This window comes from Capra hircus, chromosome 3, assembly GCF_001704415.2.
Source record: "Capra hircus breed San Clemente chromosome 3, ASM170441v1, whole genome shotgun sequence".
In the NCBI taxonomy this organism is placed as follows: Eukaryota; Metazoa; Chordata; class Mammalia; order Artiodactyla; family Bovidae; genus Capra; species Capra hircus.
In genome coordinates, this window is record NC_030810.1 from 110,799,633 (window position 1) to 110,871,721 (window position 72,089).

The 72,089-nt window shown below is 40.6% G+C and overlaps 1 protein-coding gene across 3 annotated transcripts; it reads right to left on the reverse strand.

Annotated features, from left to right (window-relative positions):
• On the reverse strand, nucleotides 6,045-47,525 carry CD84 (CD84 molecule). Of its 3 annotated transcripts, XM_005677212.3 has the most exons (8): nucleotides 47,442-47,525; nucleotides 30,547-30,888; nucleotides 13,401-13,652; nucleotides 12,893-13,006; nucleotides 12,023-12,055; nucleotides 10,050-10,147; nucleotides 9,083-9,145; nucleotides 6,045-7,426 (listed from the first exon to the last, which is right to left on the reverse strand). In XM_005677212.3, exons 1-8 carry the CDS (start codon nucleotides 47,521-47,523, stop codon nucleotides 7,361-7,363), a joined length of 1,050 nt encoding a protein of 349 aa, XP_005677269.2. In that variant the 5' UTR covers nucleotides 47,524-47,525; the 3' UTR covers nucleotides 6,045-7,360. The 3 variants fall into 3 exon arrangements, with proteins under 3 accessions (XP_005677269.2, XP_017901870.1, XP_017901869.1); XM_018046381.1 differs by lacking the exon at nucleotides 30,547-30,888; XM_018046380.1 differs by lacking the exons at nucleotides 9,083-9,145; nucleotides 10,050-10,147.

The window sequence follows — 72,089 nt, forward strand, 5'->3', positions numbered from 1 at the left end:
CTGACCTCGTTTGTTTCTGTTTTTCTTGTGGCATAAATAGTGCAAATTTACACTGTATCTCTCTCATTTTGTAACAACTCATCAGAAATGCTTAACACCTGAATTCCTTGTTTTCTAGGAAACCAGTTCTGCCCACTATGCAGGCATGGTTTTTATCCAAGCTTCTTTAGTGGGTGTTTTCCAAATGAAATTGAGTGGTTATCCAGAGAACAACAGAATTAATATGTGAACACATTTACATGGAGCTGCAGTTTTAGTATCTCTAAAATAGCATTATATGTTATATAAAATATCATTATATGAATATTATATATTCATTCAACAAATATTTGTGGACCACCTATTATGTGTCAAACAAAGTACCAGGTGTGGGCTATTCCTGAGGCAAATTGTCAGGTGTTGGGAATCCAGAGCAGGCAGCATGGTAGCGTCCAAGTATGGACTCTACTCATTCTCATGGTAGAGTCCAGTATGGCTATTGGTGACAAGAAGTCCTAAGTTCAAATCCTTGCTAAGATTTTTATTCCCTTAGCTTTAATGTAAACTAGAAGAATTAATTTCTACTTTACAGCATCCAGTGTAGCAGTTGATATACAAAATAAGCTATCAGCTATATATTATAGGCTCCCTGCACTAAGTAGCTCTTTATTTCCTTCACTATTATTCAGACATAGCCCCTGTTCTCTCACTAGTTGAGACAGATAAGCTATCAGGTAATTAGGATGTGGTGTGGTAAATGAAACAATAGAAGCAGATCTTTATCTAGGAGGATTAAGAGTTAAAAGTTTGATATACAAAGTTAATTTAGCACAATATCAGATATATTTCTGTTGCATGGACCTTTCTAACTTTGGTTTTAGCATCTTGTAATGGTTTCAGGCCTATAATAACAGAGAATATAATGATCCAGGGCTTTACTGTGTGCGGGCATGGAATACTTCATTTAATCTTCACATCAATCCTACACAGTAAGAGCCAGTATTATCCCAATTTTACAGATGGGCAAATTGACGCACAGAGAGGTTAAAACAAGAAACCAGGATTCAAACCCAGGTACTCTAGCATCAGAGCCCACATTTGTGACCATTCATTATACCTCTTCCTATTATGTCCTTAAGCTTCATTTTACAGTCAGAAGTTACATGAGAGAAAATGTTTACAAATCAAGAGAAATTCAGGGAAAAGCCTAATAGAAGGAAAGAAATGTATCTTGAAGAAAATATAGTCCAGTCACTTCTATTTTCCAGGAGGAACATGAGAAGTGCTCTCTGTTGATGTAGCCTGGACCAGCCAGGCTTCTTCCTATGCCCACTTTCCAGAAGTCGCCCAGTAAAACTCTTCTCTTGTAGGCTGTGCAGTTAATAATGTTCTCTAGCTTTAAATTTTTTTTCATTTAAAATCAGCTTCACTCTCTTTTTCTGAGAGGCATGCAGAAAAATCTGCAGCATTTTTCACTTTCTCTCCCTGGTAAAAAGCCCATGGTGACTTGAGAGGAAATGTATTGCCTTACTACTGCTTTCGCTAGAGGCCTCTGCCCCTGAGATTTCAATTTCAAAGTACTCTAAAAAAAACCAAAACCAAACAAACAAAAAAACTGGCACATCTTGGTCTGATACAAGTATCTGATACAGATACCTTACATAAACACATATATATGGAATCTAGAAAAGTGGTACTGATGAACCTAGCAGAGAACGGACTTGTGGGCATAGTGGGGGAAGGTAAGGGTGGGATGGATTGAGAAAGTAGCATTGACATATATACACTATCATATGTAAAAGAGGTAATTGGTGGGAAGTTGCTGTATAACACAGGGATCCCAGTTGGAGCTCTATGATGACATGGAGGAGTGTGATAGGTAAAGGGGAGGGTGGCTTAAAAGGGAAAGGATGTATATAATTATGACTGACTCACGTTGCTGCATGGGAGAAACCAAAACAACATTGTAAAGCAATTTTCTACTAGTTAAAAAGTAAAGATTCTGTTCCACTGAAAGAATACTTTGATTTTATAGACCTGTTGGTCATAATATAGCTTATGTGGAAAGATGTGAAGGGGAAAATAAGATCACATTCATATTACAGAAGGATAATCTGAGAACTGATTGGGAATGGGGTGAGTAGCCTATGCCTTCATAAATCAGAAGATTCATAGGAAAGAATCAAACATGGTGTTCATGAGTCCCAAAAGTCACTTGAATAATTTCTGTGCACTGGCTGCACCCTAGGTTTGTTCTCCTGGGAAGACCTAAGTGCTGGGGTCCAGCCCTGGTGGATCCAGGGAATTCGAAGTGGGGACGGTGTCAGCGAGGAGAGATTAATTAGAAATTTAAAGAGAGATTAGAAGAGAATAATGTAGTGAAAAAATAGAGGAGAAAAGAGACTGATATTCCTTGGTTTACACGGAAAGCTAATAAAATCTCAAGACAAGAAACTTGCACCATCTATGTTAGGCCACAGGCACCCACTTGAATAGCGGAGGGTGCCCCGCCTTGGGCTCCCTCTCGAGTGGGTCTTAGAAGCCTGGGCAAATAAGTAGATATGGAGAGCCTCTGTGTTCCAAGGGATCAGCCTGAAAAAGAGAGGGAGGGAGAGGGAAGAAGGAGGGAGTCGACACGGGGGAGGCCAAGCTTGTGCAGAAATCCCATAACTTTATTTTCAAAAGGTACTTATATAGCCTGAGTTTTACATAATGGAAGATACAGAGTCATGCAGGGGCAGCAGTCCTGACACTTATCGATACCAGGCTTTCTTTCTGCATATCTTTCCATATACAAAAGGTCTCAGGTGATTTACATTATCTTCTGGCCAAGAAGCCTATTAACACTTTATGGCTCTCTTCCTTAATGAATGTTAGTCTCATTTTCCCTGAAGTGTTTTTCTTTAATCTGCATCACCATCAAAGCACTAAATAAAGTTACATTCCTGTAGAACAAGGGTGCAGTGGGTTATAACAAAGAAGGTACTTAACTCAAAGATCTACATTGCTACTTGTTTTTTCTATATACTAACTATATCAACAAATAAAAGATATGCAAACATGGCAGCAAGTACTGGCTCAACAATGAAACCCTTAATCAGTCCTATTCTAATGATTTTGACTCCTCAGAAGCCCCTACATTCCTAGGATGTTTTAAGCTTCCTGTGCCTCTCACACTGGGGAGGCTGTGAGCAATCACATGCGCAGTTGTAAAAGGTCCGGCCAGACCTGTCAGGCAAGTTAGAAAGCTACCAGAGGGGTTTGAGCTGAGACACTCCTTTTATATGCAGGAGAGTGTTAGCTGGAGCTCTAAGTTAACTTTTTCCAGAAAAAGGTGGTGGGGAATAGCCCCCTGTTAATGTCAGAGGAATTGGTGAAAGGCATAATATAGTAAAGCAGACATATTTTGGTTCTGGGGGTAGATGCTTGAGAAAATCCGGGGCAGGGAGGCGGGCTGAGGCCTGATCCTACCTTTGCATTTTGTCAGGCCCCCTTCCTCATGACCTTTGCCATGGGCGGGATTCCCCATGCTGGCTCCTGGCACCTAAGGAACTCTTATTTCTAGTTCTTTCATTTCTTCCTTCCTCCCTTCATCTTTCTGTCTTCCTTTCTTTCCCCTTCATTCCTTCTTTCCTTTCTCCCCCAACCCCTACTTTCTACTGGGGAATTAGAATACTAAGAACGTGGCTGAGTAAGCACACCAGGGAGAGGCAGGGGCAGCAGTAACAGAATGAATATGTTCATGAGTGATCTCTCAACTCACATGAAGAAGTACTTTTATTTTAGGAAAAATATCTTATTCAGTGTGACTTTGGAACTTCTCCATCCTTTAGGACTATGTCTCATTTCTTCTTCCATACCCTTCCCTAGGGTGACTGCCTTACACCTGGTTCATTGCTTTACTTGATGTCTTAGAAGATCTGTCTAACTCTGAAAATCTTTTCCCTCCAAATGCCCCTGTACTGGGAATAGCCTCTGATGTTTTCATGCTGATATTTAGTGCTTGCTGTGATTTGATTTCACTATGCTTACTGGCTTCTATCCATCAGTACTTCCAATATATACACTTTTTTCAAGCTAGCTGATCACTTTAAATTCTATTCAACAGCATTTATAGCTCATAAAGTAAGGTACAAGGCACCATGTTGGCAGATGATAGATGCAGAGATGAATAAAGCTAATACGTCTCAGATCACCTCTTCATCATCATGAAGTTGTGGGCCTTGCCTTTAAGTAATGAACAATACATAAAAAAAACAAATAATTATCTATACTGTAAGGTAGAATGAAATGAAATGAGTTTTAGTGACAGAAAGACCATAGGGGTGGGGAAAGGAGTGCAAAAAGAACCATAGTTAATTTGACTAGGGAAAGCTTCATAGATAAGGTGATATTTGAGCTGGGTATTGAAGGATGTATACATGAATAAGGGATGGGGCCATACATTCCAGCTGAGCACTATGCCACACATAGGCAAGGGACTGCAATCATACATGGTGTATCTGGGGAGGTACCCAAAATACATGACACAGATCCTGTTGTTTTCTTTCTCTATGCTTTCCTCACTTGGATGCCTTCTGCCTTCTTCATTCTCTGCCAAATCCCATCCATACCTTGAGGTCCAACTTCAGCTTCATTTCCTCTATGAGGTCTCTTCTGACTGTGTTAGGTCACGCCACCCCCTGTAGCATGTAGTTCAGGATTTAACTGTAGTGTTTCTGCTGTAGTTAGACCAAGTCAGACATCATGTTCATCTTACACTTTGGAGATCTTGAAGCCCCCAACACAGTGATGATGACAGTCAGGGCTAGATGATTCTATGGGCCCATTAGTGGGGACTAACACCTTCATTCTGCCTAAAAGCAGTTCCTTTCTGCTATTGAGACTGGGATTGTTCATGGTGGTTTAGGATTTAGCTGGTTATTCTTGTTAATACATGAGAGAAACAATTTTTCAAATGCTTACCTGAAAGTTCCACTTAGGGGAAGAGGGAGGGTCACTAACCATAGCTTGAACTCCACCACTCTCTGGGCTAAGCCTTAGTAACTGGAGTGGACACAGTTTCATAATGTATATCATCATCTCCCAAGTTCCCTCTGGAGAATGACTGCTTCCTTCAATGTTTTTTGTTTTGATGTCTGGGTTTCCCTAAAATGCCAGAAATAGAGCTGAGTAGTTAGAAGAAGAACTGAAGAACCTCTTGATGAAAGTGAAAGAGAAGAGTGAAAAAGTTGACTTAAAGCTCAACATTCAGAAAACTAAGATCATGGCATCTGGTCCCATTGCTGCTGCTGCTGCTGCTAAGTCGCTTCAGTCGTGTCCAACTCTGTGCGACCCCATAGACGGCAGCCCACCAGGCTCCCCTGTCCCTGGGATTCTCCAGGCAAGAATACTGGAGTGGGTTGCCATTGCCTTCTCCCATTACTTCATGGCAAATAGATGGGGAAACAGTGAGAACAGTGGCTGACTATTTTTCTAGGCTCCAAAATCACTGCAGATGGTGATTGCAGCCATGAAATTAAAAGATACTTACTCCTTGGAAGGAAAGTTATGACCAACCTAGACAGCATATTAAAAAGCAGAGACATTACTTTACCAACAAAGGTCCGTCTAGTCAAGGCTATGGTTTTTTCAGTAGTTACGTATGGATGTGAGAGTTGGACTGTGAAGAAGGCTGAGTGCCAAAGACTTGATGCTTTTGAACTGTGGTGTTGGAGAAGACTCTTGAGAGTCCCTTGGACTGCAAGGAGATCCAACCAGTCCATTCTAAAAGAGATTAGCCCTGGGTGTTCTTTGGAAAGAATGACGCTAAAGCTGAAACTCCAGTACTTTGGCCACCTTATGCGAAGAGTTGACTCATTGGAAAAGACTCTGATGCTGGGAGGAATTGGGGGCAGGAGAAGAAGGGGATGACAGAGGATGAGATAGTTGGATGGCATCACCGACTCAGTGGAGATGCGTTTGAGTAAACTCTGGAAGTTAGTGATGGACAGGGAGGCCTGGCGCATTGTGGTCCATGGGATTGCGAAGAGTTGGACACTACTGAGCGACTGAACTGAACTGAATTCCTTTTGGAGAATGGCTTTATTGGAGATGCCTTCTTTTTCATGATGAGGCAGTTTGGAGTGTATCTTAGTTTGGTTTTGTAGAGAAACAGAACTATAGGAAATAGCTATAAAGGAATTGACTCATGTGGTTACAGAGATTGAGAAATTCTAAGATCTGTAAGCAAGCTGAAGAGGTCTGAGTTGAAAGGCCTGAGAACCAGGAAAGCTGATGGTGGAAGTTCCAGTCCAAATGCAAGGCAGAAGGCTAATGTCTCAGATCAAAGACAGTCAGGCAGTGAGAGAGAATAGATTCTCCCTTACTCTGCCTTTTTTAATATTCAGATTTTCAATTGATTTGATGATGCCACCCACGTGGAGAGGAGGATTAATCTGCTTTACAAGGTGTATCAATTCAAATGCTTATCTCATCCTTCACACTCACATCCTGAATAATGCTTAACCAAATATCTGGGCAACCCATGTCCCAGTTAAGTTGACACACAAAATGAACCATTGCAGAGGGATACAGAAGGAAAACTTAGCCATAAAAAAAATATTATGTGGTTCCTGAAGTGAAGTCTAAAGAAAAATGCCCCAGAAGTCTAGTCCTTACAGAAAGAACATGTTCCAACACTCCACTGGAAGAGTGTGTCTGCACAGCTGAGACCCACGGCTCTGACATCTTTCCATGCCACACAGTGATATAGGGTTGGGCTGGTCCAGCCAGGTATACCCTGAACAAATGTTTCCAGGCAAAGGGACAAACAGAGCCTGAAATGCAGTCCACACTCCATATATCAAGTCATGCACTTGAATGAGAGGCTTATCTGCCCAAGGTGTAGGGGTCTGGGTGAGGCCATGCACCAGGGCTTCTCCCATATATTGAGTGTGAACAGAGGCTCTTAAGTGGTGTGTCATGGCAGGTTACAGGTGTGTAAATATTGATCCTCCACATATGAGGTTGCTGGGAAGAGTCATCTCCTCCAGTCATATACAGCCTCCAGCCATGAGCAATCTTGATTGTTTATTCTATTTTATCATAAAAATTATTTTCTCCATGTGTTGCAGTGTGAAGAAGGATGAGAAGCACTGTGCCAAGGGATCTGCCTTGCTATTTGTTAGGAAGTGAGCCATCTTAGAAAGGGCATGATGCATTTGTCTATTTCAGTACAAGTTATGCCCAGCAACAGAGTGTCTCCTTCTTTGCTTACATTTGGAATCTGGTGATCTGTAATCTCTGGGTAAGATCCGGGCAGAACAACTCTAGGTCTGGATCATCTGCCAGTATGTGTGGTTGCAGCTCAGTTTCTGTGGGGAGAATTCCATCTGGAAGCCTAGATCACAATTTCATAGCATGAAGTCCCAAGCGGTTTGCTGTTCTGAGTGCTGGTTTTCTCCATCTGTACAAAAGGAAGAAGAGGGAAACGCTGACTTAAAGCACTGCTTGGGAATTCCAGTCCCACAGGGAGCCTTTAGAAAGACATCTTAGATTTCCCTGGTTCTGGGGTACTCTGTGGGTAGCAGGATCTTGCCCTTTGCTGAGTCCCTCACCTCTGTTCCAGTCACTCCATTTGGAAGCGCTCTTAACTCAGAAAAAAAAGCAGGTGGGAATGTGGGTATCTCCATTGATTTTGATTATAAGCTTGAAGTGACATTCAGGCTCATGTGACCTGCCTTCCTTGTTCCTAGTTAAGTCTTCATTTCTCCTTTACCCCAATAACTTCACCTTGGCTTATATGTAGTGGTGAGTCACTTTCACTAATTCTAAGTATTTACTTAGAATACTGCAGACAACTCTTCAACTGGCTCAGGGAGTCCTAAGTTTTAAATTACGTACTAACCAAACTAGTAATTGCCAACCAACTTGGGTAGAGAGTTTACTATGAGATGTCTCAATCCAGGAGTCCCTGATTAATCCCTCAAATCTACTACTTTCCAGTGTATTTTCTTCTGTTTCCTCCTACTCTCCTTCTAATCCTGGTGCAGACATGCTGGCGCCCTGCTTTTCACTTGCTTCTCTTTCCCCTCCAGCCCCACCCCCCTCTCCCTGCCCTTTCCTCACTCATTTTCTTCCTTTTCTTCTTTCTCCTTCCATCTTTGGTCTTTGAGGAAGTCAAAGTCCTTCTATCTTATTCTCCAGGGCACTTGGTTTATCTTGACGTTCAAACTGACCTGTACATTGAGTTCCCTTATGACCTTCCGACTTGTCTAGCTTACAGATGACTCATAGAATCAACTTTTAATTCTTATTCATGAATTCATTTGCATTCCATTTTGACATCCCAATATTTCCTCCCACTCATCGCTTGTTACCATTATCATCCCTTTCTCCCCAGACATCTGGGTTCAAATTTATCTTTCATGGTTAGCTTCCTGCCTATTAGTTCAGCTATTAGACAGAAACACTTCCAAAATGTTTGATTCACCCAGAGACCCCAAAGCTGTCCTAATTGTGGTGGAAACAAAGACTTTCAGATAATAACAACACCGAAGCAGGTTCCCCAAGCTGAAAGTCCTGTCAAAGGCCAGGACCTGCCTTCCCTCTTTGCATATTTGAGAGAAGGATGCTGGGGCACAGGGAACATGAGTATCCCTAGAGCACTACAAATGCTTGCACAGGTGGCGCAGTGTGAAGGTCTGCTGAGGGAACCAGTGGGAACTGGGATCCACCCTGTGTTCTACCTGCCTATCTGTGCATCTGGTGTGGCCCTGTGTCTGCCTGGGGCATGGCAGACCTGCCTTCTGATTTATACACTGTGAGCTAGCAATGGTCCTGGATGTTATTAGAGGCTGAAGTTTCCACACTGCAGTTCAGAGACCTAGGTGCTCCTTCATAGAAAAGCTGGGAACAGCAATCAAGGAAGCCAGCTTGTAAATGGCCTTGGACCTGGGAAGCAGAGCTGTGTGCATGTGTGGAAGGAGATCAAGGCTCAGCAATTAATCTTGAGAAGCACAGGGTCCCAAGGGAACCAGTTTACTCCTGTTTGGTTAGATAAGATGCCAAAGAAAAGTTGGAACAGACAGGACAACAGTGATAAAAATCAGAAAGACTTTACCTTATCAGAGTACTGCATCATGGAGTAAATTGTGTTCACTGGCTCCTCCTTGGTGGGGAGCACCTGTAAAACACCCATCTTGCCCTCAGTGAGGGAGCTCAGGCAAATCTCTTACTTCTGCCTCTGTCCATCAGCCCTCCCTGCTCTCACTTTCACTAAGTGGTTTCCTCTCCCAGCTTCACCTTTGGTTCCATCCAGGTGGAGAGGATCCAGGTCAAGTTGGGGTGGGTATAGGTAGCAATTGGACAAGAACCTCAGAAGCCAAGAAGAACAGTCTGGTGGTTCAGACTGAGTCTTGCTTAATCAGAATCTTAGCTTTTCATAGGCTCTATGAACCCAGCTGAACTATTGGTCCAAGTACAGGGCTGGATTGACCAGGCAGACCTCAATTTCCCTTTTTCTCCTTGGAGACTTCAGAAGAGCAGGCTGGTAGAAGCACAGAGGAAGGTGATGCCATGAGGAAGCCTGGTTCTGGGTGGAGGTGAGGGAGGGGCAGGCAGGTAAAAGGAAGGTGGGAGGGCAGGCTGTGGGCCAGAGTGAATCAGCCTGTGGAAAATAAGCTGCTGCTGCAGCCAGACCAAGAAGTCAAGTTCAAGTGGACCTCTCTCAGTTTTGTGTCCTTGAAACTCCCTTAGCAACTTGTTTACCAGTCAGTGGCCACATAAAAGCTCTCACCTCATATCAGAGGCTCCCCTGGTATGGGTCCCCTGTGGAATGTGCTTTACTCTTAGTCATGACATCTAACCTGGAATCAGGCCCAATTAGAAGCATGAGGTCTCAAGTCTGGGAGGCTACCAGGGGGTGACACGTGGCCACTTTCTTGTCCTCATAGAGAGACTCAAAGGATCATTTCCCTGACATGGTATTTCTTGGTTGGATCCCGCACCCCCAGCCCCTGGCCTGTGGCTGCTACCCATGACCCCCTGTCTGGGGTGGTGGTGGAGACCAGTGAGTAGCACCACCTTACCTTGGACTGGGGGATCTCATCATAGATCCTGGACTCTGCTGCCTGGGCTTTTCTTGAAACTGTGATGTATGTGTAAATTGTTTTCTTTGAGGAAGCATCTGAGTCATAAACAAGCATAGAACCACAGTACATGAAAACGTGGATGAATTTTTAGAGATGAGTTACTCTAATGTTCTCTTTTTTTCAAATGAAGAAATGAAACCCCAAGAGGTTAAATGACTCCTGTCCTCTTGAGATGGATGTTTGAATCCTTGCTTGTCTCTTTCTTAGGGATGCCATGTGGTACAGGAGACACCTGGGTCAGGTCTCACCCGGAGCACAGTGGGAATTCTTTTCAGTCCACATTAGGATAAAGAGATTCTCCCCAATCTCTGTGTGGGCACTGAAGGTAGCTTTTCCACCCAGGGTCTTCCTTAGTGTCTCCAGCATTTAGCACTGGCTGCCTTATATGGCTAGTCTTTTCACGTGACAGTCTTAGTTTTTCAATTAGATTGATTCTCTCTAGTTACACACTGTTGGTTTCTTCTGGTACATATCTTTCTTTTACCACCTCAGTGTTAGACATGTAAGAGGTACCCCACACACATTTGTTACTTGACTGATCGATTCAGAGTCAAACATTTGTTAAACTCTCTACCTGCCAAGCTCTGTGTGAGGAATTTAAGAATTCCTACTTTTAAGAATTCAAGGTTCACCTAGTGACTCAGATAATAAAGAATCTGCCTGCAGTGTGGGAACTGTGCTGGGCTTAGTCATGTCTGACTCTTTGTGACCCCATGAACTGTAGCCTGCCAGGCTCCTGTGTCCTCGGAATTCTCCAGGCAAAAATACTGGAGTGGGTTGCCATGCCCTTGTCCAAAGGATCTTCCAAACCCAGGAATCAAACCCAAGTCTACCACATTGCAAGCAGATTCTTTACCATCTGAGCCACCAGGGAAGCCCAAGAATACTGGAGTGGGTAGCTTATCCCTTCTCCAGGGGATTTTCCCAATCCAGGAATACAACCGGAATCTCCTGCATTTCAGGCGGATTCTTGCGGATTCTTTACCAGCTGAGCTACAAGGGGAGACCAGGGTTCAGTTTCTGGTTTGGGAAGATCCCCTGGAGAAGGGAATGGCTATCCATTCCAGTATTCTAGCCTGAAGAATTCCATGGACAGAAGAATCTGGTGGCTGCAGGCCACAGGATCGAAAAACGTCAGACACAACTGAATGTTTTAAGATAATAGATGCATTTCTCCCACTGTACTGCTTTTCTTTGCTCCTAATGCAGAATATTTCAGGGTCAAGTTGAAAACAGATAGCCAGAATTCGGGGCCTTCATATCCCAAAGCACCAATGTATCTGCAGACAACAGGTCTGGGCTGAGTGCTATTATTACAGGGATCCAGTGTTTCAGAGTTTAGTCCTGTCCCAGTCCCTGCCTCAGACTTGGTGAGTGAACCAGATTCAGTGCTCTCCCTTATTTCATTTGCAGATGAAAACTTAGGGCTTCTTCCCTCCAAAAACGCTGTGAGGGATTGAGGACAAATACCTCTTTGAGGAGCCTTGAAGATCACCTATGGCCTGAGGAGGTGATGTGACTTCTCCCCATCAAGAGACTATTTGAGCTACAGATCATGTTACAGACTCTCTTCCCCCAGGATGCCTCCTTCTGTGCCAAGCCCAGGTGTGTCAATTGTAAAGATAGTGTCTAACACTAAGTACTCACAATGTACCAGACACTGGGCCAAGTACTTTATATGTGTAATTCATTAAATCTGTTTCATAAGAATATGCTGCACATCCTGGCTTTATGTGTATTTTACAATGGAGAAAACCAAGACAGTGATAAAGTAATTGGTAGCAGATAAATGGTCAAGCTGGGACCTTCACCCCAGATTGTCTGCAAAGTACAAGCTTAGGCTTCACCACTCTGCTGTGAACTCATCTCTTCCAATTATCATCCAGGGAAACTAGTGGTTGAAAACTTACCAGGGTTCTTACTGAAGTTGTTCAAGAAGGAACCTGAGGAATCAGACCCAAAAGAGAGTCAGGAACATGGAATCAGAGGTAGAGCCTCTCTACATCCAGGGTTGCTATTATGATGGGTGGGTAAAGAAGATTTTGAGTGGACACAGAGTTAAGAGGAATAGGAGGGTGGACTCCCCTAGGGCCCAAGATCAGGTTTTCTGAGTTTAGAATGGTTACAATTACAGAATGATCCAGAGGGACCCAAAGGGATCTAGTGACAACTAATACTTGTCCCTCAATGATAAGTTTCAAAAGTCACAGTTTTGGTGGAATTGGAAGTGACCTTGGAAGTGACCTTGGAGACTTAGTCCAAATCTCATTTCATGTGTGAGAACACTGAGTCAAAGAGGTAAATACATGTGCCCCATGGAGCACAGTTGTTAATGGCAGTGCTAAACTTGAACCCAGGGGCTCTCTTTGACTTGAGGTGTCCAATTCTAGTTTCCCCTACAGGAGACCTGGAGAAGGAAATGGCAACTCACTCCGGTATTCTTGCCTGGAGAACTTCATGGACAGAGGAGCCTGGCAGGCTTCATGGGATTGCAAAGAGTCAAACATGACTAAGCAACTAACAGTTACTTACTCACGTAAACTTGGACCCAAGTTCTGGACCCATGGCATCCTGCTGATCTCAGAAACATGTTTGGAAGACCATTCAGAATATAGTAATCGGGGCCGTCTTTCTGGGAGATGGTAAGATGGAGCACTGAGGAGTATAGAAAGACTAATTCCCTGGAACAAAGGACATTTCCACCCCACCTTGGATAACTGACTTCAATCCCAGGAAAAACGAAGGTACATTTCTACATTTACCTCGTGAGAATATCCTACCTTCTTTCTTGCACAAAAGGAACAAAACCACTGAAAGAATGATTATAAGCAGAGAAAGCACAGCCAGCCCACTCATCAGTCCAGTGCGGTGAATATGGGGGCTCATTGTGATGTCTGAAAACAGAAGATGCAATGAGACTTGACTCTCAGGAAATGGGCCAGAGAAGTTAGGCAAGCTTGTCCACATTCAAGAGCACTATCCATACTAGGTGCCCTCCAGGGGAGTGCCAAAGCTACAAGGAAAATTGTACTGGCCGCTATTAAAGGTCAAGATCAGAAACTGAATCAGACAGCTGAGTGGGGACTGCCTCAGAATACCCTGAAATGCCTGGCATCTCCCAGAAGGCCTTGGACTCTTCTGGGGCTTACTGGGAGGAGAAGGACCTTGGGTCCAGCCATGGCATAAAGAAAGCACCTCCTCTGGAGAACTTGGACCAGATTCAGGCCTTGCAGCAGGTCAGAGTGAATTTTGAGACTTCAGGAGAGATGGGCAGAGATGCTTGGTTACCTGTACAGAGCTGCTGGGCAGAGATGGAGTCAGAATTGTTGCTGACAGGATTCCATGCTGTACACGTGTAAGTCTCCTCTTGGTTGTCAGGGGTCTGGAAGATTTGAAGGACATTGCCCTCTTCCCCTCGTGGACTCCAACTGTATGTCACATTCTTTTCTTCTTTATCCACAGAGCACATCAGTGTGGCATTACAGGTGCTGTTCACAGATGTCACGAAACTCTGAGTAATTTTTGGCTTCCCAAGACGACCTGTGAGGAGAAAACACATGAGCCACTGGTAAGCTGGAGATGACCTATATCAGCCTGAGGGAGTCAACTATTAAATTTTCTGACATTTTCATGAGGGTTGTTAAAAACTCACAGTGAAGTACATTATATTAATAACAAAGCTAATCAATCCTCAAAACTCATCACTTTCTAATGTTTTTGGACAATTTACTTTTTTATTTGTTTGTTTGTTTTTTTTTTTTGGCAGTGCCATGAGGGATCTTAGTGTCCCAGCCAGGGATCAAACCCATGCCCCCTGCGGTAAAAGTGTGGAGTCTTAACTGTTAGACCAATAGGGAAGTCCCAATTTACTCTTATCTATGCTCTAGGAGTTGTTTATACCTATCATATTTATCCCTTGTAATGATGTAAAACGTCTTCCCAACTCTGCATGACTTAAAATCAGCCATAGATGGAGTATTTACATCAAAGGAACTGGCAAATGCTACAAACTAAGGCTTGATTTATTGCTTTCCTGATTGTCACTCCAGACTTAAAGCAACGGAGGAGAAGGTTCTAAAGCAGATTAAACAAACAAAATTGAAGACTTTACATTGTGAATAGCACAGAAAAAGTCAGAAATATTCTTCCAGAATTTGAGAACCATTATCCAGTTCAGCAAAGAAGTTGCTCACATCATTGATGAACAAATGAAGTTCCAATACATGTGTCTTTGCTGAATCACTTTTTTCTTATTAGTAAGCTTAAATTAAAATATCAACCAATATTTATGTTGATTGTGTTCATCCATTTTCATGTTGGTTCATTCATCAGTTGCAACCACATGTTGGCTAGGGATATAAATGCTCAGCGAAAACCAGTGAAAGCATATTCTGTGAGAACAACTGGCTATATGGAATTTACAATAAAGACTATTGTATATTATCACTTATACAGTTGTGTGCCACATCTCCTGTATGTCAATACAGTTTATAGTGTGTGTATACAGACACACACATCATTAACAACTAGTTGAAAATTTATCAGCACGCTACTGTATGAAACAATCTTTAAACATTTTTGTTTGGCTCTGTTTTCTGGTGAATGTGTATTTTCTTTTTTTTCATTTATTTGTTTTAAAGTGCTTATGATGAAAAAGTTCAAACCTCTTTAAAAGTTCATTTCAAAAATGTTTTTACTAAAGCAATCAAAAGGTAAATGATAAAAGTTTTAGGTGTAAAGGATTATGAAAAAACCAATTATATGTAAGTTGATGCAATAACTAGATCTGGAGCTGGAAGAAGTACAGGAAAGATTCTTTGCCAGGAGATAAGAAAAGGACCATATTCAGAGTTTATAAGTTTAGTTCATTCTTGGCAAATCTGCTGTGATGTGGTTTGTCCCTGCCCTATTGCCATGTGAGGGAGGGAATAGAGGAAGGAACTGGCACATAACTTTCTAATTAACGTAGAGTCTGTAAAAGCAATAAATTTGGCAGTGTAGAGACAGAAACCATTTGTTTGTACCTGTGAGGATGTACAAAATGGGAAGTAAGAGCTGTAAAGTCTTTGATTCCAACCTAATCAGAAATTCTGGTTCTAAGAGTCTCTTGTGCATGCTTGCACTCTTTGTGACTCTGTGGACTGTAGCCCAGCAGGTTTCTCTGTCCATGGGACTCTCCAGGCAAGAATACTGGAGTACGTTGCCATGCCTTCTTCCAGGAAGAGTCTCTTAGAGGGGAACATTCCAGATCAGAATTAGTGACGAGGCAAAAAAGCTTCTAAATATGTTTGGAGTAAAAACCTTGATTAGCTGTAACAGTGATAGATACAGATATGCATAGAGAAAAAGGAACCAAATTGTGTGTTTCCTTAGAAACTTGATTAACAACAGTGTTTCAAGTCTCTGCTTGTTGTTCACTTGTTTTCAGAAAGACTTTTTTTTTTTTTTAGTGAATGTTAAGGTGGTGGATAGTGGTGAAAATAAGATTCCATCTCATTTTTCTCAGCAGGCAAAGAGATGTTACTGTTAGGTAGTTAGAATAGGAAAAAGAAGTCCAAAATGGCGGTGGCTAAAAGACAAAGAAAGGAAAAAGCCCACAGAAATGGAATAAAAGAAAATCTGAGGACCAGACTGAGAACCTCAGGTGAAACAAACAGCCTTCTGGGCTAGCCCAATTTTCATATGGCAGGCTCAGGGGGAGGAGACAAAACATATAAAAAGAGGAGCCAAGATTGAGACTCTCTCCTTTTGGGTCAGCCTGCCCTCACGCCTTGAGGGTGTACTATCTTTTGTTTGCCAAATAAAACTGAGCTGTAACCAAGCTATAACACTGGTCCACCATTTCAAATCTTTGCTGCAGTAAGAGAATCTAGGAAATTACACACTCCCCTGATGACATATCTGGTGCCATAACTCGGATGTAACCTGGCTGAAACAACCTCAGCTCAGCCCCATGAGGCAGAGACCAAGCACAGAAGAAGCCCAACTTGGCAGAAGCTCATGTGGTGGAAGCTGAATGCCAAGGAAACCCAGCTCAGTGGAAGCGACAAGAAGCCTAGCATGCTGAAAACATGGACAGCAAAAACAAACTCAGCAGAAAGTTCACACGGCTCAGTCTCAGATTCCAGAAGACCTCCAGTTAAGGTAAGAGGTCCTTGCCCCAGTGGCTGGAAGGACATATGGCTAACAAATCTTAATTCCTTTACAATCTCTAGTTTCTTGTTTCCTTGAACACCCTGTGAACAGGTGAGCAGCAGTGGGTGCAGTTGAGGGTCTCTGGCGTGGGCTACTTCCCAGCGTGTCCTGAAGGCTCCACTATCTGCTATGCCTTAGTAGCTGTTGCCCAAGTGGGTAAGGGTTATTCTGTCCTTAATCTTCTTTGTGCCAAGGATCAGGCCAATGAAAACTATGGGTACAGGTCAGGCATTTAGCAGTTTTTCTGACAGGCTATGAAGGCGGTTCCTCGGCATGTGTTTCCCACTGCTTTTTCTCCCATTCTTCAGCTCCTCTCTCCATCTGTGCCACTGTTTACAAAATATTGGGCAGGTCATCATCTTCCCATCTCCAAAAGTTGTGCTTGAAACTGTTTACCTAAGATTGGGACTCAAACCCACATGGCAGGACCTAATGAAGCTCAGGTTCTTGATGTCTCATTGCAAAAAAATTCAGTGAGAGACACAGCAATAGGTAAGAGGTAGATTTGTTTGGATTCAGAGAGAAGCACAGGCCTCAGAGTGTGTGCCATCACAGAGGGTAAATGTGTTGGCCATGAACTGTGTGGTTAGTTTTTGTGAGCTGGGTGATGTCATATGCTAATGGGTGGGAGGGTTATTCCAACAATTGGGGGAACAATCCATTCCTTGGTCTTTTGATAGTGTTTTGGAACTGTCATGGAGCCTCACAGTGTGTCATTTAGCTTGCAGATTGAGGATCAAGGTCTAGTTGAATTTGACTTGTCTGCCATCTTGGACCCATTTGATTTTAATCAGTTTATGTTAGGCCTATGCCCTTGGGCTGTGTCATTCTTTCAAAAGTTGTGCCTTGGACCCTTCCCTCCTGTTTCATGCTCTTTTCCTGAGCCCCTTACAGGCCTACAGTGTTGCCTCTACAATCTTCTGGAGGGACAACCAGAAAATAGCTGGCCCTTTGGAGGAAGTTCTATATAATATCCAATCCCTCTAGAGATTCAGACCTTCATCTTCCATGTTTCCTACAACATGTGTATCAACAGCACCTCTCAGTGAACCTGCTAGGGTGGGTGACAGGCCCACAGTGCCTGCTAGAGGTCCATCATGTTGGTGGCATCCCTTCAAGAGCAATTGGGCTTCCAGGGACAATGTTTTCCACTTTGGGAGTGAACCCTGCAGCCTGTTTGGGCCCAAACCCTTACCACCCTTCTCCTAAAGTTACAAACATAACCCCGGATCAAATCTCCACTCCACTTTTATGGAACATCTGGTCTGTTGCCTCTTATCAATTTGTTCTTAAGTCATTTACTAACTCCTGCAACCAGGACCCTGCCCCCTTGTAGGCAACATCACTCCACCCAGCTTATTATTAAATACTCTTAATGCTCCTAACAGGACCAGATAACCCTCTCCTTTGCCATTACTTCTGTTGTTACCTAAAGTGGGTCTATGACAATGAAATGTTGATCTCTAGGAGACTGTCAAGCCTCAAACTCCCTGGGGATCTGCACCTTGACCCTTGGCTCTCAGGTTGCAACAGTACTGGGTAGGATAATCTTCAGAAAGACTCACCCCTAAGGAAGTCCACCCATAAAAATAGAAGAAGGTCTATTAGTTTTTTCTCCTTTTTTCTTTTCCTCCTTGTCATCACTGTCTTTTAGATGGGAAATAACCAATCAACTTCCTGACAGGTGCCCTTCAGATGCATCCTTGATAACTGAAAGTTGTTTGATCCTCTAAGGAAAAGTTGCTTAAAATTCTTTTGTGCCACTGCGTGGCCACAGTGTCCTCTGGGGGATAAGGAACACTGGCCTGAGGATGGAAGTTTAAATTACAATACCATCCTGCAGTTAGACATATTCTGCAAAAGATAAGGGAAATGGACAGAGATCCCCTATGTCCAAATTTTCTTCCACCTAAGAGATATGAAGGAGCTCTGTCTTAAATATGGGATTGTCGTACGCCCTAAAGGTGAGCCTGCTAGGCAAATGGTGTGAGGCACAGACAACCAAGAGAAGGAAGCCTCCCATAAGGCTCCCATGAAGGCTCACCTTCCATGGCTCCCGAGGTGCCTGGTGCTCTCTCCTTGTATCCAAATGTGCCCCTGGGAGCACCCCATCCACAAAAACCAACACAAGTATGTCCCTTAGTTGAAACTGGAGGAGAATTTGGACCAACCTGGGTCCGTAAGTTCTTCTCCCACTTAGAACTAAGACAGATAAAACAAGACCTGAAAAGCTATACAGATGACCCAGGCAAATATATAGATACATTCCAACACACTACCTTGGCCTTTGACTTGACATGGAAGGACATAATGGTCATACTGAGTCAAACTTTATCTGACCTTGAGTATGCTAGGGTCATAAAGGAAGCCTGAGGGTATACTACAGGGTTCAACAGTCAAGCAATAAATATCCAGTGGGGGAAACTGCAGTCCCCTCCTCAGATCCTAACTGAAATTATAATGACCCTGAGCACATCTGGGAAAGGGATCATTTTCTGATCTGTGTAAAGGTAGGACTAAAAGCAGCCCAGCAAAAAATAATCAACTATGCCTGGGTTTTAGCAATAACTCAGCAGTCCAGCAAGACCCTCATTGCCTTTCTGGAAAGACTAAAAGAGGCCCTCCAAAAGTTTACCAATCTGGATTTAGACTCTTACAAGGAACAGGTGATTTTAAAGGAAAAATTCCTGTCCCAGTGTGCATCAGATATTAGGATAAAGTTACAACAGCTATAGCAGCAGGACCCTTCTGCTTCCTTAGATGGGATGGTCCAGACAGCCACCAGTACCTTTTATAACAGAGAACAGGAGAGGAATGCCAAGACTGAGGAAAGGAAGAAAAGGAAAGAGACAAGGCATACCCAGATGCTGGTCGTCCTCCAGGGAAGCACTATGGCAAACCCTGAGTCCTTGAAGGATAAGGCACAAGGCAAATGCCTAATCTGTAGACAGGTGGGACATTGGGCCAAAGAGGGTCCAAACCATGACAAGTCTCCTAAATGGCTTGCTACAAATGCCATCTATTGGGACACTGGGTGGCTCTCTGCCCTTGGGACCCAAGAGCCTCAAGGTCAAGTGCCAAGCCTTCCCTCACGATGGTTCAACAGGACTGAAGAGGCCAGCTCCAGCCAGCCTGCCTGTCACAGATAATCATCACATGGCTGGAGTCAAGGGTGCAACTGGATGTGGCAGGCAGGTCTGAGAATTTCTTGGTTGACACAGGGGCTAACTACTCTGTCCTGTCCTATTCTGGAGGCTTCTCCTCCCAAACCTGTACTAGAAAATCCCATGGACAGAGAAGCCTGGTAGGCTACAGTCTGTGGGGTCGCAAAGAGTTGGACATGACTGAGCGACTTTCAGCAGTGGCCACAGGACTGGAAAAGGTCAGTTTTCATTCCAGTTCTAAAGAAAGGCAATGCAAAAGAATGCTCAAACTATTGCATAATTGCACTCATCTCACATGCTAGTAAAGTAATGCTCAAAATTCTCCAAGCCAGGCTTCAGCAATACGTGAACTGTGAACTCCCTGATGTTCAAGCTGGTTTTAGGAAAGGGAGAGGAACCAGAGATCAAATTGCCAACATCTGCTGGATCGTGGAAAAAGCAAGAGAGTTCCAGAAAAACATCTATTTCTTCTTTATTGACTATGCCAAAGCCTTTGACAGTGTGGATCACAATAAACTGTGGAAAATTCTGAAAGAGATGGGAATACCAGACCACCTGACCTGCCTCTTGAGAAATCTGTATGCAGGTTAGGAAGCAACAGTTAGAACTGGACATGGAACAACAGACTGGTTTGAAATAGGAAAAGGAGTACGTCAAGGCTGTATATTGTCACCCTGCTTATTTAACTTCTATGCAGAGTACATCATGAGAAACGCTGGGCTGGAAGAAGCACAAGCTGGAATCAAGATTGCCGGGAGAAATATCAATAACCTCAGATATGCAGATGACACCACCCTTATGGCAGAAAGTGAAGAGGAGCTAAAAAGCCTCTTGATGAGAGTGAAAGAGGAGAGCGAAAAAGTTGGCTTAAAGCTCAACATTCAGAAAACGAAGATCATGGCATCTGGTCCCATCACTTCATGGCAAATAGATGGAGAAACAGTAGAAACAGTGTCAGACTTCATTTTTTTTTGGCTCCAAAATCACTGCAGATGGTGACTGCAGCCATGAAAAGACGCTTACTCCTTGGAAGAAAAGTTGTGACCAACCTAGATAGTATATTCAAAAGCAGAGACATTATTTTGCTGACTAAGGTCCATCTAGTCAAGGCTATGGTTTTTCCTATGGTCATGTATGGTTGTGAGTTGGACTGTGAAGAAGGCTGAGCACCGAAGAATTGATGCTTTTGAACTGTGGTGTTGGAGAAGACTCTTGAGAGTCCCTTGGACTGCAAGGAGATCCAACCAGTCCATTCTGAAGGAGATCAGCCCTGGGATTTCTTTGGAAGGAATGATGCTAAAGCTGAAGCTCCAGTACTTTGGCCACCTCATGAGAAGAGTTGACTCATTGGAAAAGACTCTGATGCTGGGAGGGATTGGGGGCAGGAGGAGAAGGGGGCGACCGAGGATGAGATGGCTGGATGGCATCACGGACTCGATGGACGTGAGTCTGAGTGAACTCTGGGAGATGGTGATGGACAGGGAGACCTGGCACGCTGTGATTTATGGGGTCGCAAAGAGTCAGACACGACTGAGTGAATGAACTGAACTGAACTGAACTGAACTGAGTGACTTTACTTACTTTACTTAAACTCACTAAACTGGGGACCACCCTTGTGATGGGAAGAAGTAGAAAAACAACTTCTGGTTACTGCTGAGGAACCCAGTATACCCTCTCCAATAGGGAGGGGCAAAAAAGTATGGGAGGACAAAATTAACCCCCAGGTTTGGGACCAGGGGACTCTTGTACAAGCCCACCAAGTTGAACTGGTCGTCATTGTCCTCTGAGATCCCACTTGGCTTCCAAACTGGAAACAATACCCCTTAGAAGAGAAGCTTGGGAAGGACTATAGTCTCTAATAAAATTCCTTGCCAGTGGGCTATTGGTCCTCACCAATTCACCATGTAACACTCCAATCCTCTCTGTAAAGAAAAAGGATGGGACCTGGTAAATGGTTCAAGATCTCTGGATTATAAATGAAGCTGTAGTCCCCCTCCATCCCACAGTACCCAATCCCTATGCACTCTTGGGAGAAATCCCGCCCAGTGCCAAGTGATTTACAGTCTTGGAGCTCAAAGATGCATTCTTTTGCATACCACTGGCTAAACAATACCTTTTGCCTTCGAATGGGAGGCTCCAGGAGAAAAACACCAACAGATGACTTGGACAGTATTACCTCAGGGGTTCAGAGATAGCCCCCACCTGTTTGAGCAGGCTGTTAGCTGGGATCTCCTAGATCTGATTCTGGGACCTTTGGGAAAATATTACAATATGTAGATGACCTACTATCTGCTCTCCAGATGAGAAAAGTGCCCAACAACATGCAATTCAGATTCTTAACTTTTGGTAGAGAGGGGATATAAAGTCTCCTGTGCTAAGGCACAGATAGTCAAGAGAAAGGTCACTATCTGGGAGTTCAGATTACACATGGGTCTAGGAGGCTGTCCTCTGATCAAGTACAAGGAATCCTCCAGTTGCCCTCCCCCACAACTCGAAAACAACCGTGAGCTTTCCTGGGGCTAACCGGGTATTGTAGAATCTGGATACCCAGTTATGGTCTAATTGCCCAGGCCTTATATGAAAGCTTGAAGGGAGGGGGTGATTTAATCCCATTAATGTGGGGAAGTCCTCAAAAGAAGGCAGAGGATACACTAAAATAAGACTTAACTCAAGGACAGCCTTGAGATTGCCAGACCCAGAAAAAGCATTCCACCTATACGTGCATGAAAATGAAGGAATAGCTTTGGGAGTGTTAACTCAAAGGTTGGGACCTGAGCTCCAGCCTGTAGCTTACTTATCCAAGAGGCTCAACCCAATTTCCCAAGGCTGGCCTCCCTGCGTTCAAAATCTTGCTGCTGTTGCAGTCCTGATAGAAGATTATTTAAAACTCTCTTTTGGGGGCAAACTACTTTTACCAGCCACCTAGTGAAACAACTCCTGAATGGGAGAGGCCATTTATGGATGTCTGATCAAAGGATCCTCAGATATTAAGTAGTGCTGATGGAAAATCCAGGCCTGACTATATCCCCTTATGAGGTTCTTAATCGAACTACCCTCCTGCCTACCCCCAAGGGCTCTCTCCTGTTTCACTCTTGCCTAGAAACTTTGGATTACTGGACAAAACCCTGAGAGGGCTTGTCAGATGATCTTCTAACCAATCCTGAGGAAATCTGGTACACTGATGGAAACAGCTTTGTCTTGGATGAAAAAAGAAGATCCAGATATGCAGTAGTTTCCAATTTTGAAACCATAGAGGCTAAACCTTTTCCAACAGGTACTTCAGCCCAATTGGCTAAGCCTATAGCCCTGACTCGAGCTTTAGAGATTGGAAAAGGAAAAAGAGTAGCCGTTTACACTGACTCCAAGTATGCCTTTCTGGTGCTATATGCACATGCTGCTATTTGAAAAGAAAGAGGCCATTTGACCACCTGAGGGTCCCCAATCAAATATGGTGATCAAATCCTTAGGCTGTTGGAGGCAGTCCATCGGCCAGAGGAGGTTTCAGTCTCCCATTTAAAGGACACCAAAAAGGGAGCACAGAAGTGGCATGAGGGAACCAAGCAGATGATCAGGCAGCTAAGAGAGCAGCATTAAAAAACAGTGATGTAATAGTGGTTGCCACCTTAGTTTCACAGGCTAATTTGCCAGAAATTCCTTCATATACTGAAGGTGAGACTCTTAAGGCTAAGATTGAGAGCTTTCAGAAGATCATATGGGTTAGTTCCAAAAGGAGGGACTCCTTTTTCTGCCTGGGAACCTCCAATGGAAGTTGGTTAACTCTGTACGCACCACCACTTACTTAGGGGAGAAGGCCCTCCAAGGATTACTAGAAAGGCCCTTCAGAGGAACAGGCCTCCCAACAGCTGTAAGGTGAGTGGCCTCCTCTTATCCCATTTGCCAATTAAACAATCCCCAAGAAGTTCGAAGACCCCAGCTGGCCCAGCCTGTGCAATGGTGTGGGACCTACCCAGGAAAGGACTAACAGATGAATTTCACCCAGATGTCAGTTTCTCAAGGGTATAAATATCCTACTAATCATGATAGATAGATTCACAGGATGGATTGAAGGTTTTCCCACCCAGACTGAGAAGGCCACAGAGGTGGTAAAAAACTGCTCCATGAAATCGTGCTGAGATTTGGCCTGCCCAGGTCATCACAAAGTAACAATGGGACATCATTTACTTCTAAAGTCACCCAAGGGGTCTCTAAAGTGTTGGGCATTACTTATTATCTCCATTGTGCCTGGAGGCCTCAGTCTTCAGGAAAAGTAGAAAGAGCCAACCAATTCTTAAAATCAGCGATAAAAAATATAACCCAGGAGATCTCCCTGGGATGGAAGGAGGCTTTACCAATAGCTCTCCTCCACACCTCTATTGCCCCTAAGGAACGGGTTGGTCTTAGTCCTTAAGATGCTATATGGGAGACCTTTTGTTTATGTCAATGACCTCTTCCTAGATCCAGAGGCTCAGACCCTCCAGAGTTACACCATGGCCATTGGGCAATTCCAACAGGATATATGCTTGTGGGGTGTCAAACAGGACCCAAAAGATTCTAAAGAGCCACCACTATATGCTTCAGGGACTCAGGTCCTAATTAAAGTCTGGAAAGATGGGTCCCCAAAGGCTCAACTCCAGCCCACATGGAAGGGCCCCTACCCTGTAATACTTTCTACCCCCACAGCAGTCAAGTTTTCAGGACACAACTCCTGGATTCACTTCTCATGAGTCAAGCCATGGAAGAAAACAGAAGAGGACACTCAATACACCTGTAAACCCCTGGGAGATCTCAGATACCTATCAGGACTACAAATGAGTGCCATTCTAATGAACACTCCCAAAATTAAATTTCTGGGGATAAGATTTCTCAGGACAGTTCTTAAGAGCCAACACAGCCTGGCAGGGGTTATACTCCAAAATAGACAGGAGATAGCTCTCCTGACCCCTGAACAAGGAGGGACTTGAGCCATCTTGAGTGAAATGTGTTGTTTCTGGGTAAATACCTCCAGCCAAGTTAAAGAAAGTCTCACAGTCCTCAAGAAAAACATTCGGATCCTATGGAATTTCAAAGAACGAGCTGGAGAGTTCTCAGGGTGGCTACAGTCTCACCTTGGGGATCCTCCTCCTGGCCAGGGAGGATTTGGAGTTGGCCAATATCCCTACTAATCCCTGTTATCACCATTTGATGCTGCTCATGGTTGCTCCATGTATAATTGTCTAACCCATTTTATCTCTGCCCAGGTTAACAAGCTACAACATGCAGTGCCAGTTCAACAAGGATGTATAAAACTACACCTGACTATGGGAAATATCACTCACCCTTAGATGGATACCACTATAAGGACTCTGAGGATTGTGATAAGCAAGAGGGGGAGGCTCAATGCCCCTTGCTGTCCCAGCTCAGCAGGAAGTAGCCAGAGAGACCTTGATGCCCTATTTCCAAAGAATTGGGCCTCCCACCTCTTGAGGGGGGGATGTTAGGTAGTTAGAATAGGAAAAAGGAGTCCAAAATGGTGGTGGCTAAAAGACAAAGAAAGGGAAAAGCCCACAGAAATGGAACAAAAGAAAATCTGAGGACTGGAGTAAGAACCTCAGGTGAAACAAACAGCCTTTCTGGCTAGCCCAATTTACACAGAGCAGGCTCAGGAGGAGGAGACAAAACATTTAAAAAGAGGAGCCAAGATTGAACCTCTCTCCTTTTGAGTCAGCCCACCTTCATACCTTGAGGGTGTACTATCCTTTGACTGCCAAATAAAACTGAGCTGTAACCGAGCTGTAACATTGGTCTGCCATTTCAAATCTTTGCTGCAGTGAGACAGAACTGAGGAAATGACACACTCCCCTGACATATCTGAAACAAATCTGATGAGCAGCGAAGATCAGAGTTGTGGCCAACAGGCCTTCATCTTTCCAAGTCAAAGAATGGGGAGGCCATTGGAGACCAGCTTCAGAATCCAGGCTCCATTGTTCTCTAACTATGAAATTGTGGAGAAGGTATCCAGTGGTACTGAGCTTCAGCTCCCTCAATTATAACGTGGGGACAACAAATTTCTCTAGCTAGGGTGACTGAAAGGATTAAATGAGTTATTACACAGATAGACCACTCTGCTGCTGCTGCTACTGCTGCTAAGTCGCTTCAGTCGTGTCCGACTCTGTGCGACCCAATAGATGGCAGCCCACCAGGCTCCCCCGTCCCTGGGATTCTCCAGGCAAGAACCCTGGAGTGGGTTGCCATTTCCTTCTCCAGTGCATGAATGAAAAGTGAAAGTGAAGTTGCTCAGTTGTGTCCGACTCTTAGCAACCCCATGGACTGCATGGGATCCTACCAGGCTCCTCTATCCATGGGATTTTCCAGGCAAGAGTACTGGAGTGGGGTGCCATAGCCTTCTCTGATAGACCACTCTACTGTCCATCAATTTGTCTATCTATCATCACTCTGTTTATGCTCATATGTACTTTAATTTTCTATTGAAGAGGCAAAATAAACTGATAACTGTGACTGCCCTGAGAAGGGAGAGCTGCATTTCACTGTATTATCTTTTGTGCATATGTTGCCTAAATATGTATAATCTTTATGTATTTTTAAAAATTAGTAGAATGTTAGTCAAGTACTGTCCAGTAAATGTCAGTTTTTTTCTCTTTGTCTTCTCAGCTCACTATTCCAAAAGCATAGATTTTGTTGTATGGGAATTTTCTAAGATTTTACAGCAGTCTGCCTTAACTACAGATGGTAAAACATCTAAAGACTGAGTGGGTAAAACTAAACATAAAGGGATGAAAACAAATATCATAAAAATTGAATGCCCTCTTTATTTTCACTAGCAAAAGTCTTGAACGAGTCAGATATTTTCTGAAGTGTCCAACTTGTGTATGGTTCTTTCAATTATGCTATATTAATTGAGCACTTACAATCGCCAGACATTGTATTAGGACCCAGGACTATTATGCTTAACTCATTCTTTCATTCAACAGATACTTCTGCAGCACCCACTGTATGCCCGGCAAGGTGGGAGCTGGGGATATAGTGATACACATCATATACAAGTTTATGTCTTTATGGAGCTTAAATTTTAGTGGACTAACTATATACATTAATTATATTAGCCACACTTCTGTGTTTTTCTACTGTGGGGCAGATGGAGATGGTAAAATCCTTGAGACATGGTTCAAATATTCTCTATGCTAGAAATTAGTGCTGAAAAAAATGTTACTCACTTATGTTATTTAAGGTTTTCTAATGGTGTAAATAAACAGGTGATGTAATAATATGTTATTTAACTCAATATATCCAACATGGAACCAATATAAAAATGATTAATGAGATATTTTATGGGTTTCTTTTTTGATGATAAGACTTTGAAATTGAGAGGGTAACAGGCAGGAAGGTTAGTGGTCCCCAAGCAGAGGAAATAGACTTACAAGTGTCAGATGCTTTTTTTTCCACTCTTTTAAGCGGCAGGAAGAAACAAACTACAAGTGTCAGATGTTTTTTTCCATTCTCTATACAAAATTAAAAGGAGGTTTCTTTTAAAATTCTGCGTTGCCATGAGGACACCTGGTTGCCTGAACTTTTCTCAAAACTTGAGCTAGTCAATGCGTTTTTCTTATGGAGATGTTCTCTTAAGCTATGTTAATGAAACTATGTATTTGCTTGGAAATCTGCCTTTTCTCAAGATTCATGTCAATTGTTTTATGACCCAGGATAACTCACCTGGTGCCAATGCTATCTTAAAATGCATGTTGTGGGTGAAGTGCCTGGTGCAACTTTCTCAGTTTTGAGGCATTTCCTTTCTCAAATTAGCAGCTTGCTAATAGGTATAAAACTCCTTGCTAAAAACCAACAAGTGGGCGCTCTTTCTGTCCTCTTCTGATATCTATGTCAGAAGCTTTTTCTATGTCTTTTATACTTTAATAAACCTGTATTACACAAAAAGCTCTGAGCGATCAGGCCTCGTCACTGGCCCTGAATCAAAATTTTCTCCTCCAGAGGCCAGGAATCCCAGTGTCGTTCACGGCTCATAGGGGCAACCTTTCAAAATCTAGTGTGTATTTTACATTTACAGCACATCTCGATTTGTACTCATCATGTTTCAAACACTTAAGAGCTACATGTAGCAACTGACTACCACATTGGACAGGGCAGTTCTAGATGCTGCTGCTAAGTCGCCTCAGTCGTGTCCGACTCTGTGCGACCCCATAGACGGCAGCCCACGAGGCTCCTCTGTCCCTGGGATTCTCCAGGCAAGAATCCTGGAGTGGGTTGCCATTTCCTTCTCCAATGCATGAAACTGAAAAGTGAAAGTGAAGTCGCTCAGTCGTGTCTGAGTCTTAGCAACCCCATGGACTGCAGCCCACCAGGCTCCTTGGTCCATGGGATTTTCCAGGCAAGAGTACTGGAGTGGGATGCCATTGCCTTCTCCGGCAGTTCTAGATGAGCACTTCTCAAACTGTAGCACACATAGGAATAGTCCAGAGAGAATGCTAAAATACAGATTCCTGGGCTTCAGCACCAAAGGTAAGGATTGGGGCCTGAGAATTTGCATTTCCAATAAGATGCCGCCACATACAGACCATATCTTGAATAGCACTGCATAACACACCACACACCTGCCAGTGAATTCAATTTTAGTGATAATAACCGCACTAATATTTTACCTCTTAAAGCATTTTGCATTAGCTACTGGTGAAATTAAGATTAAAAACCAAAATGAAATATTACTACACACTCACCAGAATGGCCAAAATAAAATATACTGACAACATTAAATGCTAGAGATACCAAATCATTTATACATTTTTGATAGGAATGCAAAATAACTTGGCAATACTTTTAACACTAAAAGTGACTCAAAAGTTTTGGAGAGAGTTATCAAGCCATGAAAAGGTATGAAGAGAACTTAAATGTATTTTATTATGTGGAAGAACCCAACCTGAAATGGTTACATACTATGTGATTCCAGCTAGATATTCTGAAAAAGACAAACCCATGGAGACAGTTTCCTTTTTGAAAAAACTCTGATGCAGGGAAAGATTGAAGTAAAAGGGGAAGAGGGTGGCAGAGAATGAGCTGGTTAGATAGCATCACCAACTCAGTGGACATGAATCTGAGCAAACTCTGGGAGACACTGAAGTACAGAGGAGCCTGGCATGCTGCAGTCCATGGGGGTCGCAAAAAGTCAGATACGACTTAGCGACTAAATGACAACAATGGAGACAGTAAAAAGATCAGCGGTTGCCAGGGGTGGTGTGGAGGGGTGAATAAGCAGAACACGGAGTGTTTTCAAGGCAGTGAAACTATTCTGAATGATACTGTAATGGTGGATAAACATCATTATATTTTACCATTACCCATAGAATGTACAACACTAAGAGCAAACCCTAATGTAAACTATGGACTTTGATAATGATGTATCAATATACATTATTAATTGTAATGAATGTGTCACTCTGGTGGGAGATATAGACAATGTAGGAGTCTAGGTATGTTGTCAGTGGCAGGATGCATATGGGAACTCTTGTACTTTTACTCAATTTTTTCATGAACCTTGAACTGCTCTAAAAAATAGAATCTATTTAAAATGGGAAAACAAAGTTCTGAAGAATGTTGATGATTGCACAACAATGTGAATGTATTTAATGCCACTGAGTGTTATACTTAAAAATGATTAACATGTTAAATGTTATATAAATTTAATCACAATAAAAAATTAAAAAAAGAAAAATGGATTTACCACACAATTTCATCCTTGGGCATTTATCTTAAAGAAACAAAAAATCATTTAATGTAGAAACTTGTACACAAATATTCATAGCAACTTATTTGTAATTGCCCCCAAACTAGAATGGAGAAGGCAATGGCACCCCACTCCAGTACTCTTGCCTGGAAAATCCCATGGACCGAGGAGCCTGGTGGGCTGCCGTCTATGGGGTCGCACAGAGTTGGACACGACTGAAGCGACTTAATAGCAGCAGCAGCAGCCGCCAAACTAGAATAGCTTCTTAGGTGATGCCAATGCAGGAGACATAAGAGATGCAGATTTGATCCCTGGTTTGGGAAGCTTCCTGGAGGAGAAAATAGCAACCCACTCCTGTATTCTTGCCTGGAAAATCCCACAGACAGAGAAGCCTGGTGGGCTACAGTCCATGGGGTTGCAAACAGTCACACATGACTGAAGTGATTTAGCACCAAACTAGAAACAACTAAAATATCCTTCAGTAGGTGAATGGTTAAACAAAGTAGCACATCTATACAATGAAATACTATCCAGCAATAAAAGTATATAACCTATTGATAGTTGCAATAATTAGGATGACTCAAAGAAATTATGATGAATGAAAAAAGCCAGTCTCAAAAGCATGCATACTGCGTGATTCTATCCATGTAACATTTGTGAAGCAGCATAATTCTAGATATGAAGAGTGGATTAATGTCTTCCAGGAGTTTGGGAGGAGAAATAGGGTAGTAATGACTGACTGTAAAGGATGAAGGAATTTTGTGACGTTGGTCCACTTTAGTTTATTGATTATGGTAATGGTTACATGAAGCTATTAATGTGAATAAGTTGTATAGAACTTCACACATACACATAAATGAGTGCCTATATAACTGCTAAAATCTAAATAAGCTCTATAGGTTGTGCCAATGCCAGTTTCCTGGCTTTGATATTGTACTCTAGTTGTGTAAGCTGTTACCATCGGGAAGAGACGGGTGAAATGCACATGGGCGCTCCCTATACATTTCTTTACACCTTTCTATGCCTCTATAATTATTTCAAAATAAGAAGGGTTTTTTAAAAGTACTTTGCATACTCTATCTTACTTGATCCTCACAGTAACTATGGGAAGTAAATAGTATGATTATTCGCATTTTATAGAAAAGAAAAACAAGGTCCGCAGGAAGAGTACATTGCTATATGCAAGCAAAGCCATACCCTCTCCATAAGCATTAATATATTTATGTAAGTACTTATAAGTATGAAAAGATTTAGGGAACCCAACTGTCAGAAATAAAGGTGTTTTTTCATAGCAAATTGCAAAGTAAAAGTGAAAAAACAAGCCTTCTCTCTTTCTACAACTTACGATAAACTTGAAGGTTGTAGGACCTGGTGGTGGTCATTTTAGAGGTCTCTACATTTATGTCAGCTTTGTAGATCCCTGAGTCTTCAATCTTCAGATTTCTGAGCTCCAGGTTATAGTTCTGACCTGAGACATTTATTCGTTCATGGTAATTTTGGTGGGTTATGGTAACTATGGGTTCTTCTCCGAAGTTTCCTGGTGCTACAAAAGCAACAGATGTTTTGGAATGCCAAGAAATGAAGGTAACTTTCTGTGATGGTTGGATATTTAAGGGAAAAGTAGCTGACTCCCCCAGAATCCCATTCACTATGAAGATGTCTGTGTCGCTTCCAGCTGCTTCCAGACCTGAGAACATAAATAGAAAACCATAAACATTTGACAAAACCATAACCATTTGACAGTTGCTTCTATTAGAATTCTCTGTCTCTCCAGGATTGAATCTCCCTGAGGAGCAGCTGATAGAGGTTCTTGATGGTATCTTTTTTTCCCTTTTTCTGGATTTTACTTTAAACATATTTAACGTGTTTGAGGGCTAAATTTTCTAAAAGATTCTCATTCAAAAATTAAGTTTCTCAGTGAATTTTTAAGTAATCCATTTCATTAAAGCATATTTATCTAGACACCTAGCCTCTAACAAGAGTCAGATGGAATTTGAGAGATTAAGGCCATAAATCTCCATATTTAAACCTCTGAGGTCTGAGATATTAAATATTTTCTTTCCCAAGGTCATATGGCCAAGTGGTAGAAGAGCTGGGGACGAGAGCCTGTGATGGCTGCCATGGTCTTTGCAAAAAAAAAAAAAAAAAGTTACATTTATGCCTCTATTCCTAGAAGATATAGGCATAGAGTGCTTTAGAGGTCCTGGAGTAAATATTCCCCAAGTTAGTGATTTTGAGGGCTCTTTTTGCTCACTGTTATAACCCCAGTCTATAGGTGAGCACCTGACGCATAGAGGGTGCTTAGCAAATATTTGTGGGATGATCTAGCAAATTAAATTCAGTTATGTGTTGCCTAGGCTCTTTTGGAGCAACTTCTGAAGTAAGCAAAGTTCATTTATTCATTCATACTTTTATGAATGAATGGACGTATTTATTCAAGGACAACTTTGTTCTAGATCTTATAGTGAGTATTTATTAATTTGATTACAATACAAATGCTTGTTGAGCCTCTGCTCTTTAAAGCATGGTGTAAAGAGACTGGGGTACAATGGTGAGTAAAAATAGACATGGTTTCTGTTCCCTGGAACTTAAATGAAGAGAACAAGTTTGATAAGGTAACTACAAGTAGGATAAATGTTATGGCACTTTGAGAAAGAATAGGAAAGGGACTTTATTCATTCTGGGAATCCAGGAAGAATTTTGGGATTGTAATATTCAGTATAAAGCTGAAGGATGAAAATCTAACATAGAAAAAAAAATGAAAAGTTTATTTTGTTCTCTTCTCCTCAATTACCTTATGAAGATAAACGGATTTAATACATAGTTTGTAAAATGAATGGCAATATAATTATCAGGTGTTATTTTCTCCCCTTTCTTCTGTTCTTTCATTACTCTGTTATTCTCATTGAGCTATATGGTGTGAGAGGGTGTAGTGAGCCAGCGTGTATGATATTCAAAACATTTAATAACCAATAGGCACAAGCACTGACCAATCAAGAAGAGCTTCAGCCATAAACACTAGCAGGGCCATTCTGATGAGTACTGACTACATATAAGCCCCAAAGAGCAGAACAAAACTTTTCACGTAAATGGGTTCAGCCTGACTCTAAAGTTTATTCAGGGTTTGGCATAAAGAGGATAAGAATAAAGGTCACTGAAAATATAAGTCATTGTGATATGTCAGAAAAGCAAGGGGATTTCTTAAACTGATGGTGCTGTCTCACTATGACCACCCTTGCACTGTAGCCCAGGACTTTCTGGACAAGTCAGGGACTGCTTACATAAACCTCTTTCCTTTCAGAACATCCAAGATTTTCCCTTAGAAGGAATATCCCAGGCAAGGACTGGTGACTTAGTTGGGATGGGCTAAGTAGAGACGGAGATGTAACAAGGTCCTGGGGGCAAGAAGGAGACTAAAGACCCTTATCTACAAACATTTATTAAGTTCTAGGGCTTCCCAGGTGGCTCAGTGGTAAAGAATCTGCCTGGATTGGGAAGATGCCCTGGAGAAAGAAATGGCAATCCACTCCAGTATTCCATGGACAGAGGAGCCTGGTGGGCTACAGTCCACTGGATCGCAAAAGAGTGGGACATGACTAAACAAGCGCCACTCAGGGATGAATAGGACATGGTGGCACCTCTGAGGAACTCAGAGCTCAGAGAATAAGACGCATCTGCATACATGCGAACAGGAATGCAATATGATGAGTACTGAACAGTAAAAGCAATAGGAACCAAACTACTGAGGGAACAGAAAGAGAGACTAAGTTTGTCTTTGGTGGCAGAAGTCAGAGTTTATCAAAATCCATTCCTTGAAGATTAATTCTCCCCAGACAAGCTCTGCCACTGTGTTGATGAGATCTGGTAGAGAGACACTTGGAGTGTCCCAGCCTGAATCTTTGAATGTCCCCAACTAGACATGTGACCTGTGCAGGGTATAGAGTCTTGAGCTCAGAAGGACCTGAACTTGATTTAACGCTGTTGTTTTGTCATGAACTTCTTAATATTACTTATAAAAAGACCCTATATTTTCATATTCTACTGGGTTGTGCAAAGTGTACAGCTGGCCCTGGTGCCAGATCTCACAAGGTTTCTTTCTTTCTTCTTCTTTTTTGTTTTTAATATCAAGTCCTTGTGCCTAATTTCCATTTCACTCTTTGGATTCAGGTTCAGTGTGAGAAGATGGAAAAGGTGGGGGTTCCATAGACTCATAATTCTGGTGGGTTTTATCGTCAAACCCCAGGAAATGGTGGGCAGTTTACTAAGGCTGAGATCTTAGTAGGAGGGCAGTTGTGCAGTCATAGAATGGTTGGCGGGTGGTGTTGCTTTTTGAAGTATATCTTGTCTCCTCTCGCAAGTCATTCAGGAAGTGGTGCTTGGGTATCAAAGAGTGAGGCAGTGAGGATGTCAGATAGCTAGGCTAGAGGAAGTCCTTTTAGTATTTTGTGCTGTGGTGCTGTTGGTGAGACTCCTGGGCTTTCTGAGGAAAAGTTTAGGGCTTGCACAAGCATAATATGTACCTTTGAACACCCAATGGAGCTATGAGGCAGCCACAAAATGATAGCATGCAAAGAAGAGATAGAGAGGATGAAGTCATAGGTGCTATGAGTAGCCATAGCTGCTACTTCTACATATGAGCTGGTCAACCTTAATAAAGTCATGAGGCTTTTCTGAGTCTCAGTTTATTCATCTACAGAATGGCAATAGTAACTATAAAATTTGCCTATCTAATTAGTGATCAGAGAAATCATATATGAATGGAAACTCTTTGTTGACCATCAAGGCAAAATAAATACTAGTTATTTCTGAGATTATTAATGATAACGACTCTCATTCTCATCCTCATCTTAACAATTAGGATATGCCCTTTAGGACTTCTTTAGTCCACCTCTGTGATGACCTTGGTAACACCAAGACCATACTGAAGAATGTATGAAGAACCATTATTAAGGGCTAATTCAGGTAAAGCACGGAGGGACAGTTTTCAGTATCACTGCACTTGGTGGTCTCTATTCTTCTCTTAAAGGCTTTGGCGTTTTAAGAATCTCCATATCAACCAATGCTAATACTTATTTCTCTAGGTGCTGAGGGGACTCAAACAGTATATTAATGTTGGAGGCAACCTTAAGGAAACTTAATTTCAGAGAGAATTTGTGGCACAAAAATGTCTTAAGGACTTACTACGAAAAGCTCTATGCAAGTCTATGACCAAGACAAGTTCTCTGTCCTTTTAAAAATTTCATATATGGTTAGGGAAATAAGACACACACACACATACACACACATAACTCACCTTTGCAATATGAGCTGGTAAATGATAAATTCAGATGAATGGTAGAGACAGTGATTACAATAGGAATTTGAGGAAGGATAGATCACTTTGATCTGCAGTGGTTAGAAAAAACTTCTTGGAGGAAACAGAATTTGAAGAGGACCTTGAAGAGTGAAAAGAATTTTACTAGATAGAAAGGGAAAGAATTAGTGTCTCAGGTCTTCGGGTTCTGAAGAAAGGTTTAGAAAGAGAAGATGTGTGATGTAGGTTGAATAAGTATAGATTTGCTTAACAAAGTAGAGAGTAATCAGGCTAGAAATATAAATTTAGGTTTAGATTTAGGACAGACCTGAGTTTGAAGTCTGCACCACAGGCAGGGGGAAGCTATTAAAGTTTTTGAGAACAAAGGCTAATAATGCTTTAGGGTTAGAGTCATATGGTAATAATGTAGGAAATGAAGGAATAAGAGGAAAGAAGAGCTGGGCTTGAAAGACCATTTCAGAGGCTACTGTTAGCTATCTGGACATGAATCAAGGGGTGGTAATGGGAATGGAAAGGAAGGGATGAATTTGAGAGATAGCACGAAGAAAGGCAAGGAATGAAGAGGCATGTCATAAAATTCAAAAGTATATTGAGTGTCTACTTCATGAGAGTGGAAAACTAATAGCTACTGGAATTTGATTAAGCTTATGCTTGAAAGAAGTCAAAAGGAGAAGACAAGTTTAATGTCAGAAACACTGAATGTGAGATGACGGTGCACCACTAAATAAGAAGTTAGAGGAATGGAAGATAAGAAAAGTTAATGTGTTCAAAGTATTGTTTGGGGGCTGTGGGAGAATCTGCTGGTTGTTTTCCAATATTTGTTTTCTGTTTCATTCTTAGTAATAGAATCCCTAATTTTTAGCAAGGTGTATGGTCACCCAGAATAAAGATTACATCGACCAACTTTCTGCAATCTCAGTTTGGTCAGGTGACTAAGTTCAGGTCCATGGGATGAAAGTGCAAATGTCGTATTGACTTTTATGTTGTTAAGAAGATGGTGATTGCTTTCTTCATCTCTTCCTTGCTTACTATAGGCTGGAATGCCATGACAGTGGATCTTGGATATTTTGGATCAAGAAGAGGAAGCCAAGTACTGAGAATCATGGAGCAGGAAGATTCAAAAAGTGTGGATCCCTGATGACCTTGTGAACTATTCTACCAACTGAACTGCCAACTCCAGTCATTTTACACTAACAAGAAATAAATTTCTTTCTTCTTTAAGGAATTCTTATTTTTGAGTCTCTGTCACTTGCCATCAAACTGAAATCCAAGTGGTTTAGGAATCTATGGAGAGGAGGTGATTGAAGGAGAGGGTCACTCAGGAAGAGTAGGCTGAAGTTCAAGGCTGAACCTTGTGATAAGTGCTTACAGTTATAGAATAGGCACTATCAAAGAAACTGAATAGATCAAGCGATACAGTGGCAAGAGAGGCACCAATAGCAGACAAAATCATGAAACCCAGGGGGAGAAAGAATCTCAAGAAGGCAACTGTCACTGATGTTTAGTGATCCAGAGTCTTCAAGTGAGTTAAAGGCTGAAAATGACCCCTAGATCTGTCCATTAGGAGGTTACTGATGGCCTTTGAGAATGTAGTTCAAGTTAGGATGATTCAAATGGAGGCCAGAGTGTAGAGGATTGAGGATAGAAAAGGTGGTAAAGAATTGGAGAAGATTCATAGTGAAAGAAAGGTTATAAAACAGAACAAATAGCTAGCTAGAGAGCCAAACAAAACTAATTTATTTGATTTTGTTTTGAAATAGAAGATATTGATGGGGGAAGTGTGGTATGGAGGAAAAGAAGATAGAGATTTCCCTGATCTAGGATAGATGTCCCTACGCATGGAGTTCTTTGTTTCTCTCTCATAGTACTTGCCATACTGGTTCGTAGTCATGAGCCCACCTGTCTGTTTCCGGACACCAAGTCACTTGAATCCAGGAATCTTGTCTTAAAATCCCAAGCACCAAGCACAGTGAAGTATACACAAGCCACTAAGGCTTGTGTGGAACAAAAAATGGAAGGGAAATGGTGTGCAGAGAAAGGTATATGTTTTCAGTCAGAAGAGGCTCATGCCTTCATCTAAAGTGGAAAGAAAAAAGGAAAGGATGAGTGAAAGGATATTGATATTTTGAGGTCTTGTTGGGAGTAAGGATAGAAGAAAGTTTGCTTGGCAAGATGGAAAAAGCACATAGTTTGAGTCCAATGGGCCTGTGTTCAATTCCTGACAGTTACTGAGGCCCTTATCTTACTTAGCTACAAGATAGGATATAGTAATGCCTACCTCATGAAATTGTTGGGAGGGCACATAGATGTTGCTTAATATGTAGTGGACTTTTTGGAACAGAGAAGATAAAATGGTAGCTAGTCACCTTGGACTGTAAGGAGATCCAACCAGTCCATTCTAAAGGAGATTAGTCCTGGGTGTTCTTTGGAAGGAGTGATGCTAAAGCTGAAACTCCAGCACTTTGGCCACCTCATGTAAAGAGTTGACTCACTGGAAGACTCTGATGCTGGGAGGGATTGAGGGCAGGAGGAGAAGGGGACAACAGAGTATAAGATGTCTGGATGGCATCACTGACTCGATGGACGTGAGTTTGGGTGAACTCTGGGATTTGGTGATGGACAGAGAGGCCTGGCGTGCTGGAATTCATGGGGTTGCAAAGAGTTGGACACGACTGAGCTACAGAACTGAACTGAACTGAGCTGAGTCATGCTTGATGGCCTTCATATCTTCAGTAATGTGGGAAGCAAGAGGAGGCAGGAGAGGGACTACTTAAGATGTGTAAAGTTAGGGGTACAGGTTTTGAATCTAGGGATATTTGAACCTAGATATGTTATTTGGGGGAAACAATTGAAATTCTCTGATTCTTAGGTTCCTTACCTTTAAAATATAGGTAATTATTAAATACAATTATGAAGAAAGAACACTAAGCACAAATTCCTGGCACATAAAAATGATAGTTGCTATTATTATTTTGATGAATGTAAAATTTTTGAGGAAATGCTGCTCTAGGGAATACCCCCAGGGAGTTAACAGGTTGACTGAGGGGATGAAGGGACTGGTGAGCAGGCTTGGGGCCCAATGAAAAAGAGATGACCCATATTTATAATATCTCCTAATGAGTGTGAAGAAAGCAAAGAACTGAAGAGCCTCTTGATGAAAGTGAAAGAGGAGAGTGAAACATTTGGCTTAAAACTCAACATTCGGAAAACTAAGATCATTGCATCTGGTCCCATCACTTCATGGCAAAAAGATGGGAAACAATGGCAACAGTGAGATACTATATTTTCTTGGGCTCCAGAATCACTGCTGATGGTGACTGCAGCCATAAAATTAAAAGATGCTTGCTCCTTGGAAGAAAAGCTATGATGAACCTAGACAGCATATTAAAAAACAGAGACATTACTTTGCCAACTAAGGTCCATATAAGTCAAAGCCATGTACGTGATGTGAGAGCTGGACTATAAAGAAAGCTGAGCACCAAAGAATTGATGCTTTTAAACTGTGGTGCTGGAGAAGACTCTTGAGAGTCCCTTGGACTGCAAGGGAATCCGACCCATCAGTCCTAAGGGAAATCAGTCCTGAATATTCATTGGAAGGACTGATGCTGAAGCTGAAACTCCAATACTTTGGCCACCTGATGCAAACTGACTCATTGGAAGAGACCCTGATGCTGGGAAAGATTGAAGGCAGGAGGAGAAGTGGACAACAGAAGATAAGATGGTTGGATGGCATCACTGACTTGATGGACATGAGTCTGAACAAGCTTCAGGAGTTGGTGATGGACAGGGAAGCCTGGTGTGCTGCAGTCCATCGGGTTGCAAACAGTCAGACATGACTGAATGACTGAACTGAATGAGTGTGATTTCCTGATTTCCACAGCCAGACCACAGCAGGATAGGGTGGGAGAAAGGCAATACTTCCAGAAGAGAAGCAAAGGCAAGAAAAGGCTTGAACTCCATGATGTGGGCTTGGATGGAAAAATGGGTTCCCCGTGACCCCTAGGTAGCTATGGTGAAGAGGTAACTGGAAGGTCAGGATGACGCCAGCTTGAATAGAGAACACCATGGGCGGTCTGTTCACTGGAGCTGGATTTCTCCTCCTGGAAGGGAAGCTGGACATCTTTCTCAGCCTTATATATCTTTGGTGTTTTAGATGATAACTCCTGTTTCCCTGGATGAACTCATGTGAATGGGTGAACTTTACAAATGTACATTTCATGATAAAGTAGCTGCCCAAAACCACTGATTGAAAGAAGGAAATAGAGAATATGAGAATAATAAATGTGTTTGGGAAAAATGAAGACTCAGAAACTTTATCTGGGTTAGCAATATTGATGGGGTAGAAGGAGGTTAACTGACCAGAGGGAAATTCTTCAGACCTGAGTAAGGGAAATTTACTGAGAAGTAAATTTACTGAGAAGTTGGGTAAAACCCACATAGATTACAAAATAACAATTGATGGCAACAGAGAGGGCATTTAGACCTAAACTTCATAGTTCTCCTTCAGTTCAGTTCAGTTCAGTCACTCAGTCGTGTCTGACTTTTGCGACCCCATGAATTGCAGCACGCCAGGCCTCCCTGTCCATCACCAACTCCTGGAGTTCACCCAAACTCATGTCCATCGAGTCAGTGATGCCATCCAGCCATCTCATCCTCTGTCGTCCCCTTCTTCTCCTGCCCCCAATCCCTCCCAGCATTAGGGTCCTTTCCAATGAGTCAACTGTTCTCATGAGGTGGCCAGGTATTGGAGTTTCAGCTTCAGCATCAGTCCTTCCAATGAACATCCAGGACTGATCTCCTTCAGAATGGACTGGTTGGATCTCCTTGCAGTCCAAGGGACTCTCAAGAGTCTTCTCCAACACCACAGTTCAAAAGCATCAATTCTTCCGTGCTCAGCTTTCTTCACAGTCCAACTCTCACATCCATACATGATCGTTGGAAAAACCATAGCCTTGACTAGATGGACATTTGTTGGCAAAGTAATATCTCTGCTTTTCAATATGCTATCTATATTGGTCATAACTTTTCTTCCAAGGATTAAGAGAGTCTATTAAAAAACAAAGACAGTGTGCATTTGAGGTTTCAAGGGACGCCCTAGTCTCCTAGATCCTATCTTTTCCCATCTAATCTCATATCCTTCTCTCCCCTGCCCACTTCAACCACACTGACTTTCTTATTCTTCAAACTGGCTAAGAACACCTTAGAACATTTTCTATTAAATATTTGCTGTCCTCCCCCCCCCCTTTTTTTTTACAACACCCTTTCCAGCACTCCTTCACTGTGAAACTCTGTTCCAATGTCATATCTTCAGAGAAAGCCTCACCATGTTCAAGTAGCCGTCTATTTCCCATCACTCTCTATTGCCTTGCTTTATTTATTTTCTTCGCAGCAGTTATGACTACTAAAGCATTGCCTGTGCATGTGTAGTTATTGTCTTCCCCACCTTTCACCCCCATGAGAATATAATTGCCATGTAGTCTTTTTCTGTTTTGGTCACTAGTATTTCCTTTACAATTAGTGGATGGTTATTAAATATTTGTTAAAAGAATAAATACTTTTTTGGCAACTGACCTGCTTTCCCCTTTTTCTAGCAATAAAAAGCAAGGTAGAAAACTTAGAGTAAGAGAAACAGTGAGGGCAAGAAATAACTCTACATGTCTCTGGCCCTTGGTAAGGAAGGTTCAGAATATAAACTGATTACTAAGAAAGAGCAGTTGGCTAACAGTAAATTCTTTCCACTCCAATATTCTCATATTGTTAACAAAGATTTGCATATGTCCACAGGCTAGGGATTCATAGCATGGTGAGTAAAAGATCAAGAAACAAGTTTGAGCCAAGGTTCTATTGCCAATTAGCTAAATAACCATGACTAAGCCAATTACCTGCCAAACCACAGGATTCTATTGGTAAATGAAATAAAATTTCTCTACTGCTTTTGAGGAAGTATGAAAATTAGATGACACAACACTGCTCTCAGGTATATAAAGCAATAGAGAAGAAACTAGAGACCCCAAAAGGGAGAGTTGCCATGAGGGGCACCCTCTTTCTGCCCCTGTGTCAGGCACCATGACTTAGTGATGAAAATCCAGACTACCTGAGCTTGAGTCCTGCTCCTGCCAGGTTCTAGCCATGAGACCTTCGGAAAGTTAACCTCTCTGTGCCTCGGTTTTATCAGCTTCTAAATAGACTAACAGGAGCATTTCATAAAAGTGTTATATTAAATGAGTTAATATTTGTAAACCTATTAGGAAAGTACTTGGCACATACTAGGCACCATAAGTGCTTGTTATGTAAAATAAGAAAACATTTTTACAGAGATTAAAATAATACCCCCAGACAACTCTTATGGAAAAAAAAGGAGAACTGGAGTATTACAGAGATGTTACAAAAAGCCAGCATGAAGGTTTTCGTGGGCATGGAAATAAGGAAGGGCGTATTGTTGCTTAAGAGCTACCCAAACCCCCTTGCTTCTTTAGGACCCTTCAAATCAGCATTTCTTTATATTTCTTCAGCCATAGATAACTTTCCCCTTGTCTCCCCCCATCCACTGCTTCCCTGAGTACTGCAGGTCTGGAAGAGCTACCAGAGGCAGCAGCACCCAGAAGAGAGATGGTTGTAACTGGTTACTCCGAGTGAAGGGAAAGAAGGACAAAGAGGAAGCAAAGGGTTAGCGGAGAGAAGCTTTGTGTCATTCGCCATGAGAATGGAAACTCCTTGCTTATGAGGGTTTTAAAACAAGGAACCTACCACCTCCATACAGTTCAGTTCAGTTCAGTTGCTCAGTCATGTCCGACTCTTTGAGATCCCATGAACCGCAGCACGCCAGGCCTCCCTGTCCATCACCAACTCCCGGAGTTCACCCAAACCCATGTCCATCGAGTCAGTGATGCCATCTAACCACCTCATCCTCTGTCGTCCGCTTCTCCTCCTGCCCTCAATCCTTCCCAGCATCAGGGTCTTTTCCAATGAGTCAGCTCTTTGCATCAGGTGGCCAAAGTATTGGAGTTTCAGCTTCACCATCAGTCCTTCCAATAGTATACTATTTTCTGCTGGCTTTTTTTCCCTTTTACTTTATATAATCTTTATTGAGATTTAGGGTGAGATGAATCCTCTTCTGCCAAATACACACACACACACACACACACACACACACACACACACATAGATTCTTAAAGATGAGATCCTGTCACTCATCATTTTATCATTACTCAGCACTCTATGGACATGAATCTGAGCAAACTCTGGGAGACAGTGAAGGACAGGGAAGCCTGGTGTGCGGCAGTCCTTGGGATCAGAGTCAGACACAACTTAGTGACTGAACAATAACCACAGCACTCTAAGCATATAATAAAAAATTGAGTATAGTGAAGGAAACAGTGTAGTGGGTATGTACCTCAACTAACATCAGTTACCCAATTGACTGCTCAGACCTCTTTCTTTTCTAGCTTCCACATAGCTGAGTCTAGTTACCCCCAAATTTACAGATTTATCCTTCTCTTAAGTTCAAGAGAACAAAAGTCTGGTTTGGGAATTATTCGAGGAGCCCAAGTGACCTAGCATTGACTTTTGGGCTCCTGTTGTGGAAGCACTCTGGCTGCTCTGGGGTCACACACTGGTCTTCAGGGCTGCTTTGGCATATTGGGTTGATGAGGGGGGTCACTACCCCCTCTATTGGAGTCTCACGTTGTTATAAGGATGCAGCCTCAAGCATCTTGGAGACTGGATTTTTAAGCTAATGTCTTGATACCTACTCTTCCCCATACATAATATATTCTTCTATTTCTGTAATTTGGCTTTTGTTTTTAAGCCCTTTTGGAAGGTCTATGGCAGTTGTCTGCTCAAATCTCTTTCTAGAACAGAGGCTTTGTCTTTATTTTGAAAGTGAATGTCACTCAGTTGTGTCTGACTTTTTGCAACCCCATGAACTATACAGTCCATGGCATTCTCCAGGCCAGAATACTGGAGTGGATAGCCTTTCCCTTCTCCAGGAGATCTGCTCAACCCAGGGATCAAACCCAGGTCTCCCACATTGCATATGGATTCTTTACCAGCTGAGCCACCAGGGAAGCCCAAGAATACTAGAGTGGGTAACCTATCCCTTCTCCAGTGGATCTTCCTGACCCAGGAATCGAACTGGGGTCTCCTGCATTGCAGGTGGATTCTTTACCAACTGAGCTATGAGGGAAGCTGAAGGCCCCTCTCTAATAGGACTTTGGACTAATGGCAAATTGACACTTGCCAGACTCTTCTCCAGGAGTGAAATCTTGTCTCCAACTCCTAGGATGATGGTTGGGGCCTACTTATCCATAAACAGATATCTAGAGGAACCCACTCACCTTTCCTGGATTTATTTACTTTTTCATTCTTTTTTTCTCCCCTAGTTTTTGTGTCAGCTGCTGGATTGCCTCATGACTGTGCTCTACATTCAGCAGAACATTGAGATCTTATTGATACTGGATCTTTGTTTGTTTTAAAAAAGCAAATTCAAATCATTCTATAACCATGCTCATGTGAATGGTACTTGAACCATGTCTCGATATGGTCATTTCTTTGGATATTCTACCTTGCTGGCCTGCCCAAAATTCTGTTGTTGGCAAAGGCCTGCCCACCAGACTCTAGCCTCCTCTGTAGGTGGGTACAGAGATGGGCTCAGTCTCTGCTGAATAATCACCACTCATGATAAATCCCAAAGTGTGATAACCATCAGCCTCAGAGATAATATGCTATTCTATTTCAGCATCAAAGTGGTGAAGGCAGCACTGACTCAGTGGTTAAGTCTATAGACAGGAGTTCAAATCCTACTTCCTCCACTTTTTGGCTAAATGACCTCTATTTCCTTCTGTAATATTAACAGTACCCATCTCAAAGGGTGTTATGAGGATTAGACAAAATAACATATGTAGACTACTTAAAGTAATGACAGATATGTAGTGACTGCTCCATAAGTGGTTAATTATTACTATCATTGATGAGAGAGGAGAAGGCAGCAAGGGGAGAGGTTGAAGAAAGAAGCAAGAAAGGTACAGAGAAAAGGAAAAATTAAAGGAGTGTGAGGGAGAATATGTAGAAGGAAGTGAGTATGGAGCAAGAGCAGTGGGCTCTTGTTTTTTATAACAAACAGTTGGCAGCTAGCAGAATACTTGGAAGGACAGTCAGAGTCACAGTATTCACAGGTCATGATGAGGAAGCTGAGATCACAAACATAAGACTGTGAGTCTTGGCTCTTCAAGAAAACTTTTCCAACATGGAATGGTCATGAGCTTGCACACTCAGACTCCTCTTATTTCAGTGCTTTCCAGGGAAAAAGGGGATTTCTAATTCCCTTTTCCCATTGCATCTCAGCTGCTTAAATTGTTCAGAATTCATTCCAGGGAAGTAAGTACAGTCAGTGTTGACATCTAAGCTCAGTGCTAAATATCAGGGACCATCTTTGTTAGGAATAGCAGCAAGAGGGATATGGGGTACATTTTTGCACTCAGGAAATGTTGGTAGAATAATTTTAAGAGGCAAACATATCCATTCAACAAAGCCAAATGGTACATGAAAGTACTTCTGGTTTTACTGCTATAAAAACAGACTCCCACCTCTCATTAATGGGTCCTTGACAAAGGGAATATTTCATCCCTGGTTTTCTCTTCAGGAACTTCAAAAGCCCACACCTAAGTTCAAATTCGTACCATCTTTTCACCAGCTCATGTTCCTTGGATCATCCTAAACAGAGGAATCTTGGCCAGGATCTCTGTATAAGAAAGCCCTGGCCCTTTCCTAATACCATATGAAAAGCAGGTGTGAAAAACAACAGCATTAGCTAGTATTTGGTAAGCACCTACTATATTCAGATACTGTGCTAACTGTCATACCTGGGTTATCATTTTGATTCTCAAAACAATCTTATTGTACTAAGAGTTCTCCCATTTTGAAGTCTATATAACAATGTTGGGTTGGCTGAACCCAACACAGCCCAGGATGGATTGCCCCCAAATATGCCACAATGACATATGATTTTTTCTTTTTCTTTTTTTTTGGCTGCATCATTTGTGGGAATCTCAGTTCCTGGACTAGGGATTGAACCTAGGCCACGGCAATGAAAGCCCAGAATCATAACCACTTGGCCACCAGGAGACTCTCCATATTGATTATTTTGAATAAAAGTTGATTGAGAAGAAGCCAGTACAAGAAGAAAACTCCGATTCTTCTCTGTCCCCCTGAAAGCAGAAAATAAACCTCACAGCATCTGGAGGTATAAGGACATCCTTATCAACAAAGACAGCGAATTTGGGGGCAGGAAGTTTACACAAACCAACTGTGTTATTTTAATCTACCGCTTCAAGCCCCAAGTCTGTTTACATTCTTCACTAACTTTTGGTGCTCACACCAAAAGCCTGAGTTTCTTTGTCCTTTTGATTCTTCACAAATTTGTTTCTTTGTCTAAAAAGTAAAAGCTGTTTGTTTTGGCCACTTCTTAGTTTCCATTTCTATGAGACCTCTGCATGCACAAATTAAAATTTGTTTCTCAGTCTCATAAACTTAGAGAATGAACTTATGGTTGCCAGGAGGGAAGGATGGGAGGACAGGATAGTTAGGGAGTTTGGGATGGACATGTACACACTGCTGTATTTAAAATGGATAACCAATGAAGACCTACTGTATAGCCCAGGGATGTTACATGGCAGCATGGATGGGAAGGGAATTTGGAGGAGAATGGATACATGTATACATATGGCTGGGTCCCTTTGCTGTTCACCTGAAACTATCACAACATTGTTAATTGGCTCTGTGTGTGTGTGTGTGTGTGTGCTTGAGTGCATGCGTGCACACATTCTCAGTCATGTCTGACTCTTTGCGACCCCATGGACTGCAACCTGCCAGGCTCCTCTGTCCACAGAATTTTCCAGGCAAGAAAGGGTTGTCATTGCCTATTCCAGGGGATCTTCCCATTCAGGGATCGAAACCATGTCTCTGGCGATGCCTGCATTGTCAGGCCGACTCTTTTACCACTGAGCCTCCAGGTAAGCCCCTAATCAGCTATACTCCAATATAAAATAAAAAGTTGAAAAAATTGAAAAAAAAATTGTTTCTTTTCTCCTGCAATCTATCCCATGTCAGTTTTTTAACAAAATGTATTTATTTTTAATTGAAGGATAATTGCTTTACAGAATTTTGTTGTTGTCAGTTTTATTAGTAGTCCAGCCACAGAACTCAAGAGGCAGAAGAGGGAAATATTCCCCTTTCTGACAACAGGTGGATTTTATATAACTTTCCCAAAGTTCTAAAGCTAATGGATGAATGATTCATTGCTAGCTGATTCAATAACTTTGATTTCCATTTCAGTAGATGAGGCAAGTGTATCTTAGAGCTGCCTTTCATGTAGTGTACAGTAGCCCTTTGAAGAGCATCAGGGACTTGAAAACTGAATGAGTGAAAGGTCAGAAAAGTGTGGAACAGAAAGAACTACAGCCTTGGGATTAACAGAACAAATGTCCATTTTCAGCTCTACCAATTTCAGGCTGTGAAATTTTAGGTGAATTGTTTAATTCAAGTCTTAGATTCTACTTTTTTTTTCGTAATGAAATTAAGAACATCTATCTTGCTTATTTCAATGATCTTAGTATGTATCACATAAGAGTGTGTACGTAAAAATTGTGAATGCTTTGCTAGTTCAGTTCAGTTCAGTTCAGTTCACTTCACTTCAGTCACTCAGTCGTGTCTGACTCTTCGCAACCCCATGAATTGTAGCACGCCAGGCTTCCCTGTCCATCATCAACTCCCGGAGTTCACTCAAACTCACTTCCACTGAGTTTTGCTAGTTAAGTGGTATCAAATGCCTCCCTGTCTAGCCCTTCTTTAAAAGACTGGGGATATCCCTAGATTTCCATTTAGGTTCTATCCAATATTTTACCCCGTCTACTTGCATTTTCTGCTTGTCTGTCAGGGTGACTACCACAGGCTCAAAAATTTGACCTGCCCAGTGGATACAATCTCAAGGAAGCTCACATTGAAGGAGTCACAGCTTTAAGTGGTCAAGGGAATCAGAGACACCCCAGTGCGCCAATTCTACCTTTCCCAGAAATCCTAACCCACTAGAGTCTCTGTGTTCTAACTCATGCCAGGAATTTGCTAGTGCATTTCCAAAGCTGATAAGAGACACTGTAAGTATTTTTAGAAATGATAGTTTTTACATAAACAAGGCAATTGTTCGGAATCAGTAAGATAATATATGCAATGACAAAACACTCCCAAAGCTATGTTAATGTTACATAGTTTACTTTGTACTAACAACAAGCAATATTCATTTAACCATTATACTTTACTGTTAAGCCTTAAGTAACAAAAACAGGATTTTTAGTTCAACTTCTTCATTTCTTTTTTGAGAACTAATTTATTTATAAAACAGGGACAATACTCTCTTCTCCACTAATTTTAGAGTTTTTGGAGGACATAAGCAGAGTAATAGCTCTGAATGTGCTTTGAAAATAAAGGGAACTTAAAGAGGTGAAGTTTTTACAGTGATAATTATAGTCATGTGTCACTCTAATCTGCAGGAGCAATGAAATAATTGTCATATCTCTGTTAAATTTTATATAACACATTCTAACGTCCCAAAAAATTTCTTCTAAGTTTTTCAAAGTTTTGGACTATCTATTCCTTTGTTGGTTTTCTGGGCAGGTCTACCATAAGTTGACAGTTCTGAGCAGAAGAGTTTTTCTCAGATGTTTAGAGGCTGAGTACAGATAAAATTCAGATATATAAACTCTAAAGCTGAAAAACAGATAGGTTTGGATCTTAAGTCTCTTCCCAGTCAGGAGGATCCCTTTTGAGACCCAGGGTGTTTCTATTAAAGCAGGCCAAATTTCAATAGCCTCCTTAGGATCAATTTCCAAAACTTAATAGAAAATTAGGAGGTATCAGCAAGGGTCAGAACTCACAGGTTTGTAGGCAAAAGAGCAAGATCCATAGGTGGTGATGAGCCATCTTTTTCACTATAAACTTCTGCACACAGCATGGCATTCTTTCAGTGGAGAATAAGTTTCACTTCTGTGTGCCTTTTTATAGCCATATTGAAGAAAAGGAAGTTGGTTTACTGACAAGGGACATACTGTTTTTTTTGTTGTTGTATAAAGTGCCTAGCAACAAATATTAATTGAATGCCTATTCTGTACCAGACACTATACTGGCACAGGCAATATAAAGAGCAACAAAGCAATTGGATTTCTCTCTTTTCATGCAGCTCATATTCTTGTTACAGAAATCAACATTAGCAGGCAGTGTAGTGTGATGTGTATTTCAAAAGAGAAAATAAGGGGAACTAGGAGGGCAGTGGGGACATCTAATCTAGGCTAGGACAGTGTTGGGGAGGCTTCCTGAAGGAACTGATGACCAAGCTGAGCCAGATGTGAAGAGTAAGTTAGCATTATTAGGAGAAAGGTGATAAGGATCAGGCAATGGGAAGAATGTGTTAACACTATAAGAGCTTAATAAGTGATAGCAACTAATATTGCATAATTATTAATATTAACATGTGGAATAATAATCATGTATAATTATATTATACAATTGTATATAACTGTATAATTATTTGTACTATATGATAATTATAATCATATATGTAATAATAATATAATGTATATTATCAGATATACAGGTATTATCTGATAATAATATATAGTTATATATATATAAGTTTAATATATGTTTAATTATATATACAACTATATATAATATATAGAATTATCAGATATCAGATATTATCTGATAATGTATATTATCAGATATAATATGGTTATATATAATTTTAAAATTGTTATAAATTATATTGTATTGTATTACTATATACATATATATAGTGTATATAATATATAATATAATTTGTATAATTACGATTGAACTAGACATGACTCAGGACCATTCCTTTATGAAGCCTGTCCAGTCCCTGTGAGAAGTATAACAAGGGCCTTATCTGGGTAGGGGGTGATGGAGAGTGGTAATGGGAGTAAAATTTAGGAGCAGATAGGAAGCAGTTTGAACTTGGACCCAGCTATTTTGGGGAGAGCTATTTTGGTGGTGGTGGTGGTCCAGTTGCTCAGTTGTGTCCAACTCTTTGTGGCCCCATGGATGGAGCCCATAAGGCTCTTCTGCCCATGGAGTTTTCCAGGCAAGAATATTGGAGTGGGTTGTCATTTCCTACTCCAGGGGATCTTTCCTACTCAGAAATTAAACCCAAGTCTCTTTTGTGTTTCCTGCATTGGCAGATAGATTCTTTACCATTAGCACCACCTGGGAAGCACAGCAAAGTGCTGAGAAAACTGAGAAAATAGGCCTTGAGACCTGGAGAAGTAAGATTGTATGTAGCCTTTCCCACTAAAAGGACTCCTCAACGAGCTAGCTCATTTCTAGGGATTCTGAGCATTTGGAGTCATTCACTGAGCAATCCTTCTCATCATTCCCCATATATATTTATTCAGTGTTGAACAGTTGAGTGCCTTTTTGAGATATAGTGAATTGGGAAGCTGGGACCAAAGACTGATTAAAATAAAATTTTCCAAATTATGTCCTTTCACAAAATTAAACCATATTACTTTCACAGTTTTAACAAGCATATCTCCCTGAAATATGTAATTAGTACATTTGCACAACCACACATCCATCTTGTGTTAGTTGTACAGAGAAGGGAGAAAGACTATGAAGTTGCCAAGAGCTGCTGAAAACCTAACTTTGTATATTCTTTATTCCTTCTTTATTCCCTGAAGGAATGTTCCTTCTTCTCTTGCATTTAAAACTCTTGCTTGGTCTCATGTGTATGTCTTTAGAACTTCTGTATTGGTATCTTGCATGTGCGTGCTAAGAAGCTTCAGTCATGCTTGACTCTTTGTGATGCTATGGACCGTAGCCTGACAGGCATCTTTTTCCATGGGATTCTCCAGGCAAGAATACTGGAATGAGTTGTCATGCCCTCCTCCAAGGGATCTTCTCAACCCAGGGATCCAACTCGCGTCTCCTGCAGCTCCTGCATTGTAGGCGGATTCTTTGCTGCAGCCAGGTAAGACCGTGTTGATGTTTTATTCAAGGACTTATCTCTTCTTATGCTTGGACCAGTGTCTTTTCTCTGTATTTCAGCCTTAAGCCATCAAACAAACAGTGTATTATTATTATTATTTATTTATTGAGAATGTACTAGCTTTTGTTGTGGAGAAAGCAATGGCAACCCACTCCAGTACTCTTACCTGAAAAATCCCATGGACGGAGGATCCTGGTAGGCTGCAGTCCATGAGGTTGCTAAGAGTCGGACATGGCTGAGCAACTTCACTTTCACGTGTTGGAGAGGGAAATGGCAACCCACTCCAGTGTTCTTGCCTGGAGAATCCCAGGGATGGGGGAGCCTGGTGGGCTGCTGTCTATGGGGTTGTACAGAGTAGGACACGACTGAAGTGACTCAGCAGCAGCAGCAGCAGCTTTTGTTGAGGATCTTTTCATGTGTTTATTAGCTATCTGTATGCCTTCTTCACAGAAAAGTCTGTTTAGGCCTTTTCTCCACTTTTGATTGGGTTGTTTGTTTTTCTGGTATTGACTTGTATGAGCTGGTGCTTTTATATTTTGAAAATTAATCCTTTGTCAGTTGTTTCATTTGCCATTATTTTCTCCCATTCTGAAGGTCGTCTTTTCACATTGTTTATAGTTTCCTTTGCTGTGCAAAAGCTACTAAGTTTAATTAGGTCCCACATGTTTATTTTTGTTTTTATTTCCATCACTCTAGGAGGTGTGTCATAGAGGATCTTGCTGTGATTTATGTCACTGAGTGTTCTCTCTCTGTTTTCCTCTAAGAGTTTTATAGTTTCTGGACTTACATTTAGGTCTTTAATCCATTTGGAGTTTATCGTTGTGGTGTTAGGAAATGTTCTAATTTCACTCTTTTACACGAAGCTGTCCAATTTTCCCAGCACCACTTATTGAAGTGACTGTCTTTGTCCTGTTGTATATTCTTGCCCCCTTTGTCAAAAATAAGGTACCCATAGGTGTATGGGTTTATCTCTGGACTGTCTATCTTATTCCATTAGTCTATATTTCTGTTTTTGTGCCAGTACCATACTTTCTTGATGATTGTAGCTTTGTAGTATAGTCTGAAGTCAGGAAGGTTGATTCCTCCAGCTCCATTCTTCTTTCTCAAGACTGTTTTGACAAAGAAGGACGTTACATAGTGATCAAAGGATCAATCCAAGAAGAAGATATAACAATTATAAATATATATGCACCCAACATAGGAGCACTGCAATATGTAAGACAAATGCTAACAAGTATGAAAGGGGAAATTAACAATAACACAATAATAGTGGGAGACTTTAATACCCCACTCACAGCTATGGATAGATCAACTAAACAGAAAATTAATAAGGAAACACAAACTTTAAATGATACAATAGACCAGTTAGACCTACTTGATATCTATAGTGCTCTTCACCCCAAAACAATGAATTTCACCTTTTTCTGAAGTGCACACAGAACCTTCTCCAGGATAGATCACATCCTGGGCCATAAATCTAGCCTTGGTAAATTCAAAAAATTGAAATCATTCCAAGCATCTTTTCTGACCACAATGCAGTAAGATTAGATCTCAATTACAGGAGAAAAACTATTAAAAATTCCAGCGTATGGAGGCTAAACAACACGCTGCTGAATAACCAAAAAATCACAGAAGAAATCAAAAAAGAAATCAAAATATGCATAGAAACGAATGAAAATGAAAACAAAATGACCCAAAACCTATGCGACACTGTAAAAGCAGTGCTAAGGGGAAGGTTCATAGCAATACAGGCATACCTCAAGAAACAAGAAAAAATGTCAAATAAATAACCTAACTCTACAACTAAAGCAACTAGAAAAGGAAGAAATGAAGAACCCAAGGGTTAGTAGAAGGAAAGAAATCTTAAAAATTAGGGCAGAAATAAATGCAAAAGGAACAAAAGAGACCATAGCAAAACCCAACAAAGCCAAAAGCTGGTTCTTTGAGAAGATAAATAAAATTGACAAACCATTAGCCAGACTCATCAAGAAACAAGGAGAAAAATCAAATCAATAAAATTAGAAATGAAAATGGAGAGATCACAACAGACAACACAGAAATACAAAGGATCATAAGAGATTACTATCAGCAATTATCTGCTAATAAAATGGACAACGTGGAAGAAATGGACAAATTCTTAGAAAAGTACAACTTTCCAAAACTGAACCAGGAAGAAATAGAAAATCTTAACAGATGCATCACAAGCATGGAAATCGAAACTGTAATCAGAAATTTTCCTACAAACAAAAGCCCAGGACCAGAAGGCTTCACAGCTGAACTCTACCAAAAATTTCGAGAAGAGCTAACACCTATCCTACTCAAACTCTTTCAGAAAATTGCAGAGGAAGGTAAACTTCCAAACTCATTCTATGAGGCTACCATCACCCTAATACCAAAACCTGACAAAGACGCCATAAAAAAAGAAAACTACAGGCAAATATTACTGATGAACATATGTGCAAAAATCCTTAACAAAATTCTAGCAATCAGAATCCAACAACACATTATAAAGATCATACATCATGACCAAGTGGGCTTTATCCCAGGGATGCAAAGATTCTTCAATATCCACAAATTAATCAATGTAATATACCACATTAACAAATTGAAAAGTAAAAGCCATATGATTATCTCAATAGATGCACAGAAAGCTTTTGGCAAAATTCAACATCCATTTATGATAAAAACTCTCCAGAAAGCAGGAATAGAAGGAACATACCTCAACATAATAAAAGCTATATATGACAAACCCAAAGCAAACATTATCCTCAATGGTGAAAAATGGAAAGCATTTCCCCTAAAGTCAGGAACAAGACAAGGGTGCCCACTTTCACCACTACTATTCAACATAGTTCTGGAAGTTTTGGCCACAGCAATCAGAGCAGAAAAAGAAATAAAAGGAATCCAAATTGGAAAAGAAGAAGTCAATCTCTCACTGTTTGCAGATGACATGATCCTCTACATAAAAAACCCTAAAGACTCCACCAGAAAATTACTAGAGCTAATCAATTAATATAGTAAAGTTGCAGGATATAAAATCAACACACAGAAATCCCTTGCATTCCTATACACTAATAATGAGAAAATAGAAAGAGAAATTAAGGAAACAACTCCATTCACCATTGCAACAAAAAGAATAAAATACTTGGGAATATATCCACCTAAAGAAACTAAAGACCTATATATAGAAAACTACAAAACACTGGTGAAAGAAATCAAAGAGGACACTAATAGGTGGAGAAATATACCATATTCATGGATCGGAAGAATCAATATAGTGAAAATGAGTATACTACCCAAAGCAATCTATAGATTCAATGCAACCCCTATCAAGCTACCAATGGTATTTTTCACAGAGGTAGAACAAATGATTTCACAATTTGTATCAAACTACAAAAAACCTTGAATAGCCAAAGCAATCTTGAGAAAGAAGAATGGAAGTAGAGGAATCAACCTGCCTGACTTCAGGCTCTACTACAAAGCCACAGTCATCAAGACAGTATGGTACTGGCACAAAGACAGAAATATAGATCAATGGAACAAAATAGCCCTGAGATAAATCCACGCACCTATGGACATCTTATCTTTGATAAAGGAGGCAAGAATATGCAGTGGAGAAAAGACAATCTCTTTAACAAGTGGTGCTGGGAAAACTGGTCAACCACTTGTAAAAGAATGAAAATAGAACACTTTCTAACATCATACACAAAAATAAACTCAAAATGGATTAAAGATCTAAATGTAAGACCAAAAAATATAAAACTCCTAGAGGAGAACATAGGCAAAACACTCTCCGACATACATCACAGCAGCATCCTCTTGACCTACCTCCCAGCATATTGGAAATAAAAACAGAAATAAACAAAAGGGATCTAATTAAAATTAAAAGCTTTTGCACAACAAAGGAAACTATAAGCAAGGTGAAAAGACAGCCTTCAGAATGGGAGAAAATAACAGCAAATGAGGCAACTAACAATGAATTAATCTCAAAAATATACAAGCAACTTATGCAGCTCAATTCCAGAAAAATAAATGACCCAATCAAAAAAAGGGCCAAAGAACTAAATAGACATTTCTCCAAAGAAGACATACAGATGGCTAACAAACACATGAAAAGATGCTCAACATCACTCATTATCAGAGAAATGCAAATCAAAACCACAATGAAGTACCATTTCATACCAGTCAGAATAGCTGCTATCCAAAAGTCTACAAGCAATAAATGCTGAAGAGGGTGTGGAGAAAAGGGAACCCTCTTATACTGTTGGTGGGAATGCAAACTAGTACAGCCACTATGGAGAACAGTGTGGAGATTCCTTAAGAAACTGGAAATAGAACTGCCATATGACCCGGCAATCCCACTGCTGGGCATACACACCGAGGAAACCAGAATTGAAAGAGACACGTGTACCCCGATGTTCATGGCAGCACTGTTTATAATAGCCAGGACATGGAAGCAACCTAGATGTCCAGTAGCAGATGAATGGATAAGAAAGCTGTGGTACATATACACAATGAAATATTACTCATCCATTAAAAAGAATACATTTGAATCAGTTCTAATGAGGTGGATGAAACTGGAGCCAATTATACAGAGTGAAGTAAGCCAGAATGAAAAACACCAATACAGTATACTAATGCATATGTGTGGAATTTAGAAAGATGGTAACGATAACCCTGTATGCAAGATAGCAAAAGAGACACAGATGTATAGAACAGTCTTTTGGACTCTGTGGGATGATTTGGGAAAATGGCATTGAAACATGTATAATATCATATGTGAAATGAATCGCCAGTCTATGTTCGATGCATGAGACAGGATGCTCAGGGCTGGTGCACTGGGATGACCCAGAGGATGGTATGGGGAGGGAGGTGGGAGGGGGGTTCAGGATGGGGAACACGTGTACACCAGTGGTGGATTCATGTCAATGTATGGCAAAACAAATAAAATACTGTAAAGTAATTATCCTCCAATTAAAATAAATAAATTTATATTGAAAAAGAAAGACTGCTTTGTATGTTTGGGTCTTTTGCATTTCCATATCAATTGTGAAATTTTTTATTCTAGTTCTGTGGAAAATGTCATTGGTAATTTGATAGGGATTGTATGAATCTGTAGGTTGCATTTGATGGTATAGTCGTTTTCACAATATTTAGTCTTCCAATCAAGGAATATGGAATATCTCTCCATCTGTTTATGTTGTCTTCAATTTCTTTCTTCAGTGTCTTAATTAGAGAAATGCAAATCAAAACTATAATGAGATACCACCTCACACCACTCAGAATGACCATCATCAAAAAAAAGTCTACAAACAATAAAAGCTGGGGAGGGTGTGGAGAAAAGGAAACCTTCTTGCACTGTTAGTAGGAATCTAAATTGATACAGCCAATATAGAAGATAGTATGGAGATTCTTTTAAAACCTAGAAACAAAACACCGTATGACCCAGCAATCTGGCATAAACCCTGAGGAAACCAAAACTGAAAAAGACACATGTACACCAGTGTTCACTGCAGCACCATTGACAAGATCTAGGACATGGAATCAACGTAGATGTCCATCAACAGATGAATGGATAAAGAAGCTGTGGTACATATATACAATGAATAATACTCAGCCATATAAAAGAAACAGTTCAGTCAGTTCTAATGAGGTGGATGAACCTAGAGCCTATATACAGAGTGAAGTAAGTCAGAAAAAAACAAATATTGTATACTAATATGTGTGTGTGGAGATATATATATATGAGAAGGAAATGCCAACCCACTCCAGTACTCTTGCCTGGAAAATCCCATGGATGGAGGAGCCTGGCAGGCTACAGTCCATGGGGTCGCAACGAGTCAGACACAACTGAGTGACTATAGTATAGTGATAGTCACTCAGTCATGTCCAACTCTTTGTGACTCCATGGATTATAGTCTGCCAGACTCTTCTGTTCATGGAATTCTCCAGGCAAGAATACTGGAGTGGGTTGCCATTTCTTTCATATATATATATATATATATATATATATATATATATATGGAATTTAGAAAGATGATACTGATGAAATTATTTGCAGGACAGCAATGGTTACACAGACATAAGAGAACAGACTTTTGAACATGGAGGTGGTGGTGAGGAGGAAGGAGAGGATGGGAGATATGGAGAGAATAACATGGAAACATACATTACCTATATAAAATAGATAGCTAGTGGGAATTTGCTATATGACTCAGGGAACTCAAACCAGGGCTCTGTAACAACTTAGAGGGGTGGGATGGGAGGGAGGTGGGTGGGAGTTTCAAAAAGGAAGGGACATATTATACCTATGGCCGATTCAACATACAATATTGTAAAGCAATTATCCCTCAATTAAAAATAAATAAATTGAAAAAAGAAGGTACTAGCTTTTGTTGATTTTTAAAACACCTCCAGCAGGAACAATAAGCACATTTCAGACTAATCACTATGTGGTGGTTTTGGGCAATTAAACAGCCCAGAATGAGGAAAATGTTGAATGGCTGCCAGTCATCAAATTTCATCTGATAGTTAATGAGATTCCAAGAGTGAAGAAGAGACCTGCCTTTTCTGATTTCAGTTCACAGTGCACTTTTTCTTCTTTCAGGCTTCTTAAATTCTATAACAAATATTCATCTTAAGAGCATATTTTTATCTTCTTGTTAAAATACAGACAAAGAATTTTAGAAATGGTATTTATTAGTCACTACACTATACGGACAGGGAGGCCTGGCGTGCTGCAGTTCATGGGGTCGCAAAGAGTTGGACACGACTGAGTGACTGAACTGAACTGAACTGAACTGAACACTATATGGCAACTCAACCATCAACACCCCCCCACTTTTTTTTTTGCTTTTTCTTCAAAAGGCAGTCACCTATGTATTGCTCTTTCTTCCAGTACCTCCTCTTGATTACCTGGAACAAAGGAAATAGAAGGAAAATTCACTAGATAATGTAACAGTGACAATTATTTGATTACTCTTTCTGCCATGTGACAATTTCTACTGCCTTGAAACTAATTTCAACATGCTTAAACCTTACTTTTTATTATGCCGTAAAACACTGAAGTAAAATTAAAAAGACTGATTCTTTTTGGGGGAAAAAAAAAGATTCTAGCTTTTCAGACTTCTCTTGATGTGCCCTTTGTAATTGAGCAGAGTGCCAAAGAACTTGAGATCTGGGACATGAGGCTGGTCTGGGGTACAGGCCAGTAGAAGAGACTGCTATAGATGGAAACTTTGAGAAGAAGGACAAATTATATAAAATCAGGTGACACTGTGGGTTGGCAGGATAGGCTGGAATCTGGAAAAGCCTCCAATGCGAAAACATTTTTTTTTTTTTCGGTCCAACAATTCTCATGCCCTCCAGAATTTTTCTGGGAAAGTGGCATTGACAAGGATCTGGAAAACAAAGGCAGATTGTATGACCTATATAGTTGGAATTTTAATATAAAAGTGAACCAAAAATAATAAAGCTACAGCCCAACCCCTTTTCCACTTTAAATATGATATGATTTAAGAGGCAGGGATGGGGAAGGATGTTGGGGATTAGGCTGATTGTAAGCAACCTCAATCTAACTAAAGCTATGACACTATCCCAGCTCAATTTAATTCTAAGGAAAATATTAATAATCAGATTCTCACTCAAAATGCCAGGCAGAGGGAAGGGATTGCATTTCTATGACAACAAAGTGAAACAAAACAAAAAGTATTATACTTAAAAATATACTATTTTTAATACAACTGTTAGAATGCAATCAAAATTATGAGAATTTTTAAGGAGCAAGAAAACATGATACATAATCAAGAGAAAGCTCAGTTAATAGAAACAAACTACAGATGAGCAGTTTTTGGAAATAGTTAAAGACTATAACAACAACTGTAAATATTTTTAAGAATTTATAGGAAAAGTTGTTGAAAATTTGAAAAAATGGGCTCGTTCTAGAGAGAAACGAAAACTCAAATGAAGAACCAACTAAAATTCTAAAATGTAAAAATATAATATGTGAAACAAAAGTTAATTTGATGGACTTAATAAATATCAGAATAGACACTGATGAAGAAAGGGTCAGTGAATGTCGAGATAATAAAAACTCTTCAAACTGAAGTAAAGAGGGAATCAAAAACATGAAATATTTACAGATATATCTGATGAAAGTATAAGGATAAATCTGACAAAGGCACTGGAGACTAGAAATAAATGGGAAGGAATGCCTATTGATGTGTTGGAATATTCAATATTGTTAAGATGTTAGTTCTCAAGATGGCAGAGTAGTAGGTGGATGTGGAGATATCTGTCTCCGTGGATACATCACGAATTCACCTACAGACACAGAAGATTTTGCAGAACACCAACTGAGAGCAGGCAGGAGTACCTGACCACTGGAAAAGAATACATAGAATCATGCAAAATTCAGTAGGATGAAGGAAGTAGGGGGAAAAAGAGGAGAGTAAGCAGGATTGGACCTTGCCTTGGTGGGTTCAGTTCAGTTCAGTTCAGTCGCTCAGTCGTGTCCGACTCTTTGCGACCCCATAAGTCGCAGCATGCCAGGCCTCCCTGTTCATCACCATCTCCCGGAGTTCACTCAGACTCACGTCCATTGAGTCCGTGATGCCGTCCAGCCATCTCATCCTCTGTCATCCCCTTCTCCTCCTGCCCCCAATCCCTTCCAGCATCAGAGTTTTTTCCAATGAGTCAACTCGTCTCATGAGGTGGCCAAAGTACTGGAGTTTCAGCTTTAGCATCATTCTTTCCAAAGAAATCCCAGGATTGATCTCCTTCAGAATGGACCGGTTGGATCTCCTTGCAGTCCAAGGGACTCTCAAGAGTCTTCTCCAACACCACAGTTCAAAAGCATCAATTCTTCGGTGCTCAGCCTTCTTCACAGTCCAACTCTCACATCCATACACGACCACAGGAAAAACCATAGCCTTGACTAGACGGACCTTAGTCGGCACCCTTGGTGGGTGGGGGAACTGAAAGTGAAAGTGAAGTTGCTCAGTCATGTCCAACTCTTTGCGACCCCATGGACTGTAGCCCACCAGGCTCCTCTGTCCAGGGGATTTTCCAGGCAATAATACTGGAGTGGGTTGCCATTTCCTTCTCCAAGGGATCTTCCCAACCCAGGGATTGAACCCAGGTCTCCCACATCGCAGGCAGATGCTTTAACCTCTGAGAAGCAGGGGTCGAAACTCCACATCAAGGCAATTGTTTGGGACAGAGGAGAAACATTTGAGGCTGAGAGTGAAGCAGCTGATCTGTGACAGTCTAAATGGAATGAGAATCTCACCGTCAATCCTTACTGCAGCCATACGTACCCCAGACAGGGATGCGAGTCCCCTAGAAAGCACAAGAGCTGGGAGTTGAAGCATAGGGATTGGAGTGCAGCAGGCTTTTGACAGCAGGGATACAGCCTGAGGGGACATGAGGGAGGGTATCAGCATGGGAAATGCCTGTGGAAGCAAACCAGGCAACCATGGAGGCAAGGTGATACTGTTGAGTCACAAGTAGGGTGTGCAGCCATCACTGTTGCTCTCTTCCCACACACTAGCACTGACAGTTGAACAACAGAGAAAGATCCCAGAGAGACTGGCCTTTTAAGCTCCTGACATGCCAAACAACAGAGAAGGACCAGCCAAAGAGGCCTTTTGATCACCAGTTTCCAGAGGCTAGAAAGACTCTTATAGGGCCATATTTCCTGTGACCGAGGCAGTTGATGTCCCAGCACACTTGGGTCCTCACAATCCAAACAGCTGTGCCACATTCACACTCAATTTTCACTGGGGCAGAGTTGCCAGGGTCTAAAACAAGCCCTAATAGTGCCATGTCTTCTGTGACAGTAGCTGCAAGCACCCTTGTATAGCTGATATTGTCAGGGTCCCTGTGATCCAAGCAACAGTGCCACCTCCATGCTCAAACCCCATTGGGACAGAGTTGTCAGAGGGTAAAAAAATCCCTAATAATACCATATTTCCTGCTGCCCTAGCTGCCAGCTCCCCTGAGTACCTGATGCTGTCAAGTTCCCTGCAATCCAAACAGCTGTGCCACCTCCACACTTGCTCTTCATTGGGTCAGACCCAAGTCATCCAGGGCAGCCTCAGCAGCAAACCCCTGTGGATATCTTATATGGAGAGATGGAGATAAAACCACAGTTGAAACCCAGGGGCTGTGTGGCTAAGGAAGAGGACCTAAAACCTTCTGACCAGCTGTACAAGCTTCAGATTAAATCCACATGATCAACTAAGCAGACTCTCTGTCTGCCTAGAATATATAAAAGGACAGTGAGAGTTCCCACAAAAGAAAATGCACTAGTTCTGACAACTGTGGACATTGGAGGCAAGAACACACAGGATGAGGACCAGATTAGAGTCTACACAGACCAACCCAGTATTGAAGGGTACCTTATGCAGGTAAAGTGGACTGTGACTCACAGCCAGGGAAAGCATGCTGAGAGCAGAAATTCAAGAAAAACATTTATTATTCTTATATTTTGATTTGTTCTGTAGTTGCTTCTGTATTTTTTCTTTTTCTTTTTTTTAGTCCCCCCCCCCACATTGCCATAGTTGTTGATTTAACTAGTACTATTAAAACTATTTAAATTTTTCATAATTTTTTAAAAATCACAATTTATATTTCTTTTATATACATATGCCTCTACATTGGTCTTTTATGGTTCTGTGGGGTTTTCCTTATTTTAATTGCTAAAATTTATTATTTTTTCAACACATTCTTTTTTTTTTGTTTTTCCTATTGTTCTTTTCTCATTGTAGTCATTCTTTTTAATACATATAAATCTTCTTTATTTAACTTTGCATTTCTATTTCTCTTCTTCCTCTTATTTCTTTTTCTCACAATGTTTGTTTGTTTTGTTTTCATTGCTTTGTTCCACAACTGGGACCGTGATTTGGTTTTATTTCCCAGTTTGTGCTTTAGTTAGTTTTGTTTTTAACTGGTTGGTATTTTTTTGTTTACTTTCAGTTCAGTTCAGTTCAGTGACTCTTTGCGACCACATGAATCGCAGCACGCCAGGCCTCCTTGTCCATCACCAATTCCCAGAGTTCACTCAAACTCACGTCCGTCGAGTCGGTGATGCCATCCAGCCATCTCATCCTCTGTAGTCCCCTTTTCCTCCTGCCCCCCAAAACATCAGTTCTTCAGCGCTCAACATTCTTTACAGTTCAACTCATGCATCCATACATGACCACTGGAAAAGCCACCTTTGTGGGAAAGTAATGTCTCTGCTTTTCAAAATGCCGTCTAGGTTGGTCATAACTTTCCTTCCAAGGAGTAAGCGTCTTTTCATTTCATGGCTGCAATCACCATCTGCAGTGATTTTGGAGCCCCCCCAAATGATGTCTGACACTGTTTCCACTGTTTCTCCATCTATTTCCCATGAAGTGATAGGACCAGATGCCATGATCTTCGTTTTATGAATGTTGAGCTTTAAGCCAACGTTTTCACTCTCCTCTTTCACTTTCATCAAGAAGCTTTTGAGTTACTCTTCACTTTCTGCCATAAGGGTGGTGTCATATGCATATCTGAGCTTATTGATATTTCTCCTGGCAATCTTGATTCCAGCTTGTGCTTCTTCCAGCCCTGCGTTTCTCATGATGTACTCTGCATAGAAGTTAAAAAAGCAGGGTGACAATATACAGCCTTGACGTACTCCTTTTCCTATTTGGAACCAGTCTGTTGTGCCATGTCCAGTTGTAACTGTTGCTTCCTGACCTGCATATAGGTTTCTCGAGAGGCAGGTCAAGTGGTCTGATATTCCCATCTCTTGAAGAATTTTCCACAGTTTATTGTGATCCACACTGTCAAAGGCTTTGGCATAGTCAATAAAGCAGAAATAGATATTTTTCCGGAACTCTCTTGCTTTTTCAACGATCCAGCAGATGTTGGCAATTTGATCTCTGGTTCCTCTGCCTTTTCCAAAACCAGCTTGAACATCAGGAAGTTCATGGCTCATGTATTGCTGAAGCCTGGCTTGGAGAATTTTGAGCATTACTTTACTAGCGTGTGAGATGAGTGCAATTGTGCAGTAGTTTGACCATTCTTTGGCATTGCCTTTCTTTGGGATTGGGATGAAAACTAACCTTTTCCAGTCCTGTGGCCACTGCTGACTTTTCCAAATTTGCTGACATTTTGAGTGCAACACTTTCACAGCATCATCTTTGAGGATTTGAAATAGTTCAACTGGAATTCCATCACCTCCACTAGCTTTGTTCATAGTGATGCTTTCTAAGGCCCACTTGACTTCACATTCCAGGATGTCTGGCTCTAGGTGAGTGATCACACCATCGTGATTATCTGGGTCGTGAAGATCTTTTTTGTATAGTTCTTCTGTGTATTCTTGCTACCTTTTCTTAATATCTTCTGCTTCTGTTATGTCCATACCATTTCTGTCCTTTATCGAGCCCAGCTTTGCATGAAATGTTCCCTTGGTATCTCTAATTTTCTTGAAAAGATTTCTAGTCTTTCCCATTCTATTGTTTTCCTCTATTTCTTTGCATTGATGGCTGAGGAAGGCTATCTTATCTCTCCTTGCTATTCTTTGGAACTCTGCATTCAGATGCTTATATCTTTCCTTTCCTCCTTTGCTTTTTACTTCTCTTCTTTTCACAGCTATTTGTAAGGCCTCCCCAGACAGCCATTTTGCTCTTTTGCATCTCTTTTCCATGGGGATGGTCTTGATCCCTGTCTCCTGTACAATGTCACGAACCTCTGTCCATAGTTCATCAGGCACTCTATCTATCAGATCTAGGCCCTTAAATCTACTTCTCACTTCCACTGTATAATCATAAGGAATATATTTACTTTGCTCACTGGGAAATCTACTGTACTTTTTTTTTTTTTTACTATTTTGGTTTTGTTTACAGGTGTTTTGTGTGTGTATTCCATTATTTTTGTTATTGTTTGCCTGATTTTGTATTTGCCATTTGTATGAGGTATATCTTTTGTTTCTTGTTTTTGTGTGTTTGTTTTAATCCTCTTTAAGGCCATAACAAATTACCTGTGCAAGTTCCATTCCCCAGCTAGAGATCAGGCCATGAGCCTTTGGAATGAGAGTGCTGACTCCAGGACCCTAGACTGCCAGAGAACTCCTAACCCTAGGGAGTATTAATTAGTGAGTACTCCCACAAAGGCACCCTGTTGTATACAAGACCCTGCATCACCCATCTGCTGGCAGCACCCAGTGCAGAATGCCTAATCCAAGCAACAAGACAAAAACAAACCCAATCATCAGCAGACAGTATTACCACCTCACACAGCCCTGCCCATCAGAGGGGACATAAAAACCTCACATCCTTCCACCAGAATGCAAGCACAAGTCACACCCTACATGAAGCCCACACAAGCTACTGGACAAACGTTACCCATGAGGGCAGAAACCAAAAGGAAGAAGGAATTTGACCTCGAAGTCTGGAAAAAGAAGACCTCAAACACAATAAGTTAAAAGAATTGAGAAGACAGAGAAATATTGTGGAAATGAAGGAACAACCTAGAAACATATAAGTCCAAATAAACAAAGAGGAAATAGATAACCTACCAGAAAAATAATTCAGGGTAATGATAGTAAAAATGATCCAAAACCTTGAAAATAGAATGGAGAAAATGCAAGAATCAATTAACACATTTAACAAAGACTTAGAAGAAATAAAGAATAAACAAATGGTGAAAAACAGCACAATTACAGAAATTAAAAATACTTGCAAAGAAATCAATAGCAAAATATCTGAGACAGAAGAAAGGATAAGTGAGCTGGAAGACAGAATGATGGAAATAACTGCTGAAGAGCAATATAAAGGAAAAGGAATGAAAAGAGCTGAGGGTAGTCTCAGAGACTTCTTGAACAATATTAAGTGCACCAACATTCTAATTATAGGGGTCCCAGAAGAAGAGAAAAACAGAGGGTATGAGAAAATGTTTGAAGAGATTATAGTTGAAAATTTCCCCAACACAGGAAAGGAAATAGTCAATCAAGTCCAAAAAGTTCAGAGAGCCTCATACAAGATAGAACCAAGGAGAAACACCCCAAGACACATATTAATCAAACTAACAAAGATTAAACACAAAGAAAGAATATTAAAAGCAGTAAGGAAAAAGCAGCAAGTAACATACAAGGGAAACCATATGATTAATGGCTGATCTTTCAGCAGAAACTCTGCAGGTCAGAAGGAAATGGCAGGATATATTTAAAGCACTAAAAGGGAAGAAACTACATCCAAGATTACATTACCTGGCAAGGATCTCATTCAAAATTGATGGAGAAATCAGAAGCTTTACAACAAGCAAAAGTTAAGAGAATTTAGTACCCAAAAACAGCTTTACAAGAAATGTTAATGGGACTTACATAGACAGGAAACACAAAAGAAGAAAAAGACCTACCAAACAAAAAAAAAAAGCCCAAACAATTAAGAAAATGGCAATATATATTGCCATTTATATATTATTGATATATATAGGAACATATGTATCAATAATTACTTTAAATGCAAGTGGATTAAATGCTCCAACCAAAAGACACAGACTGGCTGAATGGAAACAAAAACAAGACCCATATATATGCTGTCTACACAACCCACTTCATAACTAGAGACACCTACTGACTGAAAGTGAGAGGGTGGAAAAAGATATTCCATGCTAGTGAAAATCAAAAGAAAGCTGGAATGGCAATCCTCATATCAGACAAAATAGACTTTTAAATAAAGAATATTACAAGAGACAGGAAGGACACTACATAATGATCAAGGGACAAATCCAAGAGGAAGACATAACAATGTAAATATTTATGCATCCAACATAGGAGCACCTCAATACATAAAGCAAAATACATAAAACAGATATAAAGGGGGAAACTGACAGTAACACAATAATAGTAGGGGACTTTAACACCCCACTTACACCAATGGCCAGATCATTAAAGCAGCAAATTAATAAGGAAACACAAGACATAAATGACATATTAGACCAGATGAATCTCATTTATATCATCAGGACATTGCATTCAAATGCAGAAGAATACACTTTTTCTCAAGTGCACATAAACATTCTCCAAGATAGACCACATCTTGGGTCACACATCAAAATCTCACTAAATCTAGGAAAGTTGAAATCATATCAGGCATCTTTTCTGACCACAACACTATGAGAATAGATATCAGTTACAGGAAAAAAAACTGGAAAACACACACACACACACATATGCACACACACAAACACATGGAGATTAAATAATACATTTCTACATAATGAACAGGTTACTGAAAAATCAAAAGGGAAATAAAAAAATTCCTCAAAACAAATGACAATTAAAACATGACAATTCAATACCTAAGGAATGCAGCAAAAGCAGTTCTAAGAGGGAAGTTTATAACAATACAATACTATCTCAAGAAACAAGAAAAACATAGAATAGACAGGGTAACTTTACCTAAAACAACTGGTAGAGAAGAAGAAGAAAACCTGAAAGTTAGCAGAAGGAAAGGAATAATTAAGATCAGAGCAGAAATAAATGAAAAGAAATGAAAGAAATAATCAGTTCAGTACAGTCACTCAGTCATGTCTGACTCTCTGTGACCCCATGGATGGTAGCACACCAGGCCTCCCTGTCCATCACCAACTCCCGAAGCTTGCTCAGACTCATGTCTATCGAGTAGGTGATGCCATCCAACTATCTCATCCTCTGTTGTCCCCTTCTCCTCCTACATTCAATCTTTCCCAGTATCAGGGTCTTTTCAAATGAGTCAGCTCTTTGCATCAGGTGGCCAAAGTATTGGAGTTTCAGCTTCAGCATCAGTCCTTCCAATTCAGGACTGATTCCTTTAGGAAATCCTTGCAGTTCAAGAGACTCTCAAGAGTCTTCTCCAGCACCACAGTTCAAAAGCATCAATTCTTTGGCTCTCAGCTTTCTTTATAGTCCAACTCTTACATCCATACATCACTACTGGAAAAACCATAGCTTTGACGAGACAGACCTTTGTTGGCAAAGTAATGTCTCTGCTTTTTAATAGACTATCTAGGTTGGTCAAAGCTTTTCTTCCAAGAAGCAAGGGTCTTTTAATTTCAAGGCTGCAGTCACTAACTGGAGTGGTTTTGGAGCAAAAAAAAAAAAAAAAGTTTGTCACTGTTTCCATTGTTTCCCCATCTATTTCCCATGAAGTGATGGGACAAGATGCCATGATCTTAGTTTCTGAATGTTGAGTTTTAACCCAACTTTCTCACTCTCCTCTTTCACTTTCATCAAGAGGCTCTTTAGTTCCTCTTCTGTTTCTGCCATAAGGGTTGTGTCATTTGCATATCTGAGGTTATTGATATTTCTCCCAGCAGTCTTGATTGCAGCTTGTGCTTCATTCATCCTGGCATTTTGCATGATGTACTCTGCATAGAAGTTAAATAAGCAGGGTGACAATATAAAGCTGTCAAGGGACTCCTTTCCCAATTTGGGACTAGTCTGTTCTTCCATGTCCAGTTCTAACTGTTGCTTCCTGACCTGCATACAGATTTCACAGAAGGAAGGTCAGGTGGTCTGGTATTCCCATCTCTTGAACGATTTTACACAGTTTGTTGTGATCCACACAGTCAAAGGCTTTGGCATAGTCAATAAAGAAGTGGATGTTTTTCTGGAACTCTCTTGCTTTTTCTATGATCCAACAGATGTTGGCAATTTAATCTCAGGTTCCTCTGTCTTTTCTAAATCCAGCTTGAACACCTGGAAGCTCATGGTTCATGGACTGCTGAAACCTGGCTTGGAGACTTTTGAGCATTACATTGCTAGCATGTGAGATGAGTGTAATTGTGTGGTAGTTTGAACATTCTTCGGCATTGCCTTTCTTTGGGATTGAAAGAAATAATAGTACAGACTAATAAAACAAAAACTGGTTTTTTGAGAAGAAAAAATTGACAAACCTTTAGCCAGACTTATCAAGAGAAAGGAGAGAAGAATCAAATCAACAAAATTAGAAATGAAAAAGGAGAGGGTACAACAGACAATGCAGAAATACAAAGGATCATAAGAAACTGTTATCAGCAATTATATGCTAATAAAATGGGCAACCTGGAAGAAATGGACAGATTCCTAGAAAAGTTCAATCTTCTAAGACTGAACCAAGAAGAAATAGAAACTATAAATAAGCCAAGCACTTATATCAAAACTTCGATTAAAAATCTCCCCCAAAACAAAACCCAAGGCCAGCTGGCTTCACAGATGAAGTCTATCAAACATTTAGAGAAGAGATAATGCCTATCCTTTTAAAGTGCTTTCCTAAAATTCCAGAGGAAGGAACACTTTCAAACTCTTTCTAGGAAGTCACTATCACCCTGATACCAAAACCAGGCAAAGACAACACAAAAAAGGAAAATTACAGGCTAATATCACCAATGAAAATAGATGCAAAAATCTTCAACAAAATTATAGCAAACAGAATTCAACAACATATTAAAAAGATCATATACCAATGAACTAGATGCAAAAATCCTTAACAAAATTCTAGCAATCAGAATTCAGCAACACATTTAAAGGGTCATACACCATGACCAAGAGGGCTTTATCCCAGGGATGCAAGAATTCTTCAACATCCGCAAATCAATCAATGTAATTCACCACATTAACAAATTGAAAAATAAAAGCCATATGATTATCTCAATAGATGCGCAAAAAGCCTTTGACAAAATTCAACATCCATTTATGATAAAAACTCTCCAGAAAGCAGGAATAGAAGGAATATACTTCAATATAATAATAGCTATATACGACAAACCCACAGCAAACATTATCCTCAATGGTGAAAAATGGAAAGCATTTCCCTAAAATCAGGTACAAGACAAGGGTGCCCACTTTCACTGCTACTATTCAACATAGTTCTGGAAGTTTTGGCCACAGCAATCAGAGCAGAAAAAAAATAAAAAGAATCCCAGTTGGAAAAGAAGTCAATCTCTCACTGTTTGCAGATGACATGATCCTTTACATAGAAAACCCTAAAGACTCCACCAGAAAATTACTAGAATTAATCAATGAATATAGTAAAGTTGTGGGATATATAATCAACACACAGAAATCCCTTGCATTCCTATACACTTATAATGAGAAAGCAGAAAAAGAAACTAAGGAAAAATTCCATTCACCATTGCAACGAAAAGAATAAAATACTTGGGAATATATCTACCTAAAGAAACTAAAGACCTGTATATAGAAAATTATAAAACACTGATGAAAGAAATCAAAGAGGGCACTAATAGATGGAGAAATATACCATGTTCATGGATCAGAAAAATCAATATAGTGAATATGAGTATAATACTCAAAGCAATCTATAGATTCAATGCAATCCCTATCAAGCTACCAGTGGTATTTTTCACAGAGCTAGAACAAATAATTTCAAGATTTGTATGGAAATACAGAAAACCTCAAATAGCCAAAGCAATCTTGAGAAAGGAGAACGGAACTGGAGGAATCAACCTGCATGACTTCAGGCTCTACTACAAAGCCACAGTCATCAAGACAGTACGGTACTGGCACATAGACAGAAATATAGACCAATGGAACAAAATAGAAAGCCCAGATATAAATCCACACACCTAAGGACACCTTATCTTCGACAAAGGAGGCAAGAATATACAATCGATTAAAGACAATCTCTTTAACAAGTGATGCTGGGAAAACTGGTCAGCCACTTGTAAAAGAATGAAAATAGAACACTTTCTAACACCATACACAAAAATAAACTCAAAATGGATTAAAGATCTAAATGTAAGACCAGAAACTATAAAACTCCTAGAGGAGAACATAGGCAAAACATTCTCCGACATACATCACAGCAGGATCCTCTATGACCCACCTTCCAGAATACTGGAAATAAAAGCAAAAATAAACAAAAGGGATCTAATTAAACTTAAAAGCTTCTGCACAACAAAGGAAACTATAAGCAAGGTGAAAAGACAGCCTTCGGAATGGGAGAAAATAATAGCAAATGAAGCAACTAACAAAGAATTAATCTCAAAAATATACAAGCAACTTATGCAGCTCAACTCCAGAAAAATAAACGACCCAATCAAAAAATGGGCCAAAGAACTAAATAGACATTTCTCTGAAGATGACATACGGATGGCTTCTCATGTGTTTACATGAGAAGATGCTCAACATCACTCATTATCAGAGAAATGCAAATCAAGACCACAATGAGGTACCACTTCACACCAGTCAGAATGGCTGTGATCCAAAAGTCCACAAGCAATAAATGCTGGAGAGGGTGTGGAGAGAAGGGAACCCTCCTACACTGTTTGTGGGAATGCAAACTAGTACAGCCATTATGGAGAACAGTGTGGAGATTCCTTGCAAAACTACAAATAGAACTGCCTTATGACCCAGCAATCCCACTGCTGGGCATACACACCAAGGAAACCAGAATTGAAAGAGACACGTGTACCCCAATATTCATCGCAGCACTGTTTATAATAGCCAGGATATGGAAACAACCTAGATGTCCATCAGCAGATGAATGGATAAGAAAGCTGTGGTACATATACACTATGGAGTATTACTCAGCCATTAAAAAGAATACATTTGAATCAGTTCTAATGAGGTGGATGAAACTGGAGCCGATTATACAGAGTGAAGTAAGCCAGAAAGAAAAACACCAATACAGTATACTAACACATATATATGGAATTTAGAAAGATGGTAATTATAACTCTATATGCTATGTGAGACAGCAAAAGAGACGCAGATGTAAAGAACAGACTTTTGGACTCTGAGGGAGAGGGCGAGGGTGGGATGATTTGGGAGAATGACATTGAAACATGTACACTATCATGTAAGAAATGATTTGCTAGTCTAGGTTTGATACAGGATACAGGATGCTTGGGGCTGGTGCACTGGGATGACCCAGAGAGATGATATGGGGAGGGTGGTGGGAGGGGGGTTCAGGGTTGGGAACTCATGTACACCTGTGGTGGATCATGTCAATGTATGGCAAAACCAATACAGTACTGTAAAGTAAAAACATAAAATTTAAGTAAAAAAAAATCATATACCATGACCAACCTAGGTTTATCCCAAGGATGGAAGGATTTTTCAATATATGCAAATCAATCAATGTGATACAGTATATTAACAAATTGAGACATAAAAACATATGGTAATCTCAATAGATGCAGAAAAAACTTTTGACAAAATTCAGCAATGATTTATGATAAAACTCTTCAAAAATCTGCATAAAAGGGACCTATCTCAACATATAAAGGCTGTATATGATAAACCCACAGCAAACCTTATTCTCAGTGTTGAAAAACTGAAAGCATTCCCTCTAAAAACAGGAACAAGACAAGGATGCCCATTCTCATCACTGTAATTCAACATAGTTTTTGAGGTCCGAGCCATGGCAATCAAAAAAGGAAAAGAAATAAAAGGAATCTAGATGGAAAAGAAGAAGTAAAACACTCACTGTTTGCAGCTGACATGATACTATACATAGAACACCCTAAAGATACTAGTAGAAAATTACTAGTGGTATTCAGTGAATTTAGCAAAGTCATGGGATACTAAATCAAAACACAGAAATCACTTGCATTCTTATATACTAACAATTAAAAATCATAAAGAGAAACTAAAGAGTCAATCCCATTTACCATGGCAGCAAAAAGAATAAAATATTGAGAAATAAACCTACCTAAGGAGAGAAAGAGCTATATATAGAAAACTATAAGACCCTGATGAAAGGAATTGAAGACAACACAAACAGATGGAGAGATATTCCATGTTCCTGAGTTGAAAGAATCAATATTGTGAAAATGACTATACCATCAAATGCAATCTACAGATTGAATAAAATCCTTATCAAAGTACCAATGTCATTTTTCACAGAACTAGAACAAAAAGAGTCACAATTCATATGGAAACACGAAAGACCGCAAAGAACAAAAACAGTCTTGAGAAAGAAGAATGGAACTGGAGAAACCAACCTTCCTGACTTCAGACTATACTACAAAGCTACAGTCATCAAGAAAGTATGGTACTGGCACAAAAACAGAAATATAGGCCAACAGAACAAGATAGATAGTCCAGAGATAAACCTACACACCTCTGGGTGCCTTATTTTTGACAAAGGAGGGAGGAATACACAATGGGGCAAAGACAGCCTCTTCAATAAGTGGTTCTGGGAAAACTGGAAAGTTACATGTTAAAGAATGAAACTAGAACACTTCCTAACAGCACACAAAGATAAACTCCAAATGGATTAAAGACCTAAATGTAAGGCTAGTATCTATGAAACTCTTAGAGGAAAACCTAGAGAAAACACTCTATAATATAAATCACAGGAAGATCCTCTATGACCCACCTTCTAGAGTAATGGAAATAAAAACAAAAATAAACAGGTGGGACCTAATTAAACTTAAAAGCTTTTGCACAGCAAAGGAAACTATAAACAAGGTAAAAAGATAACCCTCAGAATGGGAGAAAATAATAACAAATGAAACAACTGACAAAGGATTGATTTCCAAAATATACAAGCAGCTCATGTAACTCAAATACCAGAAAAACAAACAACCCAATAAAAGAGTGGGAAAAAGACCTAAACATATTTCTCCAAAGAAGACATACAGATGACTAATAAACACATGAAAAGATGCTTGACATCACTCATTATTAGAGAAATGAAAATCAAAAACAATGAAGGGGGAACAAGATGGCAGAGGAGTAGGTGGACGTGGAATACATCTCTCTCCACACATATATGAGGAATACACCTTCAGACACAGAAGTGCATGAAGAACACCAGCTGAGAGCAGACAGGAGAATCTGACCAGTGGAAAAGAATATATAGACCCACAGAAAACTAGGTAGGATGAAGGAACTAGGGGGAAAAATGAGAATGTTAGTAGGACTGGACCTGTTAGTAGGACATAGCAATTGTAAATATCTATGCACCCAACATAGGGGCACCTCAATACATAAGACAAACACTAACAGACATAAAACAAGAAATTGACAGTTACACAATAACAGTAGGGGGCTTTAATACTCCACTCACACCAATGGACAGATCATCAAAACAGAAAATTAATAAGGAAACACAAGTTTTAAATGATACATTAGATGAGATGATCTCATTGATATCTTCAGGACATCCCATCCAAATGCAGAAGAATACACCTTCTTCTCAAGTGCACATGGAACATTCTCCAGGATAGACCACATCTTGGGTCACAAATCAAACCTCAGTAAATTTAAGAAAACTGAAATCATATCAAGCATCTTCTCCAACCACAATGCTATGAGAATAGATATTAATTACAAGAAAAAACTATAAGAAACACAAACACATGGAGATTAAATAATATGTTTCAAAATAACCAACAGCTTACTGAAGAAATAAAAAAGGAAATTAAAAAATTCCTAGAAACAAATGACAACGAAACACAAAACCTATGGGATGCAGCAAAAGCAGTTCTGAGAGGGAAGTTTATAGCAATACAATCCTACCTCAATAAACAAGAAAAAACATGGAACAGACAGCCTAAC

Excerpts from the sequence above, each read along its gene's own strand:
- CD84 (XM_005677212.3), bottom strand. The coding sequence starts at position 47,523 with ATGCCATGCTGTGTGCAGAAGTTTATAGTGAAAAAGATGGCTCATCAC. Across the intron at positions 13,007-13,400 it reads TGCCCAGCAGCTCTGTACAG|ACATCACAATGAGCCCCCAT; the intron begins GTAACCAAGCAT and ends TTCTGTTTTCAG. Across the intron at positions 7,427-9,082 it reads TGATGCAGTACTCTGATAAG|ATGGAGAAAACCAGCACTCA; the intron begins GTAAAGTCTTTC and ends CCTTTTGTACAG.